Source organism: Fringilla coelebs (assembly GCF_963513975.1).
Source record: "Fringilla coelebs genome assembly, chromosome: 13".
Taxonomy (NCBI): Eukaryota; Metazoa; Chordata; class Aves; order Passeriformes; family Fringillidae; genus Fringilla; species Fringilla coelebs.
Window position 1 is genome coordinate 12,570,174 of NC_140039.1, and position 71,181 is coordinate 12,641,354.

The following is a 71,181-nucleotide window of genomic DNA, read 5'->3' on the forward strand; positions in this document are numbered from 1 at the left end:
CAGTATTTTAGCTGCTTTCAAACAAAAGGCAAAGACAAAAAGGAGACAGAAAAGCTTCTAAATTTTAAAGTTTTCTATTGAGTTTTCATATTAAAAACACACACACAAAAAAAATGAAGGTTAAAGTCAGAAAATTCTACCCCAAAATCTAGCCAGATAACCCTGCCTTACATAAACATTCCCACCCCAAAGGGAAATAAATCTTTCCTTATTCTTCTTTGTTCGACCCACATTCTTCAAATCCCTCTAAGGTCTGATCCTGCACACACAGGGGCACAAGAATAACCCTGTCTGCATTTGCACTCCCATCAGACCTGCTTTCCCCATCACACCAGCAGGAGTTAATGGTGTTATACTGGTGAGAAACCTGAAGAAGGAGAGAACAAAAACGTGGGGAACTCCCACCCTGAAATAGGATGTTTTCTCGGGCCGGACGCTGTCACCCCCTGATTGCCGCACACCGGAGCGTCTCCGTGTCGCTGGGTTTGTGCCAGAGTCACCGAGCCCGGTTCAGACATTCTGCCAGCGCAGACCCGAGCCCCGGGCAGCCGCCAGTCCCCTGGCTGCCCGGCCGGTCCGGCTCCCGCCTGCGCTGTGACCCCGCAGCGGGCCGGGGCAGGTGTCATGTGCCGGCCGGGCTGGCAGAGGGTGCTGCAGGGACAGACGGACGCGGACGCGCTCCCGCCTGCGCGCACACACGGACCCGCGTCGGGAAACACGCACGCACAGCCGGCCCGGCCGCGGGAGGAGAGGATGCGGCTGGAAAACAACGCCCGCAGCTGAGCCCAGCCAGGACCAGCCCAGCCGAGAGGAGGTGCGGAACTGACCTTAAAAAAAAATGAAATTAAGGCAGGAGAAAAAAAAAAAAGCGCACATATAAAGCCCAGAAAAAAGATCACATGTTTTAATAATCCCCTTTGCAGCCAGACAGGACCAGAGAGGAGGAGAACTGAGCAGAAGTGCCCGGTTAGGACGGAGAGGTGCTAGATAGAGGCTGGAGGGAGCAGAGACAAAACTTGCAGATAACTAACCCGCCCTCGGAAGGGCAGGACCGCCCGGCCTGAGCCCTGCTGTGGCAGGAGGGAGGAAGGATTCCCCAGCCCTCTCCCATTCCCCGCTGGCACCGCAGCCCATCCCGCAGCGCAGCAGCCGCTCCCCGCCGCAGCCGCAGCCCCGCGGAGCCGCTCCGGCAGCGCCCCGGGGACTGCCCGGGCACCGGCCCCGCTGAGCTGGCGCTGCGTTTGTTTTCCACTCCCCTGGCGCTCGCTGTGTGAAGCAAATCCCTTGGAGGTAGGGGAGAAGCGGCTTCCGTGACAGCGGAGGGAGGAGGGAAATAAAACAAAATAAAACAAACCAAAATAAAAAGAGAGAAGAGCCAAGAAAGCACTTGCTTCTCATCATCTCTCAGGGACCAAAGCCAACTCTTCTTCTTATGACCCCACGCCGCAGGGAGCAGAGGCGGAGAAGGCACCGGGGGCAGCTCCTAACAAAGCAGGGTTCGGGCTGCCCGCACCCCCTCGCCGCCCCCCGGAGCAGCCTGCGGGACGTGCGACGGGCTAGGCAGGGCTGCCAGGGCCGAGCCGGGCACAGCCGAGCCGAAACTCCACCAAAAGCCAGGAGCAGAAATGAAAGTTTCGAAATAGCATCCGAAGGAGCGCCAAGGAGCGCAGCGAGCAGAGCTCCCCGCCTCGCATCGGCCCCCGATGGTGCATCCGAGGGGCTGCGCCAGAGATGTGAGCGTGTGTCCCCCGCCCGCCGCATGGAGAGGGGCGAAGGCGCTGAAACACCTCGCCATTTATTTATTTATTTATTGGAAGCAATGTATGGGTGACACCCAGAAGGCATCTGAGCCCTGAAAAAAAAAAAAACCAGACCACCTCTGGACCCAAACGAGAACAAGAAGAATGAGACAGCAGCCTTGACCCCTACACTGAGAGGGAGGTGAGCAGAAAGAAGGAAAACGCAGAAAAGCCATGCAAGAACCAAACCTGTAGATTACTGCAGGTCTTTTTTGCTTCACTGAGGATAAATATTTTACTGACAGCCATGCAGCATAAAGGCATCATGCTGATTCTGTTCTTGGAATATTTTATTTCTGGACATGGAGAAGCAGGTAAGCAAAATCAATCAATATTGCCATTCTGAAACAATTTATCCTAAATTAAGAAGGGGAAAGGGGATAGAAATCGTCTGTTTGTGAAAAATAAATTGTGTCAACATCTTTATTTTAGATTGATTTTTACAAGGAATCTGTGTTAGTCAATATATACAAATGCTTCTTATTCTCTGCAATACCCAGCTTTACAGTTCAGTGTCCTTCCAAAGACTTATCATAGGATGTACAGGTTTGTACTCCCTTAAAAGAAAGCAGTGTGTCATTTTTGAAAACAAAAGAAAAGTAAGAGAGAAAGAAAGAGATAGATGGAGTGAGATATACTGGATGTTTGTTTTGAGGATGAAACACTCCCTTCCTAGGCAGGACAAGAGTGCAATGACAACATCCTTGGAAAGCATCAGTGTAGGAATCTGAATTATTCTCTGTAAACTTAATGTTGCATAATTAAAAATCAGAGACACTGTTTAGGAAATCTTAACTGAATAGTTAACATGCAGAGGACAGGATTAAATTTGCATTAGAGAAAAATGGATTAAAACAGAAAGAGAAACTGACTAGTTGTGTGTATACATGTGGGTCTACAAATAAACATATATAGGAATGATACAGCTGTAATGGTATTTACATGGGGTTCTAAAAATACCTGGATTATGAGGAAGACAAACTCCTTAAAGGAAAGGAGGCAAAGCATTGGAATTTTGTCCTTTCTGTTGTGGTTTAATACATCTTTAGGTTCAAAAAGGATTAATTACAGGAATCAAGTCAGAAAAATTAAAAACAATTATTGATGAAAAAACAGTTCATCCTTGGTGACTTTTCCATTGAGATACTGTCTTGGAATCTCTCTTCTTGTACAGGAAAGCACTTCAGTGGTTTAAATTTCACCTGTGTGCTCAGAGTATTGGGACAGGAACAACACTCCTCATGCAGTGATTTGAAAGCAACTGAAGGGCTCAGCTGTCCTGCCAGTTCCAGTGGATTCAGCTCAGATGATTCCCTAGCCAGAACCCCTCTGATAACAGACAGCAGATTTCCATAACAGTGAGAGTTATTTTCTTAAAAACTGAACAGCTCATGAATTTACCATCCTGTTGTATGACCCAATAACTCATTTGGGGAAGAGGCTGTCAGAGCCTGACAGGAATGAGGGGAGGGAGTACCTGTGCCTTAATTCTCTTGGTGCCTCATTCTGGGCATTCCCTGCCTCCCCAGGCTAGGATGTAGGCTCCCTCCAGGATACATATGGTGACATGCAGCACAGAAAGGCTGCAGAGATCTCTTGAGAAGCTGCTGACACTCTTGCAGAAGGCAGCCTGTTAAAAACTAGCCTAAATCTGTTCTGAATTCAATTCACTAAGAGAAAATGAATCTTCAAGGAAACACAGCTCCCAGCTGTCTGGGAAAGTGAATTTGCAGGAAGGGAGTGCATTCTGTTTGGAGATAAATTCACTCAAAATAATCGTGCAGGACATAGTGGATAGCAGCAAAATAATTGGATATTGAAGGTGATGCTGCTAAGAATTCAACCTCCCTTTAAATAAGTGTTTGGTGTTTGACTAAAAGGTTGCACAAACTATCAGCCTGTGAAAGCACAAGGGTTGCCTGTAAATTTTTGATTCTTTATTTAGAGCTGAGACATATACAGAGAAGTATGTTTTTGACATATTTCATTACCCTATGGGGAGTACAAGGCACATAACATTTGTGGGGAATCCAATATTTGCCTTCTGCTGCCTCTGTGCAGAAAAGACAGTCTGGGTTGTCAAGATTGACTCCTTAGACCTTTAAACATAATGGGGGAAAAACACCCAAACAAAAAGCCAAACCCCTTGCTCATTGCTGGAGCAGTCAGCTTGGGTTTATACCATAGGATGTGACACTTGGACAATCCTTCCCCTTGTCTGATGCAGGTGGAGGGCATTATTACCCTCAAATCAACTCTGCAGTGATCTGAAACTCCTGCATAAGGGACACTTAGTGGAGCTGACAGCAGCTTGGGCTCTTGCTTCAGCCCCAGACCTCCCCATGTGAGCAGCGTCCTGGGGAGCAGCACCTGGGCCAGCTCTGATCCCAGTGGGAGCCCTGAAAAAGGAGGTGAGATGTGGCCAAAAATGGCCCCTTACACCACCAAGCTTAAATCAGCTGCAGGACCTGGTTATGAGCAGGGTTTTGTTTCATCTGTCTGAGATGATTCAGCTCATCTGCCAGTGAAGCTGCAGCCCACTGCTGGAGCCCACTGCTGCTCCAGGAAGGATGGGGACAGGCAGACTGCCCTGGGATCTTGTTCTTCTCTCCATGCCTCAAGTCATGGAGGCAGCTTGGTTTCACAGCACATCCTGAACTTCACCTCAGAGGTATTTTGACAGCAGGCTCATTAGCTCCAGTTATCAGAACTATTTTAGTGCAGAAATACACCAGGGCTCTCCTAAGGGGATGAAGACCCGACAAACTTAGTGCATCTTGGCCCCAGACAAACCAAGATTTGAACAGCTGTTGAAACCAGTGTTAAAGGGCAAAATTCTAGGTCTGACTAAGAAAAACTTGAGCAACTTAAGTCCCCAGGGTGCTTAGATTTAGAATAACATTTATAAGGTCTTGGTTTTTAAGAAAAAAGTTGAACAGATATATAACAAGTGAACATACATGTTGAAATTGCTCCATTAAACACACAGCAGAAGATACCCAAAGGTTTTGCTGCTTCTGAGATATGTGAAATTTACTGTCCTCACTCACTGCAGGAGACTTGAGCACACAAAATCATAAATCTGCATATGGAAAAGAAATAAAAAAATTCTAATTCAAATCATTCAGAAAATATTAGGCATCTTTCCAGACATGTCAGCAGGTTTTGGATGAGTTGCAGTATGACCTTTCTTCTGTTGTATCCAATGGAGGGTGAGAAAGAAATGAAGAAAAAAATAATTGAACATGTTTTTAGTTAATGTCTACAATGTTTCAGTGCCTTACAAGGCTGTGAAGTAAGAGGTCCTGTTTGAAATGGTGTCCCAGGAATATCAATAGTATGACCTCCCCTGAACTGTATGATTCCCTAATCATCAGATAACACCATTGTTGCACGTGCTGGGCATGTGCCATTGACCTGCGCTTTGTGGCACAGCTCTGAGGGAGCAGAAAACAAACAAATAAATTAATCATACCATTCATGGAGCCAAGCCACCCTCCATGGAGTAAAAGCTAATCAACCTCATAATAACATGCAGTGCCCATGCGTAATCAAACTGTTTAATTCTCTATGAATTATTCAGTGAGTCCTCCTGGCACTTGGGGTAAGTTGTGTGTTTGCCTGGCTGCTGTTTCCCTCCTGCAGCAGTCTCCCCTCGCTGTCCAGGCTCAACATTTCATGTTGTTTCCACAGAATCAGTGAGTGATGGATGGGTTGCACTATCCTTGTGGCCAAACAATGTTCTGCCAATTGATTTCTTTAAATACAAAGCTTTTAATCGACTGCAGATTTTGTTTTCCAATCTCTCTCCTTCTCTCAAACTCCCTTCTGCTAATTTGCACTTTGTTCTTCTCCAATTTTCCTAATGACACAGCAGTTCAGACAGGAACTGTTTATTGATGTTGCTGCATTAGCAGGCAGAGCAGATAAACCTTCTTGTGACTGCTCTTCAGGAGAAAATACACCCTTCTTTCTTTTCAAGGCTCAGAAAAAACCAGCTAAAATTCAATACAAAGCTAATAGTCCATTTATAGGAAATACAAAAAGCAGCCATTCCCTTTAGACAACATTTCCTTTTCTGCTTCCTCACATTCTTGTCTGCAAAGCTCCCCCTTATGCAACTTCCTTAATTTAGAACTCCAGCATCCCATTTCTTCTGTGAAAGCTTTAGTGGTGTCATCCATCAATAGAGATGGACTTTCTTTTAATTACATGTATATTTATACATAATCATCCATAATCCAATAACATTTGTAACATGGATCCATTCTTAATCAAAACTAAGTAACCTGACTCCAGGTCAGAACTAATGCTTGCTCAAAGCTCAGTTGTGAGACCAGTCCCACTAAAATTCTCTGGAGGCAAAGATGACACCTTTGTGCAGCACTGGGCAAAATCAGTTAACACTGAATCTACTTTCAATACAGAAATTGCTTTCCTTATTTCCAGCAGTTTTTACCAAGCAGTTTGGACAGGAACCTAAATGCCACCTGCAAAGCCATTCTTGAGGTGTGCACTTGCAGCTCATTCTGTCTTTGCTTACTTCTGGTGGTGCTGAGAATCACCTGCTCAGTTGAAGGTGGGGAGTACAAAACAGAACCAAGAGAGGCAAAAATCCCCATCTTCCTTCCTCTCCAGATGGGTCTGCAGCTCCTCATGTCTGTGGGGGCACAGGGAGTGGTGGTGGGACTGGGGAGGGGCACTTCCATTCCTGCGGTCTGAGGACTGTCAGGTGCTCTTGTAATCCAGGCACTGCTGCCCTCTGAGCTCTGCCAGGCTCCTGGAGCTGACTTCACTCTGATACTAAAAAATCATTGCCAGCCAACACACTTCAAATTACCTCGAAGGTGGCTTCCCCCTGTTTCTAAGAGCAGACAAGATCATTTGGGGATGATCGCCTTCCTTGCTAGCTGAAGTTTTAGACTGCCTTACAATGTTTGTAAGCTAAAATGGCACAAACCATTGGTCAAAAGGATTCATGCAATAACTATCTGGCATCCTAACCATGCAATGCAAAATGCATGAGGTGTTTTCTTAAACAGTGCTCATGTCTGTCCTTTCTTTCCTGGCCTGTGCAGAGATGTCACTGAGGAACTAAGGACAGAATCACCTCAGAAGCAAAACCGTGCAAGCTGAATGCATTTTTTCACTCTAAATTTTCCTTTTGGAAAGAGGAATGTCCATCTCATTCAGCAACATTTACAATCTGAGTACTTTCATAAGGCTGAGTTGGAAACCCCTTTCTTTGACCTAACTTGATATTTAAACTAATTTTACCTAAGGAAAAGCTGAATACAAATGGAGTAGGGAATTTAAAATTTGACCTAGAATGTTGAACTTATAGCTGACCTTTGAACTGCTCCTAGATTACCCAGGGTTTACAGCCATCCTATGTATCATTGGAAGGGTCATTTCCTGCAGGACCTAAATCCAATCATCTGACTTGTGACCTCTTGGATTAGATTTATGACCTTGCAAGGTCAGTCTTTAACTCCTTCTAGAGTGTTAAGTTGCAAATAGAGCATTGTATGTCATTAGAAATGCAGATTTCTCCAGTGCAGTAATAAGTTTTGGAATGACCTTTAATTCCAGTTCACAAGACACTACTGATTTTCAAACAACATTAAGACTTTGTAGCTATCCCTACCATTTCTTAATTTAGAAATAAGAAAACATATACATGGAAGATAACAAAAATTTGTCAGTATTTGCAAACTTGGCAAATAGAATGTAATAACCTACCTCCACATGAGGGTATTTAAACAAAAGAGACACTTGATTTTCAGCTTTGCTAAAAATTAATAACTCCACCTGATCTTATTAGAAGCAGTACAAACTCAACACCTACCTATAGAAATATAGGCTTTCTTTATGTGTTCATATGTGTAACTGTAACATGTTAGGCAGGAATCATCTCTTTTCTTATTGTATCAATAGTGTCCAGTGCAGTTTGACTTTGCTCTCTGAAAATAAAGGCATTGAAGAGATTCACTCCTTCAATATGGAGTTTTACTAGAGTGAAAGTAAAAACCACAAGATTTCTCTGGTTAACCATAAAATTCAATAGATTGGCACAATTGCATTTTGAACAGAAATCAGAGCTAAGCACCATAAGCATGAGTTTTTCTAAAGATCAGGGTTAGGCACCAAACACAAGGACTAGATTTATTGAGACACTATCCCAAAACTTTCTGTGAAGAGATGCAGCAGCTCTCCTTCAAAGGCGTCCCCTGAAAGGTCAGACCCCAGATGAGGACCCCAAACATTTGTGTTGTCACCTGGGTTACAGAGTGAGCCCCACCTGAGAAATTCCACCTGTGTTTCTTTTCCCTGCCCTTCAGATCCCCCGAGGCCGCGAGCCTTCCGCTGCAGCGGCCGCGCCTGCAACCCTCCCGTGGGAAACCTGGCCACAGGAAGGACACCAGTGACCAGCACCACGTGTGGCCAGAACAGCACAGAGCTCTACTGCTTCTACCCAGAGCAGAACCTCCTCCACCACGTCTCCCCTGGCTGTGGGCAGCCCCGCTGCGCCAAATGCAACATCAACCAGCCCGATAACTCCCACCTCCCTGCTGACATGACAGATGATTTCTTTGCAAACCCCATCTCCTGGTGGCAGTCTGCCCAAGGGGTGCACAGAGAAGAAATCAGACTGGATTTTGAAACAGAATTCTACCTGACCCACGTCATTGCTGTGTTCAAGTCACCTCGCCCAGCTGCGATGGTGTTGGAAAGATCCCAGGATTATGGGCGCACTTGGAGGCCCTACAAGTATTTCTCTGTCAACTGTACAGCTACTTTTGGGCTCCAGGATGATCTCATTGAGGAAGGCTCCATGTGCACTTCCAGGTATTCAGATGCAGTGCCCTGCACCAGAGGGGAGGTAAGCAATAATTGAGGTTTGGACTAAGTTTAATGTCAAACAGCTCAAGACTGCCAGAAAACCAGAGTGTATCTCAAAGAGATGCTGTGCATATAGATTAAGAAAGGTATCTCATCCCTAAAGGCTTTGTGCTAAGCAAATAAAGGGGAAGAATAGGAAAAATTATATATACATCAATTATAGAAATGCTTTAGCAAATTTCTTTTATGGGAGCTCACAGGATAATATGAACATTGCCTGATTTTACACTGCAGATGCCCAAAACTGAACTAGAATTCTAGCAAAGTAGATGAAGGGAAACACACATCTGTAGAGTCTGATTTATCCAAACCATTGCCACCCTAGGGTGACATGGACTGCATGATCCTTCTTAGATGATTGGCTGACTTAAATACATCATTCCTCCAAGTTCAGTGTTTTCTTGCTTTCACTTTTCTTGCTGGTGGTGACTATGGCTGATTGTACCAAGCCATAGGCTACAGAAATGAAACTGCTTGGAAGCAGAGGTGGGAGTGAGCAGGCAGGCTTCTCTATTCAGTGGTGGGAAAAGCCCTCCCTTGGTATCAATACTCTGATTTGTTTTTAAGCATACACAAAAGAGCGTTTCTTAAATAAATGTACAGTTCTGATAAGTTCCTCTGACAAGAACATTTAACTACTGATTAGAGCCTTTTTATTCATCAATCTTAAAACAGTTCAGATGGGAAAGACCATAAGCATTGGTATCATTTTACAGAGGAGACAAAGTCACAAAGCAAGATTATAAGATATTCCAATAATTACAACAGAGGCTTGAATCTTTTCATATCCTTTCACTTCCTTCTCTGTTCCTCAAAGAAGTCACAATCCTTTTGGTTTTGATGTCTGGAAGTGGTCAGCAGATTCAGACTTATCTGCAAATTAAATTTAGGTGTGAGGTGAATGGTCCAGATACGCTTCAGAAAACCCAGTGTTTCAGCAGTGCACTTCAAAATTCACATGAGAAGAAACCAAAGTACTATACCTGAGCAGGGGCACAGCAGTAGGGAGAGATGGAAATCATCTACCTGTAACAGGCTAAGAAACATCTCTGCATATCAGAAACCTGGAACAGATCATCTGACTACTAAACTGTCTTATTTCTGGAGCAGTCATTCTGCTGGTCAGTTATCATTATTCATTTCATGTCCAAGTCAAATGCATCCAAATGTCTTCTGTAGGGAGGTTACAATTTGCCACGTCAAGAATCTCAGCCAGTAATATATTTTTCCATTCTTGTGTGCCTTCCAATCAGAAATCTGGAAGTACTTTGCAAAACCTAATGATCTTCAGCACACACACAAGGCTTCTGCCATTTCACAGATGAGAAAAGAGCAGCACAGGAAGGTGAAGTGTTTTGGAAGAGAGGACAATTCTGGATGAGTTAGGGACAGAATACAGGGGCTGAGGGAAATGCCTTGGCCTTAAATAGAAAATAACCCTTCCCTCTCAAGTAGAGTATCCCCTGCACTGTGTTGACTTTCGTGCTTACTTAACCTTGGGGAATATCATTAAGACCATGTGCTGCTGCTACAACAGATCTGAGAAGTGGATGGCAGAAAATCAAATAATAAAACATTCATCCAAAGCAAGCCTTTGTCAAGTGTCAAAGTGATTCTGTCCATTTGGGTGGCAGCTACACTGAAATGAGTATGTGTGTGCTTAATCAGTCTATGGCATGGTAGGAGATGTCAGGAAACAATAGTAATAATAAGAACAGCCCTAAATTAACAGGTTACCATTGCAGATCCCAAATACTTTCATGAACATGAATTGAATCAGTGCAGAGGTCACTTCCTCCACAGAAGTGCTGAAGCTTTAAAGCAGCACACAGGAATGTGTGTGGCAACGTAATAGAGGACAAGACAAATACTGTTTCACAGCACATGAACCATAAAGGGTTGTCAAGCTCTGGACAGACTTTACAGAGACCCCTTAATCAATCCAAGAAATGTCCCTATGGCAAGGGTGCAGAAGCAGCACGTTTTCAGGTCAGCAGTATGACAGAGCAGATTCTTTTGTGAACTGAAATAAAGGGAGGCAGAGTGTAGCTATTTACAGCCATACCTGATCAGGTTTGCCTGAGTGACGCTGCTACTGTTACTGCAGGTCTCAGGGGAGCTTTGCCCACACACCTCAGAACTGCAATTTTACACCTTGTTTTGAAGATGTCACAAATGTCACCAGGGCATCCCCTCAAGCACTGACTCAAGTGACTTTGAAGGCAGCTGACTGAATCCCTACCAGGACTTTCTTCAGCGTTCTCTGCTTCTTTTTCACCTCCACTCTGACCTACCCAGTTACTGATTCTGGCTAAGCCTTGGATTGCTGAGGGGCTCACATCTCAAGCTGACAGCACGTCTGAAATGATCAAAACTGTTCCAACTTAAGTGCTAATTAATGCTCTGACATAAATGCCAGTTTTCCTTACTGAGGGGTTTGAAGTCATTTTCACCACATGAGACTCAGGTTATTCTTGGGTCCTATTCATTCTGAGAACAGACACTAATTCCTTTTTAACAGAGCACAACAGGAATAAAAAAAAATTAAACCCATGCTGGGACACACCATGAAAAAAGATTTCAGGTCAACTGGCTTCCAGAACTGAGAATGAAGGCATGAAAGGAGAAGGTGCTAGAGCTGCAGCAACCTACACACATTTGTAAACTGAGATGCATTTCATTCAGCACATTCTGGCCACCAAGACCACTGAAAGAATTTCTTCCTAAAAGCAATGTAAAAAATTTGTCAGAATAGAAAATTTTAGGAGACTAGGATGGAGCAAAAGACATTTGGATGAGTGACATGACAATGTCACAGCAGAACACAAGTTAAAGCATATCCCTTGTCTGTGGTAGATTACCCCTTATTTTTCACCTCTGACAGGGTCACATATCTCCATTCCATCTCAGATAAGATACACTGAGACAGAAGGCATTGGGGAACAACACCTCATATAGAAATGCAGGACAATTACTCTCTAATACATCTTCTCCAGTTTCTTTTACTCAAGCATTTGTTAAATCCCTTACTCCTGTTCAGATCCACAGAACTCTAGTAGAGAGAATCTACCTATCTGAAATCAGAGGATCCTCATCCTTAATTCATGAACTAAAACCAACACCACATTTTCAAGGTCTGTTCATCACCTGTAAGTCCACCTACAGGGAATACTGGCATGGAGTCTTGTGAATCAATTGAGACCTTTTTTGCCCACTTGTCCATCCATCTGTTCTTCTAACTTGAAAACACTGTACTATATAGTCATGGAGCCTAAAATGAACCTCCAGGTCAGCTAACATAAATCAAAACTTTGGCCTAAACAAAAGGAGAAATTAAGACAGCATTGCATCAGGCATCAATGTGAGTTGCAGTTCAAATATCATGTGGGGGAAAAGGGACTGAAATGTTTGAACCTGCATCCTGACAGCACGTACACTCGAGGATCTGAGAGATTAAGAGCGCATTTCTAATAAACTGGAATATCAGGAAATTAAAACAAATGTTCTCCTCCATTGAATGTGATGTTTGCATGAAAGGAAGACATTAGCATGCAAAGTGGGGTGGAACACTGACCTGCTCATAACCACCAGGCCCAGAAGGAGACCCTTCCCCTACTGGGTCTAGCTAGTGGAAGGGAGTTCTGAATCAAAGGCTGGTTCATTTATGTGAGTGTCTGTGTGACAGATGACACCAATGAAGTGTGATATAATAAACCCATTACTGGAATTCACTGGGGGCTGGAAGAATTGTGTATGCCTGAATTAAGGAACTGGTTTCTATGGCAACATGTTAAGTGTGCCTTGCACAGGAGACCTGTTCATTCTCCGTTTTGTATCCTGTGGTGACCTCTTTAGGGACAGAAGTCCCCAGCAGTGCCTTTTGTCAAAGATGAGTGGACCCTCTGTAGCTAAAAGACATTTAATCACTCTCCTAAACACACTCCCCTTGGTGATGCCAGACCAGGACAGGTTGTGACGGGTACAGCTCTGTCTGCTTCAAAAGCCACCAGGCTGTTCAGAGAGAAGCCAGAGTCAACCCTGTGAAAGGTCTTTTCTTCTGCACCCACACTGAAGCTCTGCTGCCTTTCTCCACCCACGGGGACCTCCTGAGCAATAGCTGTGGCACAGGGGGACCACTTGCACCCAAGCACCAAACCAGGCCAGGGAAAGGCTCTGTGTGGGATGTGTGGATCCTGTTCCAAGCACCTACATTTTCGTTTCTCAAGCTTCTCTTTTACTGTATTCATGCCAAACCTTTTGATAAACAAAGAAGTATTCCCTGTGTGCGCACACACACCCACACCCCTCATTAAATAGCAACATCAATAATTCAAGAGGTCACCACTGAGGCTTCAGTGGCTTCTTAGAGTTCTGATCTCATATGGCAGTGGGGTCACTGGAAAGAAACCTGCTCAGCACATCACAAGGTTGAATTCCCAATAGCTAAGATTCAAAGACTAGTGTTTGAATTGATTCAAAGTCTTGCACTTCAATTATCCAACAGTCACCAGGACTGGCCTCTGAAAGTTGCATGACGCTCAGGTTATTCCAACTTCCAGCTGGCTTATTCCAACTTCCATCTAGAGAGGATTCCAGGAAGGATTAGTCACTAGTGTAGGTAAGTGCCTGACTGGGACGACTAGGGCAGTCTGTTCAGCTTTTTGTTTAACTTGAGCTGCAGAGCAGACAGAATGCAGAGGCAAGCTGAGAGGAAGCAGTTAACAGCATCAGTGTAAACAAGCTGATAGCACTGCCAGGCCCTGCTTCCCTGGAGGAAGAATTAAGGGGCTCAAGGATTTGCCTCTGAAGGGAATTTGAACTGACTGAGACTAGCCCAGCAATCCCATCCCTGGCAAGTGAACTTGAGGAGGGCACCAAGTGTCCTACCCTGACCTGGTTTGTAATGAACCATTTCAGAAATATTGGGAACATTATAAATCAGACAGAAAGACACAGCAGTGGGTTTTTTAGCATTGCTTCTGCATTTTCTGAACATACAAGGCAGCAGATATGAACTTACTTTTCTTCTCACCTTTCTTTATAAAACCTTAGTGGAGCTGCAGCCATTGTTGTTTTTTTTTTAATCTAGGTTTCAAGTGTGAAAAAAATGTTGCCTAAAATGCTATGAAATGTAGTAATTTATTGTTGTAATTTTCAAACTCCAGGCAAAAGAGCACTTAAACATTTGCTCTACAGTTGTCCACACATCACTGTCACAGTGAGATTATACATTTAGCCAAGTCTGTTCATGTGTGAGATTTCAGCCAAGACCTAGAGATATAAATGGCTCCACTTACAAGAAATGGATGCTCTCCCATGAGATCACAGCCTGGTTGACATGGGTTGACACTGATGGTGATGGGGTGTTTTAACTTTCCCTGACAATCCAGCAAACAGTGAAATGAATTTCCCTGTTCTCAGTCCAGTTCCCAGTCAGGCTGTTGCATCACAGAACTCCTTGTGCCACCCTTTGCCATTTCAGAGCAAGCCCCATCCCTCGTAATGGAAAAGGACACTGCGTTTTGTGGGAGCATGGAAGTGTTCTCACATCTCTTCACAAGGGGCTGCTCCATAGAAAGGAAGCAGTTTTGCCCATTCCCTGTATACAGACTGAAAGCTGAAGGTTTTTCTGTCAAATAATCTAGATTTTGTGTTCCAACTGCATTACCTGTCTCATAGAGGGTACTGCTTCTCCTACAACCCTTGCCTTTCTGCATGATGTACATCTGCAGATAACCTGAACCTACAGAATACAATTTGTTTGAGGAATAGAAAAAGTCTGCATGGCTCTTTGCTTTGCCTAACTTCAATTATGTCATAATCATATTAGCTGCCGTGCCTAAATATTAATATTAAAATGCCACATCAGCTGGATTACTGGAATAACCTCAAAGCAAATGCAAACTGAAGGCACATCAATCCTTTCTGATTTGGAGAATATAGAATGGATTTAGGATGCCCCTGTCTTGGTGGTAGCTGAGTTTACCCAGATCAAAGAAATTATAAAAATCAAAAGCACAATTATTTCTTTAAGCTACCATATTCCATACTGGTTTCTAAGCTTGGTTCTCTGGAAGGACAGAAAAGCAGCAGATCTTGACTAAAAAACACCATTCCATGAGTTGTCAGAATAGACCTTCTGGGAGAAGAGTTAGATTTTCTCTGTGCTCCAAACACTAAATCAGAAAAAAGACTACTGTATCATAAGATAGAAGTCCATGAAATAAAACAGAGGATATATGTCACTGAGTAGGAAAAATTCTGAGACAATTGCTTACTGTTCCTTTAAGAACAAAATCAACTCTCATGAAAATCTCTTAATGAAGAGGATTTAGGAGTGATGAGAGTTTTTATTGCAGCTTCCTTCTGATGGACCCAATATAAGCACACAGACATTTCTCACCTCATTAACCTGAGTGTGTGCAACATGAGGAACACAGCTTAAGGATGATTTGTAATATCAAATTCTTGCTCTGCATCAGGGTCCTCTTTTACAAGAGGCCATGCATTGGCACTGCCCTCCATTTATGATTCATATTCCTTGACCTTAGGCTATGAGTTTGCAAGGGGGAACATTTGTTGTGTCCACATCTCTTCTGACTAATACTGGCTGGAAGATCAGGTTAAGAAAACAGAATTAGATGCATCAGGAATGGAGAAGCAAAACCTATGGCAAGAAATCAAAAATCTGAGACACTGTCTCCGAAATGAAGATGATCTCTTGATTGTTGATAAAACAATGTGAGGCAGAGCCAACTTGTATACAGCAAAACCAGTCACCTAACAGTGGCTGCCTTTTAGCTTTGCACACTTACAGCATTTTCCAGACTTCCTTGCTCTGAGGAAGGTCAGGAGAGGACAGGGACCATCTTTTTGAGGTGCAGCTGACTGACTTTTGAGAATGAGAATGACAAATATGCGCTGGATGGCAGATATGCAGATAAGCATGAACGCCCTACTCAGCATTCAGCTCCAGTGCCAGCTCCTGGTTATAAGAGAAACTCGTGACCTAGGATGGATTTCCACCAAGGGTTAAATTACAGAGGTGCTGCACACCTTCAGCTTCCACCCAGTTCAATGGAAAGATTTCTAGGGTGTCCCTAAGCAGACTCAGTCACCATCAGATTTTCTTCTGCAGCTGTGCCTATGCTACTTTCATGACAGCTGCACACTGATATTTAGGGAAACAACTGGGAGATTTCAGAGCAGTCCATTACAGCAAAATAAATAAAAAAAAAAAGAACAGAGCTTGCTACCAGATAGAGATTTCATTAGATGAGAAATAGCTTTACAGTGAAAATCATGGGAAGCTCTTTTCAAAACTTGCATCTTAATTAAAAGAAAACCCTTCTTTTTCATTATTCTCTCTTCATATTTTTTGTGTTAATGTAATGGAAAATTGAAAATTCACACAGTATCTCTGGCAAATGAAAAAATAATAATATTTCTGTCTTTCTGCAAAAGGCAGAAGTCAAATGTCTATCTGTATAGAAGGAATTTGCTTCATAGGCTTGAGGATTACCAACCTGAAAACTGAAATAAAAGGAACAAATAACAGTGAAAAGGTGGAATGTCTCCTCCTACAGCTCATCACTCTAGGAGCTCAATAATACTTAGATCCATTTATAATCTAATCTTTAATACATTCATGCATCCATGGTTGAGATGGCCAAACTCTTATCTCTTGCCTGTAGTTATTAAAATTGCATGTATGGATATCCATCTCCAGGAATTCTCAGGGAATTTTCCAGATACAAGTTTATTAATATTCCCCCCATTGCACAAAGTACTTGAATATCAATAGCCCATTTGTATGGAAAGAAAACAGTACATAAAACTGAGTTCCTACTGAAATCAATCCAGAACCCCATGAGGCCATAGTTATTCACTGAGCATTATACTGAGCAATTGTGCTGGGGCTGTGACCAAATAGTTGCATTCCCCTCTCTGTATTTTCATCAAAGCAATACCTTCTCCTTTTTTAAAGAAATAAAATTCTTCCCTAAATCATATAAAATTGTCAACCCATATATATAACCACCATCAATATCTCTTAATTTAGGGAACTATCTCTCTTTCCTTAGGGAACTATAAACCCAAACACATTAATTCAAAACATAGTCATGCATTCATAACACAGAAAAAAGTTTAGGGATTTTGTTTTGTTGGGTTATTTATTTATTTATTTTTAGCCAAATTATGCATTTATGGAAAAATAATTCCTGAGATGTGAGATACCAGTTCTTTTTAAAAATTTATCCCAATCTAGAATTATTTGAATCAATACATATAAGTAGACTAATGAGGAGAAATTACAGGTACAAACATCTTTTTCTTGACAGTACAGCAATCTGTGTGTTAAGGAACCACCTTCTGACTCACACTTTCATGTGAGACAGAACATTCAATCAAATATTAAAAGTGAGGCAAGAGATGATGATTATACTATCCAATTGCCTGTGCCCAAGGATTATAACCACCAATATTTCAAGGAGAATGGGACATCCAGAAGAGAGAGAAATTGAATTTTCTAGTTTTATGCATATGTGAAATAAATGCCAAACTGATTTAGTTGTGAAATAAAACTGCTACCTCTGTGCAAAATGTAGCTCACCTAAATCTATTTCTATTGGCACAATATATCTGCTGATCAAAATGTCTTTGATTTGTACAAAGTTAAGGAAGGTTAACTCCTTACTGGAGGTTGAATCCTAGAAGAACATTTAAGCAGCTCCCAGAAGACCTCAGCAGTGTTATGTCACCCAAATCAGATCTTTAGCACTTAACAAGACTTGCCTTGGGAGAAATAAGGACAAGCAAATCCAGTCTCACCAGTGAGCTTACCCCAGACAGAAATGTGTCATGAATTAATCATACAAACAAACTCTTGTACCTCAGCTGGAATGGAATACTGTTTTTTTTTCTTAAAAGGATGCCACAATCCCTATGGGACTTCCAAGCTATTAATGTCTCTACTCACAAATGATGTTCAGTGTTCTAATGGGATATGGAAAATGCCAAAGCAACTCCTCTCAAGAGAGGCAAGGCCAGAAATGAAAATATTTGCAAAACAATAAAGCCACAGGAAACCAAACCTTTTTCTAAGCTGTCAAGCAAAGAAACAAGAAACAAAACAGCTTGGTGAAAGCAAGTGGCCCTTTGGTGAGAGAAGAGCCCCTGACAGCTGCTCTTTGCCTAAAGACCTCAGTGCTCTCAGAATGCCAATTATGACATGGGGAGGATGGATAATTGACTGGAGACCCCAAAATATGAATCCATCTGTTTAAACTTGTCATTCCATGTACAAAATAGGTTTCTAGTAGTGCACAGGGTTTTCTTACCATAGTACAGTGCAAGACTATTGCAATCAAGAAGATGTATAGTGCCAGAGAGAAAAAAGAAATATTTTAGCCATTATCTGCTGGTTTTTTTCAGACAGACCCAGTAAAACCTCTTTTTCTTCACCTCATTCACCCTTCCTCTCTATCTCCTGTGAGGAGTCCCATAGCTATCTACTGGCTGTTCACAGCTGGGATCTCTGGCACAGACATGAGGCCTCTTGCCCAGCCTTGTACAAAGCAAAGTGACACAGAGTCCCCAGGCAGTGCAGAGGAGAGTGGCTTTATTGCAAAACCCAGGCCTTTTTAAGCAGTTTTAGCAGTTTACACAGTTTTTAGGCACAATAAGCCCAAGCCAACCAAGCACCACAATGTGGACACGGGCTCTCACGGCTCTCAAATCTCTCACATCTCTCTACCCCTATTCCAGCTGAGTCACTCTCCCATATTTCCTTTCTGCCTAGCCTAGGCAGCAGGCCTGAGCCATGCTTGTACAAGGGTAACAGGGCCCTTATTTTATAAGGCTTTTCCTATATGCAACAGTATAAGAAGGTTACTGGCAGGAGCAGAGCAGGTCTTGCAGAAACCAGTGCTTTATCAATTACCTTTCAGATGTCTATTTTATGGAGTGAAGTACCTCTAGCATTTGTGTTCTCAAGCCACTTATCTGGTGGGTATCCTCTGGAGGTCCATCAGAAAGGAGATACCATCTTAACTAAGCATGTATATTAGAGAAACCATAGACAAGAATGCTAAGTGTGACAACACTTTAAAAAGTGTGAGCTTATTAAAGCTAGTGACTAAACAGATTGCTTTGCCCTCAATTCCTCTGGTTTATGCCAATTTAAACAGCTTCACAGGGACTTTTAACCATTCTTCAAGATCTCTGAGCTCAGAAGGCTCTTCAGAACTTTTCCACCCAGTTCCCTGCCTTGGTCTTAGTTTAGCTGGCCACAGGGGAAGGAGATGAGTGTGTCTGTACACAACCGGATGCTCAGGACTCTGAGAAGTCACTCCACCTCTGTGTGATCCCACAGAGAGACTGGGAAAGAGACAGGGTTCATATAATGGTTTCCACCAAAAGATCAGACCATCCTGGATTAGGGGAACTGGACAGATATGCAGATTTGGTCTTTGTCCTGTGAATCCACCAGTAAGGGGAATGCTGGGCACCTGGACAAAACAGAATGAGCCATTTGCTTATGGTTCCATTGACCAGGGGAATGCAGACACCAGGGTGGAAACGCCTGGGCTATTTTGTCATGGCTTCATTGGTCAGGGGAATGTGGGCACCTGCATTGCACAGCCTGGGCAATCTGCCCACAGCTCTATCAAACAAGGAGCTATGGGCATCTCTGATCTCACCAAGCAAGGCTGTTTGCAGCTTTGTAAGTAGCTGACAGTATAAGAGAAGAGAATTAAAAGGAAAAAATAGAACAGAGTTACTAAATAGAAAACACTGTGGACAGGTGGGAGAGGTACCACTGCCTTTGCTGGGTTCTGTGCAAAGCTTGGCAGCTGATTCTTTTAGTTAAGGGTATTTGTCTCCCCATGTGCCATCAACATGCAACTGAACTATCTACTAGGCATGTTCCACAAGCTCTTTTGTGGCTTCTGCAAGCTAAAAGGAGCAAAAGTATTTTACATGCTATAAACATTTAAACTGATCAGTTCACTAGGAAGAAAGAAAAAGCAAAACAGAGTGAGAAAAAGGGAATCCCTATGGAAACAAAGATTTCACTCTGCTAATACTAACAGAGTGAGTCAGACAGAGACTGTGACCACTTATAAAGCAGGGCCGAAGAATTCCAAGGGCAAATGCCCTCTGACCTGATGGAAAAACTCAAGCAGAGGAGAAAACCACTGTCAAATTGGAGTTAGCACATCTAAACCTGGAAACGTGCTAACCGTTCTCTATTTCACTGGCCAGGACTGTGGTGCAGCTCTCCATTATCCACCCCTCCCAAAAGCAACAGAAACAAGCACACCCCAAGAGACAGAGAAAGGTAGAGTGCTGGTGAGCTAAAATACAACAGTCACTGTTAAACACCAGATTAGAACTGTGATGCTCAAAGCCCAGCTGTTGCTGCTCTGGAGAACTATCAAACAGCAGAAGTGCTGTGACAAAAGAGTAACAACCTGCACATAGCCAGCAGGCACCAAGCACCTCGGGTCCTGTGAACTCACTGCTCTGTAGCTGCTTTGAAGCAATAAATCACCCAGCTCTGTGCACAGACAGGGCTCCCTCAGTGTTCACCTGCCCTAAACAAAGCTGTGTTTCCACCACAGTTCAAGTGACCTAGGAAAAAAGTCTGATCCCAGTTTCCACTTCTTTCACAGATGCCCTTAATGCCTTTGTTTACCTGACTCCAGCACTCATGCTAAAGTCATGCTCCTAAAATGCTTCCAGAAATTGGGATGGCATTAAGGCTGCATTTTTGCCAATAAACCTTGGATTTCTCTGAGTGACACTATTGTCCCTGGGCTCAGAAACACAAGGAAGTAGATTTCTCTTGTCCTTGACATATTGCCTGTACTGCAAGAAGTGAGGGCTTTCTGCTTTTTCCTAAAGATCATCTTGGGATATTTGCTGTGTATGCAGAGCACTGTTGTCAGCTCTGGGATGTGAACTTTGTCTCTTTCAGGTGATTTATCGTGCCTTAAATCCGGCCAACAAGATCGAAGACCCTTACAGTCCTGAGGCTCAGGATCTCCTGAAGCTCACCAACCTCCGCCTGCTTTTGTTAAAAAGACAGGAATGTCCCTGCCATGGCTCAGGATTGGTAGAGAAACCCCAAAGATTTGCCCACTATGCTATTTATGACCTGATCATCCGGGGCAGCTGCTTTTGCAATGGGCATGCAGAGGAATGTGAGCTTGCCAACAGGACAGGAGTCATGGAGAACATGGTGAGTTCCAGACATTTATAAGCTTACTAGACTTGCTACTTGCTTCTGCTGCCTCAGCCTAAATGTATATTTTATGTGTGATCCTGTCCCAGCCTCCCTAAGCCTATCCAAAAAAAGGACAGCACAGTCAATCCACATTAGTGAAACCTACACCAGTCTGGGAAAATATTTCCTATACTCCTTTCTACAGTTTAATGTATAATAACTGCTAAAAACTCTGGAACTCTTAAACTCAAATAAATTGCTAAAACCATGGACCTCAAGATACCTATAAATTGAAACTGGTCTTTGTAATTGGAACTGAGGTCCAACCCCAAATACAGTGAGTGAAATCTCCTACTTATATGCCTGCACAGTACTGAACTAATGTCTTTGATACAAAGGCTACCCTGGGCAGAATTTCAGCATCAGATCTCAGATTTTCTGAGTCTGTGTCACATGAGCAGTTCTGTCATACTTAGGGTTTCAGCCATCACTTTTAGACTTTCAACCTTCTGTTACTTTCACAACACAGACAGCAACACTCAGGATGTGAAAATAACATCTGCTCTCCCACTCTTTTATCCATGCATCTTAAAATAAGTTACTGTATTTTTTTTTATAAAAAGCCAAACCTTGTAGTAAAATTATTCTGTAGTACTCAGTGTCCCTTCCCTGTTCAGTCTTTTACCTGCATTTGACTCCAGATTTGCACAAGAGGACTTGTGTTTGAATGCACTCTCGGGCATTGAAATTCAGAGGAAATTACTGATGACACCTTTTTGATTTAGCTGCAAGCATTGTGTAGAGAACTGTAATAACAATCATGGGGAGATTTAGTCTAATCAAATATCCAGGTACACCTCCACACATACATCAGAGATGGAATTCAACCCCTTTAAACTAGTCAATATCTCCCCTGGATCCAGAAGTCTCTGTCTCTGTATTGGGTTTTGAAAACCCAAATAGCCCTTAAAACTCTAGCCCCCAGTGCACCCTGACATAAAAGACTCAAGAAAAACATCATTAGCTAATTTCTGTCCCTTTAGATACATGGTACACTTGATATTTTGGTTGAAGTTATTTTGGAATGTGTATTCACTGTCTTCCTTTCAACTTTCCTAGGTTCAGAGGTAGATATTGTAAGATAATTAGGACTGTATGACTTTCAAATAATTTCTGAATCTGTTCCATCTGTGGTACAAATCCAAGATTCAGCTATACTATGTGATACTATCAGATTCAAATAATATAGACCCACTTAAATCATAACTGTTTGGAGAAAAGCTGTTTAGAGAGTGGATCGTCCTTACTGCAAACTGTTAAATAGACACATAGAGAAATCAAATAGATGAGTAACACACTAAGTGAATGCAGCTGGTAGAAAAATAAACATTCTGCCCATCAGAAAAGGAAAACACAATATTGTGTGTGTTACTGGCATAACCACTGTAAACTATGACTGGATATTTTTCCCACTGGTCACAAGGGAATAGAATCTTTTTGTGCCATCTATGACTTCACAGGGCAGAAGGTGAAATAGTTTGGATGAAATGCACTTCACGAGTGACTCATGTCCCAGGAGACCAAGGGTGGATGCAGCACATGATTCTCACAGATATTATCAAGTCTTTGTCTAAGCAAGAATTCAAACACAGCTGTGCAAAAAATAAGAAAAGCCTTCTGTAGTTTTAACTGTGTCTAGAATCCTAGAGGAGGCCTGGAAAAGACCACAAGTGGGCTGGTTTGTGTCCTCACAGAAAGGTGTGATCGAGCACGCCCGAACAATCCACTAGTGAATGCTTGTTGAGTGAGATTTTCCTGACAAAGAACATTCCAACCTTCAGTAGTTGTTCCAGTTCTAACCTTTTGAAAGCTCATCTTTAGTGCCTGCCTCAATAATCTCTGCTGCAAATTAAGGTGATTCCTCCTTGTCTCCTCTTCCCCAATGCCCAAAATGAGCTGTTGATATGATTGAAAAGTTCTCTCCATATCCTTCCTTAGGTTCTATTTTTGTACTAACCAGAGAAGTGTGAAACCTTAGGTGGTAAAAATGTAAAATTCTACTCCCAGATCACAAGCCTTGAGTGAAGATAATCATGCTACTGTAATCATCTTTTCTGTTCTTTAGACATTACAACTCAAGCCTTTCTCAAACACAAGAGAAAACCCACTCCTGGAAGATCCAGGTCCCTGGATCCTTTTGCATTTTATTTAATATTTACCAATAATGATATTGTAGTGGTGAGGGGAGAGTTCACATAGGTCCTGGTCTCCAGGTTTGGTTTACACAGCTGGCATGAGGGAGTTAATATAAGTGTTTAACTTTTTGGCTTGAAATACATCAATCTCCTTGCCTACAAGAAGGAGGAAAAGGCCTTTGTTGTTGAGGGATGAACACCAATGATGCCGTTCCCATCAGCCAACCTACACTGCAAAAAAGTCTTTGCCATTTTGCAATTTCTTGGCAGAGGAAAGGTGCTCTGCTTTCAGTCACATGGTAATGGTGACCCACATAAAACAGGGTGTGGAAAAGATGTTACAAACACTGCACATCCAGAAATAATCTGATTCAATCCACAGGCCACACCGAATATTTAAGGTACACCAAGTCCCAGGACACACAGTTTTTAATGTGGATGATCTTTCATCATCCACAGATTGAAGGCAGAGCAGCTTTGTTTCCTGGGTTGCTGTTAGGTAATTAAGTAAAATGCTGCAAAAAATAAAGACCTCCACAGAAAGTCTTAAGTAATATCAGTTTCAGGTTCTTAATTGTTCATAGTCCTCCTATGATGTATTTATCTTCTGTAGTTAACAAAGACAAAAACAATTTCATGTAGATTACAACTGTAATTGTTTGATATGGGATAGGACCAAAATCTGAGATCATTCTGCACATGGGTCCTAGAAAATTCATTATTGTTTAAAGTTGCAAGTCTGCTCTTCCTACTCTGACAGCAATCTCTTCCATATGTAATACCCCTAATGCTGCTAAACTGATACTACATGGAGGCTAAATAATGGAGAAAATTAAAGCAAATTTCTTAACACTATTGAACCAGTATTTTTCAACACCATTTTGGAGGGACTGGATGAGCTATGGCTGTTGGATAATCTGTCAATGATCAGTTTATTGTGGATATGTCACTTCAGTCATGGCAACCCTTTCAGCTTCTCTCCTCTCCACTGAGGCTGCCAATAAGAAAAGCAGCTCCATGAGAAGCAATGTCACAGATGCCACAGTGTCACAGCAACAAATGGATAAAAGAAAACTGCAGATTGTAAACCCAATGTCCAAATGATGCATCATTCCTCATATTTGGAAATCCTACAGAGTTTCATGCATATTTCTGGTCATAAGTTAGTGAAAATACAGTGAGATCCAAAATGGGCGCATAGCATCCAACGAAAATATTCTCTGACTTCTTATTTTGGAGCAAAACAGTAATACTTACTCTCTCTGTGGGGCTTTTTATGTTTTTTTTTTAAACAAGCCATGCACCCCCCTCAACACAATTTATCTAGACGACATTTCCTGTACAAACTACTGAGAATATCATGTTGGATAGAAGGAAAACTTTGAGATATCAAGATGGGAGCTGTAAATAGGCAAGAAACTTCAGGACAAACATGTCTTGAGTTTGAGGTCCGTTGCTATTGACAGTAATGTTTTCTTGGTTTCTGTTTAGCTTTCCTCTGATAGGAAAAATAATAGGAGACACAGAGATGTCATTCCTCACCCAATTTCCATAGCTTTGTATGGTAGCTAATGGCAAAATTCTCCTTTCTGAATATCACAGCCTGCATTTTTCAAACTCTTACAAATTGTTTCCCAGTATTTTTTTTTAAATTTTTATTAACAGGGGTTATTAACATGCTGTTACAAATGAAACAACTGCCAGGACCTAGCCAGCTGAATGCATCCAGTCTTCTTCTATGGCTGGATGCAACAGAACACAATCCTGTCCAAGGCACTGACACTGCAGGATGTACAAAGTTATGTGTGTCCCCACAGAGCTGCCAGGTTTAGGATCTGCTTTGATGGCCCATTTTAGGTGAGTCCAGAGGTGCTTCCAGAACAAAGTTTACAAAGCAGAAAGTGCACATGGACAGAACACCCAATCTAGACCAAAGTCCTTTTTGTTTGCCAAACATTTCACAATTCTCTTTCTAGCTCATGAGAAGTAAGTTCCGAAAGAGGAAAGCAAATACGCACGAAAACGTTTTTGTATAATAGGGTCTTTTTTGGTTTTTTTTTACTTGTTAATTTTTGGTACCTACAGTGCCAGGAAATTCTTACAAGTGGCCTCGGATGTTTCTTTTGCTTCTTTATCCTGTTTACAGAGACAAACTAGACTCCCTGTGGGCCTGATCCTCCACAACGAAGCAAATGGAAAGTTTTCCCCTTACTTCAAAGGGAGCAGGATCTGGTTCTAAGTAGGATTCCTTGTTTGGCATAATGGGGGTTACCTAAGGTAAAACTTGCTTTTTTTACATCAGTTTTCTAGGTGACCAGGCTGTGGTAACCCTTGTAAATATTATCTACTTCCTCTTCAGATATCTTGTGCAGTTCTATTCAAAATCCCCAGCTAAGTTTTCACATTATCTGATTCCAGCTGTGCCCAGAACTCAGAGATGCAAGAGATGCCACTCACTTTCAGGACATTTGAACAGTGGTATTTACTCATTACTCTGTGATTCAGGCACTCAATATTTAAATACTGAGTTTCATTCCCCTTTCTTCTTTCTCCATTCTTAAGATACTCACAAGAGCTTGTGACCTACTGTAACTCTGATGCTGCATTTCAGCCTGACAGCTGTTCATTGCGTGCAGTTTTTGAGGATTAATAATGGAGTTACTGGCACTGCGGGCAAAAATAAGAGGACAGCTTGTCCCCAAAATCAATAATAATCAAGGCAGAATTCAGAAAGAAGACAATAAGCAAGCAGAATGAAATATGAAATGAAGGAGGTGAATTCAGGCAGAAGGTAGAGCTGTGTTTTGAAATTGTTACAGGCTGAGTAATATTATGTTGTTACTGTTCAAAAATCTCTTAGGGATGTCAGTCTAAATATTCAGCTGAACACTATCACTGGTTTTTCTCCATCACTACCAATTCAGTGAATTTGGGAAGAGCAGCAGCTCATTGACTCACTCACTCACTATGAAGATAAAAACCTACCTGGGCTCAGGTGGCCCTGCCACAGGTGTCCCAACTCTACTTCTCCCTGTCAAGTTCCTGCTAACTTAATTTACCAAAGCCACCAAATATGAGCCAGAAACTGAGTTGCCTCAGAAAATACCCATATGTGTAGTACTTTTCTGACATTTACATCTATTAGCCCTTGTACCAGAAATCAGCCAGTGACAGAGGAATACAATGGCTTTTCTCATTCCTGATTAGAGCAGGAATTTGAACTCTCCATCTGCCCACAGCAGGCACTGTAATCTGGGATTTCCTCCCAGATCACTCATTCTCTTTGCAACTTTGAAAAAGTTGAAGGAAATTTTTAGTTTGGCCTCTTGTAAGTTGTATGTGCTCTCCTTATGACTTGATATTCAAGGATGTTTTTATAAACCTGCATAGATATGTCTTTTCATTTGGAGGGACTACAGAGCCCATTTGAACTGTAAGAGAAACAAAGCAGAACAGCAAACACTGTTTCATTTAACCATGAAAAATGACCCAGGAAGAGTCAATTTACTACAAGCAGGTAAGGGATAGCATCTGATGTCATTGCAAACTGCAGTATCCCAAATTTCTCTGGTGACATTATAGAGTGAACATAGAGTCCAAAGGCAAACATTTTTTCTGAATAAGCAACAGTTGCTCTGACCTGGAAGGCTTCCAAATTTACCCTTCATTCAGGAAAAAAGCCCCCAGATAGACTAAGAGTAGCCCAGGAGAAAGAGCAACAAACACAATGTTTAATGAAAGGACACTAGGTAAAGAAACTAAATGGGCAGAGAAAAAGCAAGAGGCTTCAGGTATCATACAAAGCTGAACAGAGTTAAAAAAAATTAAAATTGCAGGACAAAGAGGTGGAAAATTTTCTCTCACTTTCTCAGCCGTGAATCAGAATTCAGGTGAAGAAGCTTTGTGCAAAGATGACCAAGTATCATGTAATTTCTTGGAACTGTTGTGTGAAAACAGGATAAAGTTCTACACTACGTGCTGTAAATCCCCCAGAAGTTACAGAGCTTGATGGAAGAGCTACTGGATGAAACTCATGGCTGAGTACAGCAGGTCAAGCTAAATGGTTGGAACTGATCATCCTGGCATTAAAATGCACAAAGCTGTAACCTCCTCTATGTCCTGATCCAAAGCTGCTCAGGTGGTTGATGTACAAATCAAAGCCTTTGGCAGCAGCACCAGACTTGTAACAGCATGACTGTACTGTGAGACAGATGACGAAATTAATCCAGATTAAAAATACTAGTGCCAAGGGAAAAAAACCCTCAGTTTAGCTTTTTTCCAAACATGGCTTGGTTTTACAGCCCAGTTTATACATAAATCAGGGCATGATGTAAGTGATAGCATAGAAAGAAATAGTAAGGAAATGTCTCAAATTGAGATTGTCCAAAAAAAGTTTAGATCATGAAGCCACAGTCTGAGAACACAGCTGCTATACCAAAACACAAAAGTAGAACTCACTTTCACACAGCCATTAAAGCCAATGTGATGGTGACTGAGTATAGCAAAACATTTGTCTTCCTTTCCTGGATTAATAATATCCTCTAAATTCAGGTATGTCAGTTTATAAATGTCCACACTTTGCAAAATTGATTGGAAAGCTTGAAGTATGAGGAAGCCATAATATCTGCATTTAAAGCAGCAGTTTTCATCTTTCAAAGCTGACAGCTTGCATTAGTGACAGGAGCAACCCCCACTGAATGGACTTGGAGAGCAGGAGTGCAAGAACACAAACTATTCCAGGGGATGCACATGGGACTTCAGACTGGTATTATGAAATGGGGAGGTTTATACAATCCCAGTCTGCCTGCCTGCTTCTTTTTCTCAGATGCATTCCCCCAATAACTTTGGAAGACACCATCCAGTTTCAAAAAAATTTGTGAGAGCAACTGAACTCTCAATACAATGAATGGGAAAGAGCCTCAGAGACAAGACAGTTATGAGAGTAATGAGGAAAAGCAGATGAAGGGGGAGGTGTCATAAAAATAAATTTCATAATGTTTCCAAAGTACTCAAATATTGCAGCAATGAGCCCAGTGGAAGTTCATATAGGCCTAAACACTTTTGTACCTAAGGATCAGGACATGTCAAGTGATGAAGTGTTACCTAAGGAACAAAAGGACAAAGTGAAATATAGAGGTGATACAGAAACCCCCTGGATCTTCATTTTTCATCTGCTGTACTAATACATTTATATACATTCATAGAAATCGGTGTCATAAACTACTCAGGCTTTAGCTAAAACCTGGCTTTTTTCCTAACTGGTGGCATGAATCTTGCCTCTATTGCTCACACCTTGCTTTTTCAAGCTTCCTCCACCTGGATTGCCAGCTCCAGATGAAGAAGACTGAAGTATCTCTTACCACAGGTGCTTCTTTGTACTCAGATATCCTAAAGATTCCAATGACATTAATCCAGTGGAAATCAAAATGGTATTATTAGTGTCCTGAAGGCACTAATAGAACTTTAACAGCCCTGACTAGCCCCACCTGGGACTCTCACCCGTGCTCTCTGTCCATTGGCTTTGGGTCCTATTTAAGCTCAGCCCTGGGCACCTACTGCTTGTTTGCATCCCTGCCTCTGGCCCAGCCTCCTGGAGGGGTGTTGGGGCTTTGCTGTAGGTCTGTACCTTTCTCCTGCACCTTTCCCTGGCCTGTGCTGTAGCTTGTCTCTCATTCTCCCCTCTGAATTGACTTTGCATGTTGTGTCTTTCTTGGCCTGTGTCTTGCTGCTCCTGAATTATCCCAGTCCTTTCCTTTTTGTTTCTGTGGTGCTAGCTCCCTGCTCTGCCCACAGTGCTTGGGATGGTGCCCCTCCAGGAGGGGCCCAGCCTTTGCTGTTGTAACCTCAGCTAGCAGCCCTTTGGCTCTTAAAGAGCAACTGGTCCTTGTTGCTTCCTGACACTCCTCTTCTTATTAATCGTCATTATCTCCATGTAAATCTGACCCTGCTTTCCAGGGCATAGAAAGGTGTCAGCATGGTTCCCCTGGATCTGTACTTGTCTGATTATCGTCATATATATATTTGTGATCCAGGGCATCCTGAAATCTTGCGTTTCATAGAGATTGCAGTTTTCCAGCTTTTTGGTCACACTTTGGTGAGAGAAATGCAAACTTATTTTAGCAGTGAATAACAACTCAGGGACACACCTGTTCTCCTTGTACTGGTGTTGAATGTGACTCTCATATTCTCCTGTTTTTAAGCAGTATCCCATTTCCTATTTTATCTCACAGTTTCCTGTATTTCCTTCTTGGACTTTAGTCTCTGGCTGCCTCTCCTATCTCTTCCTCTCTAACAGAACAAATTGTCTCATTACTCACAGACACCTCAGCTAACCTTACTTCATCTTACACTTAAATGTAACAGGTCTCTTCCATAGCTCAGCTTTTCCTGCATTAACCAGTCTTTCTGTGATGGCCACTTACATCCATTATTCATTATTCTTGTGTATTCAATGTGAGTTGTTAATCTCTATTCCCTTTTCTTATCCAAATCCTTTCTGTAATTCATTGTCCCCTCATGTTGCACTCTCTTCTGTAGCTGTTTCACCTATGAATGCTGAGATTACTCTCCATGGAAAAAAATATTCCTTGATACACATGGTAGACTACTTTCTCTTTTGCTTTGCTTTACCTTTGCACCAATACCAGTCAATTTTCTTTGCCTTCTTCTTAAACCTATGCCAGAAATGTTAGTACCCAAATGTAACACTTTCTAAAAGAAGCTCCATGCCAGCATCCCTGTTTCCCTGTGCCTGCTCAGTGGCTTAGACAAAAGGGCCAGAAAGCAGCAGGAGAGCCAGTCATCCTTCCACGTGGATTTGGGAGCTGTTCCATAGCAGGGATCACAGGTAGGAAGCCTCTTCTCTGCCCCCATCCTGCTCACAACATGCCACAAACTACAGTTCAAACAAACCAGTGGGCAATGAGCAAACTGACACGTCTACTTTCCAAAGAATAACTCGACCTCTCCTTTCCTCTCTCACTGAATTTTCCTGTTTATTTTTCTGAATAATTGTTCATGAGTGTTCACACCATCTGTGCTGTGCACTGTAAGCACAGGCTCCTGTGGAATAATGAATATTTGATCATGTCATTCAAGGCTAAAACAAGATTGCAGGGTTTAATTCTATCATTTCCCAACTGCATGGTCTCAGCACTTTTCATATAATTTTTTAATATAGTTAATACGGAGCTTTTACATGTATTTCTAAAATATAAAATGGGCTAACTTGCAGATTTTACATAGAAATACATTTCAAGAAGTATTTCCAAAGAAAGTGAAGAGATCTAGGATTTTGTTCTGATCCATTTTCGAATGAGCTGTGAAGTTCAGGTGGAGTCTGAAGTTTGGCGATGTGCAAATCTATAGTTCTGGGTCAGGTTCATTTTACCTTTCCTCTGTTCTCTGCCTTCTGAAGAGCAGCCCCTGTGACCACAGGGGAGAACTTAAAGCCTGAAGCGTCAAACCCAAACAGAGACAAGCACGACGCTCTTGTATTAGTATTTCTAGTGTTTTTGCCTTTTTCTCTGTTATTTGTCACGCTGCTCATGCCTCGAAGGTGGATGAGTTTGCTGGGAGAGGCTGGGGCGGACCCGCTCGGCGCGCCGGGAGGAGGCGGCGGCGCTGCCAGCTGGCCCCGGAGGGGCGATGGCATCGGCTGCTCTGCCTGCTGCGCCCTTTCTGCTCGGGGACATCAGACACGGGGCAGCGAGAGCGAATTGCTGCAGGCACACGGGTTTGGGGCAGGGGAGCACATCCAGGCTGCTGCTCATTGGGAGGCGTCTCTGCTGATGCCGAGCCGCCTGCTCTGTCAGATGGGGAGGGGGGCTGCGGGGCAGCCTGGCTTTCGGGACAGACCGTGGAAACACCTAACTCGTGTTGATGGTGAGGTTAAAGGATTAAAGTCAATTGACACCCCAGTCAAAATGAAATTTCAGCCTGGTTTTTTCATGTGCAGTGGGGCAGAGCTGTGCTGAGCTCAGGAGCCTCGACAGCCCACGGAGGGACAGGGGTCTAACCCCTGATTTCTTTACATTTCCTGCTCTAGTACCAGTGTCTCCTGGCAAAATAGCAGCTGCTCTTGTGATAAATGTAGAACGTGACTTATGGTACCACCCCTCCCTTTCTCTCACACCCTATGCTTGATATTTCCTCCAAAAAATTTATCTGTGAAATCCTTTCCCTGAGGCATTGCAAACAGATATTGGAATACTATTTATTTATTAAAAAAACAAACAAACAAAAAGTAGCAACAACATAAAAACCCTTCTGCAAGGCTGTTCTTAGATGTGGTTAATATTACAGAATCTTGTGCACCAAATCACAGTTTATTGTGGAAGTGGCTGTTTTATTCCTGGTGTGTAAAATTACTTAAGAACAGAAGTAGCTTCAATGGTAACTTTCTCTTTGAAGGCTGGACTAGCTCAGTTTGCAAAGTCTGGTTTCTAGTGTGAATACCTGCTTCCAAACTGGATATGTATTTGAATATTTCCATAACTAAAAATCATTATTGTGTTCCAATGAAGGTAGGCAAGTACAAAGGAAGTAAGCTCTTTCTTCAAGTAATTTCTCAAGCAAATAGTCACAGAGAGAACTATTCAGCCAGTTTTAGTCAAGATTTTTGCACTTTATTTGCCCATCAAATACTATGTATTGTTTTCTAGCTTAGATGGGTTTATGTATTTCAACACCATTCTTCAGGCAGCTTTTGCTCATTTTTGTTGAACATCTTCTAATTCCTACTTTATCTTGTAATAAGATGTTCAAAACTGAGCACAGTATTGTGGCTACAATTTTTTCTTCCCTTGTAGTCACAGTGCTCTTAGTTCCATAGCCCAAAATTTTACTGGGTCTTTTCTACTAATCTAATTTATATATAATCATATGTAAGTTGGCAGGCTGGTGCCTATTGTACTACGTTAAAATATCCTCAAAGAATGGCTCAAAGCTCTCCCACTTTTCTGTGGGAATAGTGATTGGTATTTTTTCCATTTTTAATATTTTTGCTACATTTTTAACTGTGCTAGGATATCCATGACTATTTCCTCATTCATCTAACAATTTAAAATTTCATAATTCATGGTGATTTCACTTCCTATATTTATACTCTCTTCCAGATCAGTGTTAATGTCAGATGAAACAGAGCCCAGCATCCACTGTTAGCCTGTGCTCTCCTGTGACTTGGCTCTGCTAGCCCAGAGTGTGTTTGATACTCTTTGCATGCTCTTACCCTGAACTTGTAAATCAAAATAAGACCTGTTAGCTCACCAAATCTAGAGTCTACAGGTTGTTCATCAATGCAGTAGTTAATTAGCCAACTGAGAGTTAAATTGTTGCTGTGTGTATTTTGTAAGATAGAGGAAAAATTCTACATCATTAATAACTGTGAAAAAAGACAAGTACATGTTTTAGCCCCAAGCTCTGTGGGTTTCCTAAGAGCACCAGGCAGCTGTGTGGGAATTGTGCAGAAGTCCCAGCCCCTCGTGAGGCTGCTGGGGACTCCACTGTCACTGCAGCCATTTGACTGTGCTCTCTTTTCCCTGGCAGGTCCATGGGAAGTGTGTGTGCAGACACAACACGGCAGGAGACCACTGTGAGAAATGTGCTCCGCTCTACAACGACCAGCCTTGGAAGCCAGGAGATGGGAAAACAGGGGCACCAAATGAATGCAGAAGTAAGTGGAAGGAGTTTACTGACCCAGGCTCTCAGGGTGAGCACCGCTCATAACAGCAGGCAAAGCTCCCCCACAAAGACTTCTGTGATTTACAGTAATGGTGCCATTACAGAAACTGGGGATAAATTGTGGTCACTGATGGAGAATTTCAGTGTGCAGGTCATTCTTCTGCACTGGGGCTATTGGGAAGTGGAATTTTCATGTAGCTACACCCCCTCACGTTCCAGGTTCCAGCAGGGTTTAAAATACTGCCAGATTGGTTTGGAAAATGCTCCCGTGATGACTGTGTCAGTTGTAAAAGCCTGAAGGACATTCTCCTGTCCCCACCAGAGTGTCGCTGCCACAGCCACGCCGAGAGCTGCCACTTTGACCTGAGCGTGTGGCTGGCCTCGGGGAAGCGCAGTGGAGGCGTCTGTGACAGCTGCCAGCACAACACGGAGGGACATCGGTGCCAGAGGTGCAAACCTGGCTTCTACAGAGACAGAGGGAAGCCCTTGTCTTCTCCAGACGTCTGCAAACGTAAGTGACCACCTTATACGAGGCGAAAAAATGAATAGTGAAAGAATCATCAAAAGAACAAAATCATTTCTATAGAATCAGTAACTCCTACAGAGGTAACTCATGAGTATTACTATATTCTCTTTGTATTCTTTTGCTAAACTACAGGGGGTTTTGATCAAAGATGATCATCGTGATTTTTTGTCTCTTTGTCCCCATGTTATGACACTTTTTTTTGGGATAACAGATTCAATTCTCCAAATGCATTCCTTCCTGGGGAAAGGTACATTCTTCTTGTGTTTAGTTTTAAATTAATATGGTTCCTTTTCTCTTGAGGCACATTTTATTTACCTGGAGTTTTCTTCTGTACCTCTCAAGACTGTGTGAGTCTATGTGCAAGCTATTGGTAAATTCCATTTGTTTGTGCAACATCTGTGCACATAAATACATAAAACGGATGCAGAAGATACAGGAGGCCTGGAACTGTGCATACTCCCTTGGAAACAAATACATCAGAACTCAGACTTATTTCCAGACTCTACAGCTGTTATGAGGTGCTCTGCCCAAATTAATTACATCATTAACACTTCAGCAGAATGTGTTAGGGTGTGTCTCTGGCACAGAGGCACTAATGGCTGCACATAGAGGATGTACAGCCTCTGGATCAAGTAGTTTGCACCCAGCCAGTCTGGCAAACAGCCCAAATCTCCCTCACTTAAAGTAAACGTTTCCTGAGTATTCTGCCAGGCTTCACATGTCTGATTCTATCTCACATCTGTTGAGAGGTTGCTATATCCAGCAATATACTTAATTTTGTTTTTTCCTTTGGATAATTTTCCTTCCCCACAGCTCACACATCAGTTGCCAGCATAGAGAACATCATCCTCTGTTATCTGACCTCTTGCCCACTGACATAATGAGCTTTTGAAGCTTTTCTGACCCTTTTAATATTCTCCAACATGATTCCTCTTAAACATTCAGGTTGCTCCTCTGATTGTGAGTCCTGTGGTATTACTTCAACTTTCTCTGCCCAACATATCCACTGTTTCTGCTCTTTTGCCTTCTTCCCACTGGAACTTGGTGACAGCAGACTGATTCCACGCATCTTTTTCTTCTGATTTTCACAATGTTCATCACAGAACATGGATCAGCAGACAGGGCAGAGGGTGAGCTCATCTGGCTCACCCTGTATTCTCTAGTGTTCTGTGGTGGCCCCTTTCTAGTTCTGTTTCTACTCTGAGGAGATTTGCTACAGGGAAATACTGTAATGAGAACAAATTGTTATGCCAGAAGATTAGCTTTCAATCTCATAGCACCTGTAAGAATCTGTGTGTGAACTCTTGTACTGAGCAGCAGGGAGATGGTGCAGTAAGCAGCATCATGTGTAATACTAGATAACTGCTAAAGTCAAGGAGCACTGGAGAGCAGCAAAGAGGAAAAAACATTGTTTGAAAATACAGCCTATCTGTCTGGAAACCTTAGAACTGTTTGCCTAGATGAAATCAGACCTTGACTCTACGTCTGCCTCTCTTGTCTGGTCTGGTTACAGGTCTCTCAGTAACCCCTGCCAATACCCTGCATAGCAAGAGAAAAACTGTTCAGAAATTTACCTTGTTGAAAGAGCTTTATTCCTGTTGTGCCAGCCAAACACAACAATGTTCTTTTCACCTGGGAAGGCGCTGCTGCCAGCAGAAGGCCCCCAAATGCAGTCGTCTCCACTCTGAGTTTCATGCTCAGGCCTAGAGAGCTGCCATCCTGCATTAGTCACTGAAAGTTATATGTCTTTTCTAGACTCCTTGTTCTGTCAGTGGAGAAACAGAGGGATCTCAGGAGAATTATTTATTGCAATCTAAGGTAGATGCCTGAAACAGATGGACTGAACTGCCCTCTAAAGCATATCTATTTCCTTAAGAGGTACTCTGGGTCACTAGACTGCACTAGAGTTTCTCTTAGCTGAGATGAATTTAATGGGTTTGATTCACCAGCAGAGGTAAGCACGACCCTATCTGTGAATGATTCAAGTCAATGGGACCTTTCTCAGGGTGTAAAGGCATTCATGAATTCTTGCCATATCAAGATATAAGGAAAGGGCATTGCAGCTCACTTGGCTTTTACAGCAGCTGTGTGCACAATGCTTGTACCTCTGTGGGAATAGGAGGAACTCTGGATATAACTACAGGCTTCAGAGAAAACTGGGAAGGAGGTGGTTAATCTGTCACTTTTCACTTTTATTTAAAGAAAATAAGAGAATTCCCACAATAAGATTTGACCAATTCCCATAATAGTTAGCACTTTGTATGATGGAAGACCTGATCCCCAAGCACTTCCCCATGAGGATTGCAGGCAGTGTGTAGTGCACACTTTGTGTTACAGTGCACCTCTGCAGAGAGTTTTCAGGGAACACTTCACTACTTTGGGTATTACCAGAAAATTATCAGCAAAACCAGAAACATCAATGGAAACAGGCTTTGGTTAGAACAGGCTCAGCTTGATAGAGGGAAGGTTTTTCTTCCAGGACCATCACCAGCTAACATTAAACTGCAAAGCCTCCAGCAGGATAGAGGCACTCTTCTCTATACTTTAGGTTGCATTGCCAGTAAACCTCATCTGGTATGGTCCAAGTTGTTCAGGTTTTGTGACCCTAAAATCACCTCTGGTTCCTCAGTAAAAAAAGTTCTACTTTGAGCATTGTTAATATATTAGACAATGAGACCACCAGATAGATTTTTGTCATACCTCAGCCTGCTGATTATAAATTGAAGAGCTGCCACTTCTGGATTAACATGCTTTTTAGGATTTAAGTATACCAATTCCAGGGCATCATCTCACTTTGAGAAATTCATGCAAACAGTGCCAGACTAACAACACTAAATGAAAGACCTGCCCATTGAGCAAATGTTGAAAAGCAGTAATAAACTGCAAACAGCAGACTGAATGGATGGTTTTGGCGAGAGCAACCTAGTGCCCATCTTCCCATTTTGAGCTTAGAGGGAAAATAAACCTTCAATGGCAGATGAAAACTTGACCCTCGTGTACAGCATATACTGAGCTGGGAAAGGAAGTCTGATGAAAAAGCTGAATGAAATGCTGTGCTAATCCCTTTGAGAAAGCACGCTTGAAGAGTGCTCTGCCATCCAGAGCAAAGTCTAGGTTCAGCTGTGACATCCCCCTCAGGCTCCCAGAAAGTTAACAGGACACTGCTCAGACCCAGAAACAGTCTTTAAGCATTAGTCATAATAATGAATAGCATTCTCTCTTAATCTGCTCCGAAAAAAAAAAAGTTGTATAACAATTGGATCTCCTGACACTATCTAAACCACCCTTAGCTGGCCCTCCAGTGTGAGACTGCAAAGACATTCCCCCAGGAAAAAAAAAAAAATCTACAGAAATTTGATATGGAATTGTGAATCTGCTATTCCTTTTTGTCTGCAGAGGTAGCCTGCCTCTGATCCCTTTGCTTCTCCTGTTCCTATCAGCTGGGATGAATGAGGGCAGGGTCATGGGCAGAGCCTTGTTTGGACACTGCTTAGATCTATATTAAAAAGGAAAAAAGGCATGAAAAGATTCCCTGAGCAAGGCACACACCTGCCTGTTATTGAGGGTGACAACACAGGATTAAGTAGTTTGTATATAGAATTGTATGGAAGCTTTGACTCAAAAGCCTAATTGTTTCCTAACCAATGGCTAGAAAAGCTGCTGTATCCTTGGCTCTTTCCTGTGGCTTATTCCAAGGCTTAAGGGATCCTCCTGAAATGGCACCATCTTTTGTACTCACCCTTTGCTTTGCTTAAAAGTAATGCAGACATGTAGACCCATTAAGAAGGGTCTCCAGGAAAACAAGCTTTTTTACTCAAAGACCGAGGCTAGAAAATTAAAATGTGCCCAGACGCACATGCACACACACATGGTCTGAAAGGCTCTGCTTCTCATCCTTTTACTTCTGAGCAGAGGGAGTGAACTTTTAATTCTAATATCACAAAGGCCCCATCACGTCTTGGTTCAAAGTCTGTCTTAATCAGCCCTGACCACACACAGAGCTATCTTATTTCCTTGATTTAAGAAACATCATTGGCAGAGTCTATCCCCACACCTGACATGCTTTAAAAATCACACTGGTTTGATCATATACTCCCAAGATGCACATGTATATATTTCAGACTCAAAAGACTGTTTGATTTTTTTTATTTTGCCTACTCTTGCCAGTCTGCTCACAGCTATATCTTATGCAGTATTATTAGATAAAAGTTTAAGACAAGATACCTCCTAGGCCATTGACTTACTTGGAGCACCTGGTATTTTCTTGTAAACTGGGACCATAATGTTACAACCAATATTATATTTTACATCTGTGTCTAATTACATGGGGAAGACAGCTGTGCTGAGGGCAGACAGATTTATTAGGGACTTGAGTGGGGATTGCAGTATGAATTATTCATTTTTCATTATTTCTTGTCTCCTCCCTTTTACAGTAGTGTCTGACAAAAACTTGCAGTGGGAGTGAGACTAAAAGGCAAGAGGATGTTCACGACACTCTGTGACCAATAGGCAACTCTAAAATAAAATTCTGTTTTTCACTATGCTACTGTCAAAGGGAGAACCAAAATAAACTGCCCAGCTCCGAGCCAGGATTGTCTGCACACCGTCCCTAACATAATTGATGATGCCTTTGACAAACAAGACCATTGTCACATTGGCTGCTGTTTTGTTAGACAAGGAGGTGGATGGAGAGAAAATGAGGGTTTGCCAAGAGAAAATCAGTGGGAAAGGGTTGTCAAATATTGGAAAATGTTAAAGGGTAAGGTTTTGGAAACTTGCTTTTATGTTTCTTTAATAGTGAGGTTTATTTGCAAATCCATGGTACTGTTAAACAGATAAAAACCCAGTCATCCACAGCTGCCCCTTCAGCATGTGACATGTGGGCTCTTATTTTAGGAGTTACCTTAGATCACAACTGGGATTTTGGCCATAATACTCTGGAAGCCAGACAATGTACCCACCCAAGCTGAAATGCTAAATAAACACAGACTGAGTAAAGAGTTTGCAAGCCACTTGTATAACTCATCTGAAAGTGTTGTACATGTACTGATTCAGCTTGCTTTCTGATGCACCAGAAGCTCTCCCAGTTTCTAACTGGAGAATATGTCCCACAGTTCATCTGGGAACTTTATTTTTACTGAACTCTAGCCCCAAAACAAAAAAGGCACTTTTGTTTTCTGCTTCCTCATCAGCTTTCACCAGTGCTTTCAGTCACTGTGCTGTAACGTTCTCTCTTCGGAATAGGGTAGGAGAAGTTCTCATCTTTCTGAATCAGGTTCCAGTCTCAGCTGGGGATAGGGTGGTCTAATGATGTGAGTTACCCATCTGTTAAATGACTCTCACTGATGAAACCCAAAAACTAGAAATAAGAGGGATTAAGACAGACCCAGAGGCTGCAGAAATCTAAGGCGTTTTAAGTGAAAACTCCACAGGCAGATCCTACATATTACAATATTACAGTGAAAACCCTCCTGGATTCAAGTGACCCTGATGTTGGCAAACTCTTACTCCTGGTGTCTCAAACCTGTCTGCAATGAAGGAAGGGTGTTTCCCGTCCTTATCTCCAAATCTATGACATCCATTGTTTTCAGTGACTGACACACTAAAAGTCTCTTTTTTAGGGTGATGTTGTCAGCCCTGCAAAAATGGGGTGGGGGTGAAATCCAGTTTAGCAGCAAAAAATCAGACCTTCCTTTGAACCTGTCAGGACTAATGAGCACTTCAGTGTTCCACCTGCTCTCCAGAAGTGACAGCACAAGCCCTGGGTTTGCTCCCAAAGTCGAGGCTGCTTTGTGGTGAGCAGGCGAGGCTGCTGCCCTGCGCCAGCCCGCCCATTGTGCCCAGCACATTGCCCGTGACAGCACGTGGCTTTTCTGTCCCTAGGCTGTTGTGCTAGAGTCCCCTGAGCACAACGGGCCCAGATCCATCCACAGCAGTAGAATAATATTATTGAAAATATTGGCATAAAGAACACAGGGCATTGGGGAAAAAAATTACTATATGGTAAGCAGATCATAATTGAAATGCCCTTTAAACAAAATTGCTTGCCCTTGTTCTTGCACTATTTTCAAAAGGTATTTTTCTTTTCTGAGTTTCAAATTTGAGGTTGCAGATGAAAGTGAATCTATGCCTGCTACATTTTAAATTTTCTTTAGTCATATATTTGCCCCTTTCCCCTTGGAAAGTGATGTGTGGGATCAGAGTGTTCATTTAGTCTGTTATTTGTGAGCTCATGAAGAAAAGTAGTTTGATCAGAAACAATGATGGGCAAACTTCAAAAGCTTTGGAGATCGTGGTTGGTTCAAATAAGCATCCAAAAAGGCTGGCCTCTGATCCAAGCTATCTAAACACCTTGGGTGTCCAACATTTAACTGAAAATCTCTGTAAAAGCAAGCCTTAGCTACAAGATTTTTATTTCTGCCCTCTTCCAGATGGATGAAGTAGTGATGCATTACCTTTTCAATCTGCTACAAGTAAAAGTCAGGGCATGCTGCTTTCTTAATACAAAAGAGAGCTGAAATAAAAAGGCTTGAAGTTCAGCTCAGTTCTCATTTTGATCAAACTTGTCTGAACATCAGAGTGGGTTTGTTTACTGCTTGTATTTTACTTCCGCAGAGCTGCTGGCATGAGGCTTGGCCATCCCAGACAGGTTCTGCCCTGATGGAGAGGAGTCAGCTGTGCTGGCTCGTACCTCTCTGTGTATCCCTCCCTGATGCTGTCGCATCAGGAATGCACCAGTGGTGTGGGATTATGACAATTTATTGTCTGTGCAGGAAGAGATGCCCACAGGGGCGGTAACTATCTGCTTTCCTGCCAAATTGCCTTGAGTTGCTAGGCTGGCGTGAAACTGGCAACACTATTTGAAAGATTTCAAGGTTTTTCCTCCTATTTGCTCATCTTCAGCTACATGTAAAATACATCTAGTAGGTTTAGAGGTCTTCTCCCATTCTGCTAACCTTCCTTGAAAAATATCTGCTCATGCATTTGTAAAAGAAAAAAAAATCAGCTTCTTTAAGCACACACAGTACTGCATGGTGTGATGTTTAGCACTTAAGAAAGGAACTGAAGGAAATTTGTGCATTCTTTAGAGGCAGAAATTGCAAATATGTTTCAGGTCATCTGAACCACCTGTATAATCTGCATCTACCCCAGAGGAAACAGCAATTTTGTGATCTCTGTGTTTACAGGGAAGGCAATGTAGGCAATACCTATTAATCTTTCCCTTGTCCTTGCTAGTGAAACTTTTGCAAAACACTTTTAAAGTGAACTACCTTCAAGCCCCTTTAAAAATAAACACACAGAGGAGGCTTTCTGGTATCACTTGAAAACCCTTTGTAGCCATGATTTGTGTAGTAGGGAAGAGCTGGCTCTCATACACAAATGCTCACAGTTGTACTTGTTCTGCTTTGTCTAACAAATAAAAAAGAAAAAAAAGAAGTGAATGTAGGCTGAAATGCAACATCTACTAGTTCTGACTTAAAACTCCTGAGCATGAGAAAGAAGGTACAAGTTTATCAGCCTTGCTAAAATGTCACTTAAGCAGCTGTCCCCATGGCACTTAATTTGAATTGCCTTTTGCTGTGTGTCCATAGCCTGTGCCTGCCAGCCCATGGGTTCAGCCAACACCACGTTCAGCAGCAGCTGGAGATGCCACCCCCGGACAGGATTCTGCTACTGCAAACCAGGAGTGGCAGGTCCCCACTGTGACAGGTGCCTGGTGGGCTACTGGGGCTTTGGAGAAGACGGCTGTCGGCCCTGTGACTGCGCCAGAGACTGTGACCAGCGCACCGGGACGTGTTTCAATGGGTAAAGAAGCCCTGCTCTGGGGCACTCTGAGATGGGACTGTGTGAAATGAAACAAATTCTACAGAAATAACAAAAATTGGAGGGTGCACAGGCATTCGAAAAGGTGGCTGTAAATCATAAAATGTTTTTTAGGTTACATTTGCACCTTTAAGACCACTGCATTTTCCAAGGCAATCTTGAACAGATAAATCTTTGCAGTAATAATAGGCATTTCCACAACCTGATGGAAGTATGCGCAGGGTCTTTAAACACATCTTTGCTTTGGAAATAGATGGAAGAGTCTGCCTCTCATCTGTGCCCAGGGTAAAATGATTTACTGAGCAATTGCAGTTCTACAGGTTCTGCAGCTGTCCTCAGGTCCCAGTGACATCAACAAGTGGTCACTAAGTCACATAATTCCCTAAAAACAAACATAAGCAAAAAAGGCCCGATTTATAGGTACTTTAAAAAATGCTAAGTCAGCAATGGGAGGCCTGAATAAAAGCCTAAATAGACCTTGTGATCTCTCTATGTGCCATGAAGTCTTGCTCATATTTGCACTCCCAACCTGAAGCAAGCAAGCTCATCAGTCTGGGCACAGCCAAAGGCAGCTGTTTGTTTGTTTGTTTCCCTCCCCTGAGTGCCCTAAGGCAGTGCTGTGGTTTGTGTGTCCCCCAGCTATGACAGTGAGCCCTTCTTTAACGTCCCCATCGGGGGACGAATCCCCGACCTCGTCCAAACGCCAAGCAACGAGAGCGAAGAGGAGTGGAAATGGAATGACCACGAGCAGGGATTTTCTGCACTGAGGCACCCAGGTACAGCCCAGAGTTTGGCAACATTCAGTTGCCAGTTCTTTCAGCCCTCCACCCTGACTGGGTCTGCTCCACTTATCTCCAGCTCGTCTGTAGTATTTAAATAGTTCTCAGTTTTGCCTGCCCTGTAAAGATCAGTACTTGCCATCACTGATGGCTTGGCAGAGGTAACAGTGCCACTTACTGCATAACTTGAACTTTTCTTAGATGGATACTGCCTTAACACCAGGAAGGATCAGCATTTCTTAGGTTATGGGAACAAAAGTCTCATTACTTACATGATTTACAGCTGGATCTGATCTCTTCATTAGGATCAGTTTATTACCTGTACAATAGATCTCATGTGGGCTGCATTTTACTTGACAGTGCTGATCAGATTTCAGAGTAATTATTTTATCATATAACAAGAAACACATTTGCAAATAACTGAGCTCACTCTCCACCTTATGAATAAGATTCATATAGATTATAGGAACTATAGATATCTAACTTCATAACTGATGATTGTTTGCTCTTTTCTCTCTCATGTCCTGGTTCTTCTCCAACCTTTTGTGTTCCGGGGTTTCCCTGGTAGAAAAGTGTGTGTGCAAAGAAAAGGTGCTCGGGAGTGTCAGTGACTTCTGCCAAATGAAATATGCCTATGGTAAGTGGGCAGCATGCCCCCAGGCTATGATCATTCCACAGTGTTCCTGCTATGCATATTGTTAGCTGATAGCTATGAAAAATGACAGGATTGGTTAAGTCCTGAGAGGTAGGATTTCTTCTGCCTTTTTTGTCTAGTGACACATCCTGATCAGAACGTAGAAGCATTTTTCAAGCAAAGCTCTGTAGTGTCTCCTTCCCACCCAGTTAATTTACCTCTTACAGCACAAGGGTTGGTAGAATAATAACTGAGTGGAATGACTGGCCTCTAAATCAAGAAAAAATGATAAAAAACCTCACATCTGAGATGTCCTTGCTTTTGCAGTTATTATGCAAGTTCCAATAGCCATGCTCATTTTCCAAGACTGTATTTAAAACTGTTGTTTATGAATACCTGGTTCCTGCCATCACATGAAGCAAGAAAGGAAAACTCTGGGATCCAGGGGTTCGATGTGCTTCTGGCAGGTGACAACAAAGCCTGCTTGAGGGGCTGATCTACATGAGCCTGTCATGCCAAAATTTATGGGGTCCTACTAAATTAAAAAGAACAGAAATTAAACATGGCAACCAGGTGTTGGACCGCAAACCAAAAATAGCTCTTCTGGTTTGTTGTGCAGTTGTGGAATTTTAGTCGTGACATGCCCGATAGGAAACTTCTTGACTTCCTTCCTGGAGACAGTTCCTTCTCACAGGACAGAATTTTTGAGAGGCCAGTGTTAAAGCAAAACACTAACGTTTTCTAACTGGAAATATAAAGTGTAGAATCAGTGCTTGAAATCAGACTGGTAGCTGCTGGCTGGGGTTTTTCACCCTTCCTTTTGTATACATACAAGTGCCTTCCTAGAATTTCCAAGTATTTTGACATCAACCCATTAAAAAATAGTTGCTAAATGACAGGGTGAAAGGATGAGTTAACTACTTATAAAGAAAAATCCAGTTTCTATTGCCCAGATTTATTTAAAAGATCCATCAGTGAAGTGGACAAGCACTGTACTTTCTGTACAACTGCACTTTGAGGGATTTTTCCTGTCTTCTTTCAAGGTGTTAAACTTCTTTTAGCAGCATTAACCAAAATTCATTTAGAAATTCATTGTTGGTCTCTATTTGGATATGTTTTCTGGCAGTAATAAAAGCAAGAATCCTGTCTGCTCATGACAAAGGGACCCATGCAGAAGTTGTGGTGAAAGTGAAGAAGGTCCTGAAATCAGGCAAAGTGAAAATTGCCCGGAGCAACAGAAGCATTTACCCAGAATCCTGGACCAACAGAGGCTGTACATGTCCCATTCTCAATCCTGGTAAGGACAAAATATTCACTGGGGGTTTTGCTTCCCCTGTAAACAGTGCTTAGGAATATGATCAGCCTTTCTGGGGCAGCATCCTTTGATTCATGCCCACCAAAGCATGTTTGCTTTCCAGCTCACAGTGCTCAAGGAGGGTGTTAAAGGCAGGAGGGGACCAAAGGCATGAGCAGCAGCTGCCACATCCCTGCAGATCTGTGTGCAGAGCCTCCCTGGAATGAAACCAATTTGTAGCTGTAACCCCTAAGCACAGCCCTGACACCAGGGAATCTGTGTGCCCAGGAGCCAGCAATGACAGTATGCACATGGATTTATACACATAAGATGGCACATGCATAAGCTGGATGAAATTGGCAAAGGTGCTGTATGCCAGATCCATATGAAATAGAGAAATTCTGGTTTGGTTCTTTCTTATTCTATATGCTAACTAAGGGTTTTTCCCTTTTTCTTTTTTTTCTTTTTTTTTAAACTAGGTACTGACTATCTTATAGCAGGCCAGGAAGACTCTAGGACTGGCAAACTTCTTGTGAACATGAACAGCCTGGTGAAACCCTGGAAGGCATATTTGGGAAAACAAGTATCAGATATTCTTCGAACTGGATGCAAATAATTTCTGCTTCAGAAATGACAGTGCTGGACTTTGCCTTTTAGTAACACTGCAGTGAAAGGTGTAGTTAGTTCATGCATTCCCATTCAACGTGCTCCTAGCTGAAGCAAGGAAAGCAGACTTGCCATCCTTTCTTTCATGTGCTTAGACAGGAAACTTGGGACATGACTACTTTTTTTTTTAAAAATGCACAGCCTTACAATACAAAATTACCAGTGCATCACATATAGATCACAAGTCAGTTCTTTACTTGAGCTTGATTTCAGACAGAATAATTTTACAAGGCAAAACTAAAGATATGGACTAGTGTTTCCATACTTCAGGTCAGGGTCTGATATTAATATGCATAAACTGCTTTCATAATACATTCATTACTGGAGTGTAATTTTATTTATAAGTGACCACTGAAAGGCAGCAATTTCTTTCAGCTTTACAAGTGGCATAATACTAAATAAGCATATAAGAGAGCTCAAACTGATTTCCCATCAGACTGCAATTATGCCAATATAATGGGCTGCTTTCTAGAAGACAATATTATCCCAATGCCTATCAGAAACAAACATGTGGCTTATCTTGGGACAGTGTCCTTTAGAGATGTGCATCATGTATCATCATGTATCATCAATGCTTAGTGCTGAGCTCTGCTGCAGAAACCACCTTGGCTCAAACTCCATTCCAAATCCAGCTCTGTGTTGTAGTACTTAGTCTGCAAAACCAAAAAGGCTTCAGCAATAACTGCAAATAAGCCTTAATTATAGGAAAAAGCCAAAGTGTGAGGAACTAGCAGCTGCTCTAATGTTGAAATTGTGACACTACAAAAGCCACAAAGCAGAAACAGGAGGTAAATGGATTGGCTGGAGCATGCATCAAATGAGGTAAACTGTAGTTCTGGGAGAGCAACCTGGCTATTCCAACTGTGCTCAAGACCACTGGCCTTCGATTGCACTTAGTGCTTTCATTGTGCTCTATTTCTCTTGGTCACACTTCAGGGTAAGATGCTGAAGCTCTGCTTCCTTCCCATAGTGCCTGAGGATTATTTCTCCCTCTGCAAAAGTACAGGAGTGGTAACATCGACACTCCAGGTAAAATTAGTTCTGCTCTGCAAAAGCATTATTTCTAAATCAATTTTACCCTTTAGTAATCAAGAGGTAGCTACTTAAATCCTTCCCTAACACAGAATTTTGAGGAAATTGAAGTTTGAGATGTATGTCCCCCATTTAATGACTCACAACCAAATGAAGTTGGTTGGAGCACTCTCTCTTCAACTAATCAAAAATCACAATGAATGCATCTATATTCTTTCAGGGAGTTACAGAGAAAGAAAAGCATGCATGCTACTTTTGCATGTTTCAATTCCATGTCCAATTCTTAATGCTCCTAGGGAAGAGAAGATGTTTTCATTTAGCACTGTCTTGACTGGTAAGTGGGACACCTTGGGACCCTAATACTAATGCAGAACAACAGAAGTCCAGCCTACAACTTAGGCCATTGTTTTGTTCTCTTTACCAATGAGAATGTAGACATTCAGCCTCTTCCATTCTATTTACTGCTATTTTACTTTGAATTTCACATTGATTGAGCAGCAGAAATATCCTCTGCCAATTTGGAAATGGACGACAGGCATATCTTTAGGAGAGAAAAAAGGTCCAATTTGTTTCTCAACAGGATATAAACAGTGTTTCTAGTGTTTCCTCCTCCCTCCTTTTCAGGAAATTTCCCTTCCTCCACTGCTTTCCCCCTTTCACATCATAATTTATTTGTTGTTACCTAAACGGGTATCCAACAATGTGGCATCTCCAACAAGCTATTTAATTAATGCAATAAAACACTTTTTAACCAAGGCATTTGGCAGAATTTGAAATGTCAGACTTATGAAATTAGGAGCCCAGCAACTGCTTTCTTTACTGTCTCCAGAAATTGTCTCACAATAAAAAGATTAACTAGTTCTCTTTCAAATATCAATAAAGTCCTGTACATGAATTTACAGTCTGATCTCAAAGGGCCTCTAACAAGAAATGAAATTCAAGTGTAAGCTTACAATTAAACTAAAGAATGTGCTTTTCAACAGAGGCCACTTTACTTGTAGGGGATCTTATTTAATGACAATGAGGATATTTCCATGTTGGTTTATAGTCAGCATTGTATTAAAGCAAACACACCTATTCCACTTTTTGTGCCAGACTGGTGGTTTTGTGGGAAGGGTAAACATCAGCACAGTTCTCTTCTGTCAATAAAAGTTATTTTTTGACACATTCATTTACTAGCATTACTAGCTACTGCTAGTAGAAATACAACTAAAATACAACTTGGAACCACAGATTAAGAAATCAAACACCCGTTTTCCACACAGCATCCAAGGGAATGACTGCACTGTGAGGGGATGCTTTAACTTTCTTAGGAGCTGTAAGGAACTTGTAACATTCAGAAACAAATAACTGGACCTGTCACTCAGGGTACAACAAATCCTACATCCACCTACCCTTTACATCATTGTTGTGTCACCTGGGTTAATCTGCACTGTGGGATCACCACTGTGCTCCTTGTTTTGGCCTTCCTGAGCCGTCTGCTCACAGATCATCAGTACTGATTTACATTAAGCCATTTTAAAAAACAAACATTGGTGCTATAATCATTGCTGCACTCCTCTACTCTTCCTCTGTTGGGTGTCTTCTCTCACCTCCACCATCACCAACAAAACATCAGCTCCAGAGGGTTTAAAAGGAGTTGAAAAACAACTGCAAACAGGCTCCTGTTCAAAAAAATGAAATCATGTGCAGTGAAGAGAGCTGACTAAGAATAAATGACAAATGGCTGGTAGCTTCTCTACACTGTCCCACACCAACACTGACAGAATTTAAATGAAGTAAAACAAGAGTCTAGAAGCACAGAAATTCCTTTTTTTACTTCCCTAGGAATAAGTAGGTTCATTGACGTGTGATCAGATCAGTGCCTCAGATAAACAGGAGGCACTGCTGTCAGGTTAACAAGGATACTTTCATCCAGAACTGCTCAGGATATAGATCTTGTTTCCAAAACAGCCCTGACAGATCCCCAGATCTAATGATCCCTGCAATGGCCTGCAAGATAAACGCCTCCTTCTAGACACCATTTTGTTCAACATTCCTTTTGCAGGAAGAAAGGGGAAAAAAAAAAGGTCTTTTTGCACCTGAAGCAAGGCCATGCCTCTAAGAAAGTTATACACAAACTGAAGTCAGATCTCTGCAATATCCTCAGGCTGTACTGAAGAGATCAGGAGAAAAAACTACTGAGTAACTTTTAATTCTGAAAATGCAATTTTGTCTAATTTTAACTATTTTTCAGTATTTTTTACATTTTAGAATATATGTCTTGTTAAAGGATCATCTAAAGTTTTAAGTTATATATGAATTTGTGGCCTGCATCATGCAGGAATTGCAGCCAGCTGATAACAGTCCACCCAGCTTTCAAAAGCAGACATTGTTTCACCACTGCACCAGAAGGACAAGGGTGTGCAAAAACTGAAGAATGGTTAAAACTGAAAATCTGGAGTATTACACATCAATATGGTACAAGGGATTGTTTTGGGACCAATAGTAGGTCTGTAGGGGGAACGCAATTAAAACTATATCTTTTTATTCTAAAAACTAAACAGAGAAAATTCATCTGGAATTCTATCTAAATATAACTGTTTGGGCTAAGTAACTTGGATTGGAAAGAAATTCTAATACATCTAGAAGTGCTTAATGTATTGTTAACAGTTTCTTTTAGCTGAACTTTTATAAAAATGCCAAGGATCCTTTTATCATCTTTATTATATATTAACATAACCACTGATTGATTTTAGATTTAAAATTGGGGCATGTATGTATAAGGAAAATCACACAAAGTAAGCAGTACTGGGAAACAGAAACAAGGAGTTACCATATCTATGCATTCACAACTGCATGAGTTTACATAGCAAAAAAAAAAAATCACAAAGAACTATTTAGGATTAAAGCTATGACTTCCTTTCTCAAAACACTTCAAACACATCACACAGTGCTTTTCAGTTTCTGGTGTAAGATCCTTACACATATTTCATATTTGTACTGGATGCAGCACAACAGGTTACCAAGTCACAACAGTCAGAAAGAAGCAAATCCATCCTGAACACACCTTCAAAAGTGTCAGATTATGCCCCAAGTTCCCTCTGTCAGCATTAGGTGCACATCCCTACCCACTGTAGGCCAAGATTCTCACATTTTACATTTTGTACACAGATGCTACAAATACAGTTGCAGAGGATAAATCCAAACACTTTAGAGCACAAAGGCAACGTGGGAAAAAAAAAAAGCACAGCAAAAAAGAAAGAGGAGAGGCACCTTGTTAGAACAGAGCACCCCTTGACAAACAGCTCTTGCTTCCTCACAGAGTGCACTAAATTTCCATTTGAACAACCAGAAGCTTGGGTGCAAGTGATTTTTTTCTAATTTGGTGCCCAGTGTTCATCTATTGCCTAAGTGCCAAAGATTATCTTTGCTGCTTTTGTGCCTGTTTACTCAGGTTAACTTGGCACTTGGCTTCTTATGCCTGAAAGAGCCCCACTGAGAAGTTCTGTCTCACTTTGTTTATTTGGAAAGCAGTTATGCACAGAGTCTCTGCTATCACTACCCTCAGTTCAAAGTAGTTGTCAGCTACCTTACTGCCTACAAATTTTTTTCTGAGGATCCAACAGCTGCACTGAAATACAAACACCTCAGAGACACTGTAAAACTTGACCAGAATTCCCCTCAAACATTCAGAAACATCAGTGGCACCGAATTCACTTATGCAAGCAAGACATGAAAGAGCTATATGGAATTAATGCTGCTGAGCACCCCAGGGTGCTGCCCACAGAGAAAGGCAAGTGTTTAAACATTGCTGGACTTCGTGGCTGCATTACTGACACCACAACCTTTTATGCTTTGGGTGAGGTAGCCAGCAAAAGGAGAGAAAAAAAAAAACAAAACAACAACCACAGCCACAATCTCATTTGAAAAAAAAAATAAATCTCACAGCCTATCTTTTGCTCAGAAAGACAAACAATGGAGTATAGTTTATCTATAGCTATTAATACTGAACTATTAAATAATTTGTACCTTTTAAGTGATTTTCAAATATTTTAATAGCTGTTCATGTTTATTTGTGGTTCATGGTCCAGTCTACTACAGCTACTGAAAAAGCTTTAGGTTTTTTATGCCTTCCTGCCTGGGCTGGGGAGAAAAGAGTAAGACAAGAATAAAAATCTGACAAGCTGGAGCAACTTCACAAGCCACAAATTCGTTTGAGATCTGCTTACAGCACAGAACAGTTCTCAAATCCAATCAGTGTTAACAAAAAACCAACCAAAGAAAACACCACATCACAAAGACACAGCAACTTCCAGTGAGGGTAAAAATATTTTCTTTTTAATATGCACTTAAGTCACAGTATCTGTTTTGAGATCATTACACCAGGTAACAATTTATTGTATCTCAAAGTATTTTACAAGTGCCCATCTATACCTTGAAGGAGAAGATAATAACCAAAGGAACCCAAAAGCTGTATTTTCAGAGCAAAAATAAAGCCAGTGACAACATTCTTTTCATTCATCTTAATCATCAGTTGCACAACACACCATTTTTAAAAATGCAAAAGGCATCACAGTAAGTAAATGAAATCAAAGAAGATGTGCATTTCAACGTTTTCCTGGCAGTCCTGATCTGATGCCAGTACTAAAATGCAACCATAATCTAGTAAGACCATTTGAAATTATTTTAGAAATTCTAGATCTAGACCATTTTCAATGTCTTGCATCACTTTGGAAAAAAGAAATCTTAAAGGAAAAACAATCATTTAATGTAATTTCTATTGACAGAACAGAACACATTAAATAAAAAGCAGCTACTGATCAGAGCATACTGAAATGAAGACAGACCTGGTGTGCCAGTGGAATTTTAGTTGAAAGCTATGTACTTCAAGACATTATTCATGTCACAACTCAAGGAAAACTTGAGGGCAAAGAACAGCTGTTGAAGTTTTAACTGTGTCCAAAACCAGGTTACACAGTACATACACACACTCACTCTCTCTTTTTGCAGTATTTGTCTGCAAGGCTGAAGCTCTGCGATTTCTCCTTCAGGAATAAATTATTTATTATGATACAGTGCACAGAATATGGTGAAACATTTCCTCACTACTCAGAAGACAGACACAGTGCAGAAGTCCATGTCTCTGAAAATGAGAAATGGAGACGACAGCCTCCTTCCATCTTCATTAGCTGGATCCCTCCTCCTCTTTGGCAGCAGAGGCAGCAGAGGCAGCAGAGGCCTCCATAGAGGCAGCTTCCAAATCTTTGCTGGACTTCTCATCATTTTCATCCTCTTGAGGGTAAAGATCTGGGTATTTTTGCATGCATTCCTGCATGGCACGGAATTGGTCCACACAGTCTGATCCCTTTATTTCTTCTGAGCTATAGTGGAAACAAGAAAAGGCTGACTTGAACTGCTCCCCACAGGGACCACTAGCCATTCCACCCAGACATGGGCAATTCCAATTGATATCTCCATTGGGCAATATCAATCCTGAACAAACAAGAGAGAAGAAAAGTTAATGCACCTTCCGAACATTGATTTCACTCAGTGACAGCTGCTGGGCTGCAGGTGTGAACTCAAGCACTTATAATGCCATCTTAGTTCTGTAGCTTCAAGGCTGATAAACACCTTTCACTTCCCAGCCAGTCTGTTTCTCCCTCTGATCTGTATAATCCTTTAATGGGCACAAGTGAGATTAGTTCTCTATCCATCTCTGAATTAAGTCCTTCTCCCTGGACTACAGACCACTGAGAGTATTCTAAGGGAACTGGAAAACAGATGGAAATCAAGTCAATCGATTTGCCAGACTGTCAGGAGAACAAGCAAGCATTAAAATCATTCCACACAAATAATAAGACTTTAAATCCAGTATTAAGGCTAGAAATCTTCTAAATCAAATCAAATGGATGCCTTTTTCTTCTTGGTTGAAATAAGCTCTGAAATAGTAATTCACAACTTTCCCCCTTCAAATTTCAACTGGAAGACCAGAATTGCAAAAACAAAAATCAGTGTATTTGTAAAGATTAAGTCATGTGCCACAGAACACAAGGAACAGCAAGCCTGCCTGTCTGGTTGCCAGAAACTGAATTGTACTTTAGAACACAGCTGAAAGGAGTTAAGTGTCACTTCAGACTCTAAACTGGAACAGCTGTAAACCTCTGCTCTGGAACAGTTAAAGTCCTGACAGAAATACTTCTCTGGTGGACTGGCAAGGTGAAGATTTAAGGGCATACGTTCTTCTAGATGGCAACTGATTTATATAAGGGAGATCAAACAGCAAGTTGAAGAACTCCTTTCCTCTGATTTTAGAAATTCAATATAACAGACTTGGTCCTGTGGGCTTCTACAGTCTCTAATGCATTTCTCTAAGGCAATAAATACATCCCTATTTCCTTTCTCTACTGGTATGAACATACACAAGTATGTTCATCTGTGAAGAACAAGAGAACTACTATGCTACGATCCAAGCTGGTTTCTTCTCCGCTTGAACAGTTTGCTCTCCTCCTCTTTAGCAGACTTTTCTAACTTCCTCTCCAGGCTGAGTTTCTGCAGAAGCTGATAGCATGTGCATAAACCTTAAATTTAAGCACCTTTCCTTTAGAAAGGAGGTATGAAAATACCACTGGCACACAAAAAAGTTGAATTAATTCTGATTCAAACAAGACATTATATTTAAGACCTGATACAACTTGACATTACCTAAAATACTGTCACAGAACTCAAAAAACTTATATCTTGTCTTTGTCCTGTGGATTAACAAAGTTCCAGACATATATTTCACTCCCAGGTGCAATTCCTTGGACACCAGGCTGTGATATTATGAATGTTGACTGGTACAGCAAAAGCAGCTCAATCATTTCATTCCTATATTAAAAGAATATTTTATTGTGATTTGCAATTCATCAAAGATGTTCTCTAACCCAGTCAATGCAGTTGAGCAGAAAATCAGTCAGTCCAATCTCAGCATTGATCAGACTCTTTCATTACAGAAGTAACAGCGCCCTTAGCATGATTCAGTCAACTACAGTAATACCGTCATTTTCCATGGACCATGCTTTATTCGGCAAGGTGGTTTTGCAAAATATCTGTAATATTCACTGTACTGATAATATGCACCTAATCCACTGCATCACAGCATCTTCAGCTGCCTGGAGGAGAAGCAGGACTTCTGAGACAAGAAAATAGGTGGCTGGTGTCAGATTCCTTATTGCCAAGGATGACATAAAGCAGAAAGATGTTAATCATATGATGTACAAGAAATACAATTTGCTTTGTAAACTAGATTTTGCAGTCCTATATTCCCCCTCACTACCATCAACTAGTCATTTAAGGTCATTTTTCTAGCATTTTAAGAATAAAATGTGAGTTATCCCATAAACAATACATTCTATGGTATCACAAGATCACTGACCTACACCTATTTTATCACTGAAATAGCATCAGTTCAGAAGTTCTGTGCACAGAAGCTACGCTTTGGAAAAACAAAACAAAAATACAGATGACTAAAGCAAGCATTTCTTCACTCATAATCACAGCAGAATTCACACATCAATAAGTAAGCCCATCAGCAAGCTTAGAACACAATTAAATTGGAAACAGATTTCATCCTTTGCTCTTCCTGAGTTGCAAGTTTTACAATAGATAAAATTACTATTTTTAATTAAAATTGAATTCAAACTTCTTTCAAATGTGGCCTGAACCTCACTGATCCAGTGAGTCACAATCTACTTGAACCTGCACTCGTGAAGAAAAAATAACACTGTTTCCATCACTACAGATCAAGTCTTGTGTGAGCAGTTGATTGCTGACATCTCACAACCTAAAGTTTCCTGGCTCATGGAAGCTGCTCATGTCATGGCCAAAGGCAGGCCCACCTGTACCTGTGTCAACATTTGTCTTTGGACTCACTGGTATGAAACCCCACTGCTGTTCTGAGAAGACTTTCTTCCCTGTAACATGAGAAACACCCCAATGACAAGTTTATCTGCCAGGGATTCACAGTGTAAGATGACAGGAAGCAGGATTGAAAGGGACATCATTAGTCATAGAAACAGTCCTGTACATCTGATCGTTCACCAAGTTCTTTCTTACAACAATGTGGAGTTTTGCTTCATCAGTCCTCTCTAGAAACCACTTTAAAACTGTTTATAAAAATAAGATGACAGGAACAAGTCTGGAAAAACAGAAGGGAAAGACCAGCAACAATCTGTGTTTGAGGTCCAATTCCATAAGTACTTTTATCCAACTTTCCCATCACAGCTGTAACACTAATAAAAACCACTTTGCATGCACAAAACTCATCATTGCCTTCTTCATATAAGCTTAATAAAATAAAAAATTATTCAAACTGAAGGCAGCCAAGATGTCAGTGAAAACCAGGAATCTTTCATGTTTAAATTCCACCATCTGCAACACATAGGACTAGAAAGATGCTTTACAGTAACAATACTATTTCAAAACCACTGCAAATGAATTCTTAATTTGTTTCCATCAGCCACAGCTGTCAAAAGCACAGACAGTGAACTGCGATCTTCACAGCAGCATGAAATCCTAACCTGAACTTACTCCAGTTTGTCCACCTTTCCATTTCCTATGGCTTTTTTCTTTCAATGTTTTTACCTTAAAGTGAGTCATTAACATCTTGCCTACCAAAATCTACCAGCTGATACAACAACAACAACAAAATATTGACAGAAATAAGAGCAGGATACAACTGCTTGTTATCCTAAGGGAAACAGAACACAAGTTTTCCTGACCAATCTACTGATTCAAGTAGACTGCTCAAAGACTAATGTCTGTTAATGTCTGAGACAAAATAAGAACTATCAAAAATTACCAAATACCAAACTAGATGTTTATCTCAAGTATGAAAAAGGCCCCTACAATAAAACAAAACCTCAAAGACAAGTTTCAGGTGTATTAGAAAACAATGCAGATTATGGCAGGTCCATATAATGCATCTATTCTTTTCCAGATATGACTGGTCTCTTTGGAAGGGCAGGAAAGATGAAAAGAGCCCTTACAGTTAATTATACAACACTGGAAACCAATTCTTCTATTCCAAGCAGAAGCTAAATTAGAAAAGCCTGCATGTTACATTAGGTACAGCAAAACTCTTCCCAATTTTCTTTTAAATAAAAGCCATGCAAGCCAGAGCTTCAGCATTTCATCATATTCCAACCCATTTTACTCATGTCTTTCCTGCCCATAAGCTGCATTCCCTACTGCTCCATTCTGTGATATGCCCATTTTCTCTTTTCTGATCTAATGCACTGTAGCCCTGGGTCATTCAAGAGGTTTTTCAGACTTAAAAACAAGGCAATAATTTACCACATACGAAGAAGAAATCTCAACAAACTAACAAAGAAAATCACACAACAAGAAATCCCCACCCAAACTTACTGACAGTACTTAAACATAGTTTATAGTTTCTCATTTTGAATCCCACAGACACACTGTCACTGTAAGGTGACATAAAAAACTCCTGGCTTTCCCCCTTTCTTCTATGATTTACTGCTGAGGAAGAAAGTGTCCAAACATTCTGTAAATGCAGGACTGCTAGGAAACAAACCCCATCACCTGTCCTCCTCACCACAGCCTTTTCATGTCCAACAAAATACACATACCAGCAATCAACTGATATGGCGTTTAAACAAAAATAAAGTGGTTCTTTTGATTTTGACTAGTTTATTACCCAAACGTATGTCACACTAGGACATTAACAGAATTAGCAGTGCAAGTGAGAAAAACTTTTAGATATATAACTGACTACATACAGTTGTAATGAAGACAGATAAATAGGCAGATAAGTGCAGTAACATTTCAACACAAATCTATGTACAAAAAAAGTTAATTTTAACGACACAGGCAGGTGTGGTTCAAATTGCAGTAAACACCATATCAGCTAACAGAGACCCTGTGAGCTCCAGCTGCTAAACTGCTCAAATGCTGCCCTCTAAAGGTCTCTGAGACACTTTAAAGAGCGTAACTTTCACTTTCTAAATTTCAAAGAGTCTGAAGAATTTACTTCAGCTTCATTTGAGCTGAAACCAATGAAATCCCTTCACACAAAGTGAAGAGACCAAAAGATCTGTAAACACTGAGGCAATTAGAAAAAATTACCCTAAACTCATATTTTCACAATAACCCAGAGCAAAATATATTAAATCATCATTATTCGAAGTACAGTTAATTTACCCATTATTTAAAATATACAACCAGGATATTCTAAGACTTGGTCTCAGAAGTATTCTGCTCTCTTAAATCTCTATTTTCAGGTTAGATATACTTTGTACAAGAACTGTAATCTTAATGAAAACTTTTATCTTTTCAAGGCATGATGATTACAGTCAAAAACCCAAAAATTTTACAAGATTACCTTCTATACCACCTTCATTTACCCATACTGTATCCCCCTCCAGATTAGGCTCTAACTTTTATTAATAAAGGAAAAGGTATCCCAGCATATCTCTGGCCACTAACCAAAACTAAAAGCCATCAACAGATTATTTGAATAGGGCACTAAGAAAAATCATTAGAAGTGTAGAAAAATAAATACCGGAAGAAAATGTGTCATTTGTGAGGTCCGAATCTAGCAGTTAAAACTGCCAAGAGTTTGGGTATTTACCGCATAACCAGCTGCCCTCAGTCTTTAAATATGCTTTTCTCATTCATCTCATTTAAATAAGTTTTTCTCATTCATGCAGGGTTTGTTTTCTGTTGGATTTATGTATGATGTAACACCCCTTACTTCCGTTCTGCTCACTACTGACCGTGCTCTTCATAAGGGTCATCTGGGTCATCTGCAACCAGCTCAGCACTGCTCGGTGTCTCATGGTCCTCCTTGGTTGCAAATATGATCCTGTCTTTTCCTACCATGGAGGAGACAAGAAGCAAAAGTTCAGAGAAATCTGTGACAGAAAAGAGTCATTTACAAAACTGCTGTACACCACAAGGTAATGAGACTTTCAATGTGATTCAATAATATTGAGAATGAACTGTTGTATTTAACAATCACCTTGAATGAGAACAGTTACTAGCTCAGAGGAACACATACACACTGAAATTCTGTTATTCTAAAGCTCCAATTTTCATAGCAATGTCCTGTAATAAACAGTAAAGTTCACTAAATTGCTAAGTTAAAAAGCTGTTTCCAAACAAACTCAAATTATTCCAACACCAGGACTATAACAAATTAAGGGTTTAGAATTTAAAAAAAAGTAAAAGAGAAACTATAATAAACAACAGCAAAGTGTTCCACAGGAACTCATTATTAACAGAGGTTTTTGCTAAAGACTAGTGTAGTTTTTTACACTAATCATCTGAATTAAAAACTGAGGATAGCCATCAGCATATGGGGGGAGGCTTGGCTGGAAACTTCAGTAGTTTTAGTTTTCTAACAACCCTGCAAAGCTCTAACACACACTCAGAGTGGAAAAAATGGTAAATTCCCCAAGAATTCTCCCAATTCATACAGGCCACTACAGTAACTTGACATATTAGAATTTACATCTCCTGGCTCCCCAGTGTGACCTCAGCCAGCAGATGTTCAGTAACTTAACCTTGCTCAGTAACCATGCATTTAAACAGCTCTGAAAAACAGATAAATCTAATACCTTTTAAAAAGCAGAAACGGTTTTGTGACAATTCTGCACTGTACTCCAGCAAACTTTACAATGTGGAATGTTCCATCACTTATTATATGAAAGGAGCGAGAAACACACGAACTCTAACCCCGTCACTGCAATTTTGTAGGGTTGCATAAGGCAACTTACAGATCTTGCAAAATTAAACAAAGCACAACATAAAGCATAAGAGAGATCCATACATTATGACCACCTCAATACAGTTCATAGTCTGTCGCCAAGTTTGTAACTTACAAATGGCATTTAGAACTATTGGTGCTTTTTTCCTAGTCTGAAACTTTACATTCAGCCCTTCACATTACCCACCCAGGAGAGCAGGGATCTTTTTATATATATATATATATATATATATATATATATATATATATATAGACATAGGTATTTACCTAGGCATCTCCCACTTTAAGAGGTGGTCAAGCCTCATAAATACCACCACTTGTACATGATACAGATACAAAAAAGTTCGCAGTCTACCACCCTGTCCATCGACCTTAAAAAGGCAAAACCCCACACCTCTGGCCACCCAGCGAGGCTGGGATAAATTTAACCCCTGGGGGCAGAAGGCGCTCCGCGGCCGGGAGCTGCCCTGTCCGCACGCCTCAGCCGCCCCGCGGCCACACACGGTCCCTGCGGGCACCTCCGGCCGCTCCGGGGCCTCGCCGTCCCCACACGCCCGGGACCGCGCTGCGCCTCATGGCCCCGCCGCCCTTCCAGCCCTCCGGGAGGAGAAAGGTCGCGGCGGGAGGGCGAGGCGGCGCTGCCGCCGCCACACACGGACCGCGGGCGGCTGCCGCGCCTCCCCTCTACTCCGGCTGCGCCTTGCTCTCACGGGCTGCGGGGAGCGGGCGGTCACCCCGCGACGCACCCGCTCCCGGCCGCCTCACGGCGAGCCCGCCCGGCGGGGTGACATTGGGAGGACACTCGGGCGCACCTTCCTGCCTGCAGTAGGACATGGCGGAGCCGGCCGGTGCCTTCCTCCGCAGCGCGCCGCACACGGGCCCCGCCGCTCCGCTCCTGCCGTCCCGCCAGCACCGCTCGGGCAGCGCCGCGCCGCTGCTCCACGCCGCGACCTCCCGCCTCCGGAAGCGCCTTCCCGGCCCTGAGGCGGCCGCTGACGCACCTCCTGTCGGCCGCAGAGCTCTGCCAGGCCCGGCCCCGCCGCACTACAGCTCCCGCCCGCCCCGCGCCCGGCCGCAGGGCGGGGAGAGACGGAGGCGGGAAGAGAAGGAGGAAGGAAGAAGGAAGGGCTTCCCCGCCGCGGCGGGAACTACGCGTCCCGGCGTGCGCCGCTGCGGGCGGGGAGCGGCTCGGGTGCGGGGGAGCCCTGAGGCGGATGAGGGCGCGGCCGGCAGTGCACGGGTCTGGCGGTCTCTGAGTTGTGGCTCCCGAGGGGAGTGAGAGGCTCAGGATGTCGAGGAACGTAAGTGCTGCTCGCTCCGGCCCCGCCGCTGCTCCGCGCTCCGTGCGGCGTCCGCCTGGCTTAGCCCGCTCGCCCCCGATGTGCCAGGGCTGCGGCCAGGGCCTTGTGCCGGACGCAGCCCACCAGGCATCTCCAAATGAGCTAAATGAGAGGGACGATGTGTGCTAATGACTTTACTAACAATTCGATGGGTGCAAGTATGGATGTTAACGTCTTTGAAATGGGTCTTAATGTCTGCTGACTTTGGGCAGCAGGTTGGTTGCCGAGCTGAGACAGCTTGGCTCCTCACACAGAAAGTGGGTCTGCACTAGCCTGACTTCTGAACTTTGGGGTAAAACAGTAGGTTCAAGGGGGGGATATGTGGAAGGCGGTTCGGGAAGGTTCTGTCTACCTTCCGTACCTCAGCCGATGGCGAAATGAAGAGGGCAGCGTGCGGCTGGGAGTGTAGGATGAAAGGAGACTGCCCTCCGACACCTCGAGAGAGAAAACTCGCTGGTGTGTGCCCCAGTGAACTCTCTCCCTTTATTCGAATAAAATTGCGGGACTTCTCTGCCTCCTCTATGAACACTGGCTTTTCATAGCGTGATTTTCCATACACAGAGAAGTGCCATGCCCTGCCTTGGCTCTGTGCGTGTGCTGTAGTTGGGTTTGGTAACTCCCCACAAGCCGCATACGCATGGATAAACCCCTGGGCTCTCATGTTAGCCCTGTGCCTTGTTTTGAGTTATTGTTACCCTGGATATAATTATTTTAGACTGTGCAGCACTCTTTTTACTGGTGAGGTGAATCATAATTTGTTATTTATAGCAGTGTTTTAGCTGGTCAGGAATTCAGAGCTATTACTCAATTTGCCATAGCCTGAATGCAGGGCGTGGACTCCAAATACAGAACCTGGACACAGACCGAAGAAAGCTTGAGCATGTAGAACCACTATAATAGAAATTAGTTGTTGGGGCTTTTTTTTTCTATCAGGCTGGAGTTTTATTTATTTATTGTGTTTCTGGTATCAAAAGTGTGATAAGGCATTTAATAAGTGTGGGAAAGTTTTGGTCCAAGGCAAGAGGTTCTGCGCTATAGGGCAGCAGTGCTAACAAAGCTAGGAGACTTGTTTTGAAACTGAATGCTTTCCCCTTTCACACCAATATTGCACTTTTGGTTTATTTTCAACAGTTCTCTGACCCAGGCAGCAGAAAAGAGCATGTTAAAGTCACGAGTGAGCCCAAACCAGGGTTCCTGGAGCGGCTCAGTGAGACTTCTGGAGGCATGTTGATTGGACTTGTGACGTTTCTTCTGGCTTTCTACGTTCTTTTTACCAATGAAGTAAGTGCAATACTGTCAGTGTTTGTGCACAGCATTATTACTTGACCCATGAGAAGAGGAGGTTTGGTCTGGGGACCTGGTGCTTATGCTTGGGATATAACAGAAAAGTGAAATGACAGACGACAGGTAGTATTCCTCTGGAACTAGGCAGAGTAGAGAGAGTAGCAGTGTGTGATGAGAGATAAGATCCAAAGCTTGTAAACTGATGATGAAACAGCCTGTGGTAAGAGGGTTGCATGAGCCAGCCCTCTTTTTCCTTGAGATAACAAGAGGTCCTCATTTCTAGTAGTGTTATAATTACTTTAAACATGTTGCAAAGTTGGAGTAGTTATTTATTTGTTTTTTCTCAGTATTATTTTTTGGTTTTAGATACAATTTTAAAAAAAGTAAGCCAGGAAGCTTAAGACCCTACCATTGAAATCATACTTGTTTTGGCAATTTTAGAGTGGAGAGCAGAATTCTATGGATTTTCACTTAGAGACTTCTTTTCATACCTCTACAAGAGGAAAAATAGCTATTCCAAATTTTGATGACTTTGCAGAAAAAAAGCACATCAGGATATGATGGTAAGGCAGGGAAAACTTCTCCCAAGGAGTCAATATAAATGTGTGGAAAATGAACTGTCATTTGTATCATTTTTGCAGTTATTCAGGAACGATGAACACGGTAAGAGGTGCAGAGCAGGAAGTTTGGACCTGTGTAGGAAGAATTTGGGTCTGTTTGAGAAGCTTAGTTGATGTTAATGGTCCTGCTTCCTGGGTAAGAAGTACTGCCCCAAACTGGCTCAGATGGAGAATAGAGAAGTACAAGTATGTTTCCAAAATATGCCTTGGGCTGAATATACAAGCATTCCTTGTGGTCATCAGTACACTTGTCTGCTAACCTTGTTCACAAAATGCTGCTGTGATGTTGATTGTCCACAAGCTGATTTCTGATTTCTTCATTGCAGGGACGAGCTTTAAGGACAGCCAAGTCTCTCGATGAGGGACTTTCTCTTGTGGTCCCTCTTGACAACATCCACAGCATCTCTCAGCAGAATGAGGGGAGACTGGTGCACTTGGCTGGAGCTCTGAGTACATCCAAGGTAAATAAAATAGTATCTTGAAGGTAGGAGTATTTCAAGCTTGGAGGGAAGGAAAAGTCTTTGGCAATTAAAGTTTTGTTTGATATCCAGGAAAAGACATTTGGCTTTTCCCCTCCTCTATGCATTGGCAGCTACCACTCAAGCTCTGGTTCTTGGCCTGGAATCAGGGAGATGCTGAATGGCCTTGCACTCCCTTCTTCAAGCCAATGCCAGCTCTAGCTGTGTTTACCCTCAAGCTGCCTTTCATAGATAATTTCAGTTGCCAATTGTGTAGGGAACCTGTTGTGTGTTCATGATATTGTTAAGTCTTCAGGCTCTTGCAGCACAGGAGCTCTGCAAGTTTTTACTTTTCAGTAGTGGTGACATTTTCCATGGTCCACCCACATTGCAGAAGGTAACACAGGGCCTTCCAGCAAAACAGAATCTCCTGGTTTAAACAGTAAAACCTGTAAACCCATAGTCAGCAGTTCTGGTTTCATTCTTCACTTTTGATGATGATTCTTCAGGTTAGATTTGCCAGAGACATTCCTTTTTGTCTTTCATGACATTTATACTGTGTTCACCTGTGTGTAAGATGCTACTAGCTGTACAGTGAGATATGTAAATGGGCTCAGTAGTAAAAGTAGTGTTTGAGGTTGTAAGGTACAGCATTTAGACTGACTTGTATTTTCTTTAATTTTTGCACAGCCTTTGTTTGACCCCAGCTATGGGCTCTCCATCCAAGCTGTCAAACTTAAGCGTAATGTGGAAATGTACCAGTGGGTTGAATATGAAGATTCCAAGTAAGTGAAAGTAATCTTTAAAAGTAGTTTGACACCATTGTGTCACCAGGATCCTATCACAATTCTTTTTCTTTCCTTAAACTGAAGGGGAAAAAAGAAACCAAATAAAAAAACTCTTCATAGCAAGAGAATTCTAGAGCTCTTGGATTTTTTTTCCTTTAGAGAATCCCTTTAATTTCTTTGAGAGATGGTAACTGCTCTGCTAATAGTTGCAACCAAAATAGGGAAAACATTTCTGCTATTGCTAATAATTCCACTGATGGTAGTATGAATGTTTTTTAGCTATTATGTAGGTGTGACTGCACAGAATTCATGTTCCAGATGTCTTTCACGGCTGATAAAAAAAAGGTCAGAGGTAGTGAAGGTGTGAAAAATAATTTCTCAGTTTTAGCGTGCTTATGGTGCAGCATCTGTTAGAGACTTGATTTGGGCTAGCTTGTCTCATTGTACTTAACAACTCTGTTCCTCATCAATCAGAGTTTTCTCCTGGTACAGAAAAATCTGTCTTCAGAACAGGTAGTTCAAAGAAGAGTTAGGTTATGTATAAAGATATGTCTGTGTTGCCAGAGATCTGTCTGTGCATTTCATTGGTGAAGTGTATTCTGCCCTGAGCAGGGGTGTGTGTGCACTGTTTTGGTTCTCATCCCAGCCCTTTTTCTCTGCAGCGAATATGAGGAGGATGGTGAGATTAAGAAAGAGACAAAGTATTCATACAGTAAGTTGATCAACAGAAAGTCCTTTTTATGCATGTAACTTTGGGCTTCTCTGTGTGTGTGTGTGTGTATTTTGATTTTTGTTGTAAAACCTTTATTTTCTTCTTGGGAAAGAAAGGAACGTGAAGAGATAAGCAGAAATTCTCTTCCTAAGCAAATGACAGAATCTCCCTTTCCTGAGGTAACTGAGGTGAAAGGAGATGTGTTGTCAGCAAGCAAGGGCTACAGAAAATCTGAGACTTTTTTTGAAACCCCTAAAAGTTCAGAGGAACACCCAGGGATAGGATGCTTCAGAAATAGGGCCCATAAGATCCTCAATGGGCAGAGGTGGGAGTGTGTTCAAAGCTACACCTGAGATTACACTTCAGGCATGGAGTAATTGGGAATATGTCAGGTGTGAGCAGAAGAGAATAGACAGGGAAAAGCAGTTTAGCTCCAGCCTGTAAGGGAGCCTGTTGAGAACCTGTTTGGATGTTGATACCAGCCAGTGAAAACCAGCAGCACCTTCTGATGCTCCCCGTGGCTTTTGCCAAGTGCTTTTTTGGCAGGAACAGAACTGAGTGCGTTATTCTGATCTACCCAGTGGCAGAAAAGCACACTGAGTCATCATGTGTTTGGAGATTGGTCTCTGTGCTTCATTTATCTCTGATCAAAGCACATGGATGTCTAATGTGGGTGTGCAGCAGTTTCTGGGTGTGATCATATAAAACTACTCAGCTGAGTGCAGCATGGGGACCTTGTGTCATGGAGGTACATAAGGGGCAAAGCTGGCAGTTGTGAGCCATGAAAAACAGGCTCACAGTGATAGGGAACAAAAAGAAATGCCATCTAAAAAAACAGCTGTCCTCTCGAGATTGATGGATTCTGTCCTGTAAATGTTTATGTATGCCAGCCATGGACCCACATGGTGCTTGATTACTCTCCCCTCAGCAGGACTGGGGAAGAAATTGGGAATGATAGGAGTGAAGGACAGGTTGAAAGAAAGACAGGGAGATGGCTTTCCAATTGCCATTATGGGCAAAACAGACTCTCCTTGGGGAAAGTTTATTGTCAGTTAAAATAAATATTTAATTACTGACTTGGGTATTGGCAAAACACATTTGGACTCAACCTTTTCTGGACTCAAGTTCATTCCAGACTCCTCTCCCTTTTCCCCCTGATCCTTGTTATCACAAAACCAGCTTATTCCCAAAGAGTGGAGCCAGGAATCAAAGCCTGATCATGGAAGATGCCAACAAAAAAGCTGAGCAAAGTTGAGTAACAATTTTATCCCAGAAATACCTTTTTTTACCCTAAATCCTGCCTTTCCCTATTAATATGCTAGGAGGAGGGATCTCTACAGACATGACAGACTATGACACACATTGATGTAGACAGTATTACTAGAAGTGTAACCTAGAACTAAATGATTGAGAGATGTCTTCAGTAACTGAGATCTGAGTGTCATTTACTCAACCTTCTTATCTTTCTGTTTAGATACAGAGTGGAAATCAGAAGTTGTGAACAGCAGAAACTTTGATCGAGAAATTGGACACAAAAACCCGAGGTGAGGTACCATCTGGCACAGTCCCTCTGAATTCTGTCACTGGATCTGATCAAGTTTGAAAGCTACATGACTGATTTCATAACAGAGTGCAGTAGATGAAACAGTAGCTGCTGTTCTTTTGGTAGTTGGGAGAATGAAGGCATCAAGAAATGAGAGCAGCTCCAAGAGTGATGCCTTGTTTTAATGGCTCCAGCAGTATGATGGATTTGTTTTCACATCATGACAGTCATTTAGCTCTTCGAGTTTCTCCTGATGTTTGCCATAGTACCTTTTCTGTTCTATATATTACATACTGCAAGTCAAGAGTTATATCATAATTCTGGGACTAATCAGGGACTCTCTCTGTTCCTCAGTGCCATGGCTGTGGAGTCTTTCACTGCTGTTTCTCCTAACGTCCAGGTTGGCAGCTTTGTTCTTTCCAAGGGTAAGGGTTGTTTTGTACTGGCTTTGTGTCTGCTGTTGCATCAGCAATGGACTTTGGTTCTTTCCACAATAGCTGTCATGTCAAGTGATAATCGGGAAGCCAGCCAGCAAATTGGCCATTCCAGGTTAGACACTGCGCCTCAGCTTGATGCTTTATTGTGCTTAGGTCTCGTGGATAAAATTGATGATTTCAAGCAGTTGAGTTTGTCACACCTGGAGGATCCCCATGCTGATGTTACCCGAAGAGAAGATTATTTCTATCACAGCGACAACCCCAGGCGTCCAGAAGTAAGATGGGAAAGATAAACTAAAGCAGTGATTACTTGTATGTGAAAAAGAAACTGGGGCCTGTCTCATTTCTGTGGAAATGTATAGAAAATGGAGTGCAGACCATCACATAGGATGACTGCCGTAGTGCAGCCCTAGAGAATGAATGTTTCTCTTGCAGAAAGCTTCCAGTCCACTCCTTTATTCTCTGTCTTCTCAAGTCTGCTGTGCTTTTAACTGGAAAGGGATGGTGCTGGTGGGCTGCACCTCTGCCTTGCTGTATTGAGGAGTACAAACAGCTTGTTGTCACATGGCTGCCTGCCCTGTTTTGCCAAAAGATGGAATGATGAACAAACATATCATGTGCTCCTGCAGCTTAATCAGAGGGAATATTACAAAACAGCATTTGAGCTCTCATGTTTCAGTGGCCAGCTAGCCCTGAAAAAAGGACAGCTTGGAAATCGTTCTGGCTATCTCTTGCGTGACATAAATGTTCAGAAAAAGTGTTGATAAATATAGGATGTTCCTGTGCTCTCTTTCCTGTGATTCCCCTTTGTAAAATAATCTTTCTTGACTTCCAATCTTCTCTTGTTTCTAGGTGGGAGACCTTCGTGTCTCTTTCTTCTACGCTGGTCTGAGTGGAGATGATCCCCATTTGGGCTCTGCTGACAGGGTGAGTCTTCAGCTGTTTTTGTATTTTGCAAGCTCTCATCCCAACTCAGTAAGCAGTAAATATTTTTCCCTCTTTTCCAAGGTGACTGTGATTGCTCGGCAGCGAGGGGATCAGCTGGTTCCATATCGTACCAAGTCTGGAGATGTTCTGGAGATTCTGTACCCTGGGGACCTCTCTGTTGAGGTGAGATACCATGCTCTTCTAGGGGAGGGTTAAAACTTGAGGTGGAAGTGCAGAAGCAGCAGAAGATGAAGCTCTTACTCTCCTTCAGACTGGCTGTAGAGGAGGAGATACTCATATAAACATTGGCTTTTCTCTCAATTTTTTGGACAACAGGTTGTAGCCTGTGTTTGCTTCCAGGTTTCTGCACATTCTGTTTTCTTTAAAGATTGTTTATGTGCCCTCTCATTTTGTTTTTATTTGCTCCTTGGTTGTGTCCCACTTACACATGCAAGCACATGCTTTTGAACAGGTTACATGTAAAAATAGTAAAAATCAGGGTTTAATTAAATAAACCATTAGAGTTATTCTCTCTTCAGCTCCTAATAACAGGAGTTTAGGCTTGTTTGAAATGTTTATTACTATTCTGGCTGAGAAAGAACCTTCAGGCAGAGCATTATGCTTCAATAAATCCTGCATGCTCCAGCAATTTGGTGATTCATTTACTTCTTTTAGTAGGTTTGTTTCCGTTAATGATTTGTTTCATGCCCTGCTGCAAAGAAAAGCAGATGTCAAGAGTTTACAGGTGCTCCCAAAAGCAGTTAGAAAGGCTTTGTTCTGACTTGAAAGAGTTGCAGTAGAATCAACCCTCTGCTCCGAATCTTCATTAGACAGAATTTTATTTCATTGAAAATGAACTGGTTACAAAGAAATAATGCATTGAGTACTTCTAAGTGCAAATAATCAATCAGTCTTACACACCTCTTACCATTAGTGCTTTCTGACATCCCAGCCATCTTCATGTGAACATTTTGTTGAGCCAGAGGGTCACACAATCCATTTTGAAAAAAATCTTAATCAGAATTCTTGCAAAGAGATGCTTTGCTTTGCCTGATGAAATGCACACATACCTTTTAGATTTCTTCCCCGCTTGATCCTACTTCCCTGCTTTCATCCAGCTTGATCTCTTTCACACACCTTTTCCTCAGCCATCAGTGGATATTGCCTATTCTCTCTTCCTTCAAAATGAAATCAGACTCTTCCTTCTTTATGACAGTTACTTATTAGTGTCTTATTTTCCACAGTAAGGAGAATGTATCCAATTTCAGCAAAACCTGGGTGCTTTCTGCCTGTGTGTAGTGTTGAGTGGTGCTTTTTAGGTTGTTTTCATTATGAAAAGTGCCAGTTTCCCCCATGCTGCACTGTTGTTCAATCTATTGCAGTGTACTGCCATACTGCACAGACCTTGCAGAATGAGCTGCAAGGTATTTTTTGCAAGAGAAATTATACTCCTAAAATACTCTTGGCTCTGCTTGGCTCATAATGTACTGGAATTAAGAGGATCTTGAACAAGAAACAGGCTGCATGTGATGGTGTTTGCTTTCAGGAGGTGTTTCAGAAGGAGCAGGAGAGTAACACCATGAAGACCTGGGCCCTCCGTGCAGCTGGCTGGCTCTCAATGTTTGTGGGCATCAGCCTGATGACCAGGATCTTTTACACATTAGGTAAGTTTTTCACAGACAGGTAAAATGATCTAGGAACAAGATTGTAACCTCTAGAGAGTTAGTTCATTTGGAGACCAGGAGAAATCTGATTTTAACTCAGATTTAATTTGATCTGAAAAGTCACTGTAGGCAACTGCAGGTAAACAGGAGCCCAGAACCAAGTGGTTGCTTTGTGAACATTAAAAAAACCCACACAAATATCTTTTACCAGTCTCAGAAGATCCCAGCCCAGAGCTTCCCAAAATAAAAAGCTGAGGCATGTTTTGGGCTGGTTCTTTCAAATCTAAGTCAAGGTGCTGCAATACAAATACTTTCTGCACCCACACACAGCTGGTTCCCCCAACAGGTCCTAATCAGCAGCTGTATTGAAACACATTTTTGTGTCTGGTTATTCCACACTATTGTAAACAAACAGCAAAAGAAGTTTTTGTTTATTCTTTTAATATAGAAAATGCTGGAGTAAAACCAGAAAAACAGGACAATGCCTCAAACTTGCATAAACTTCTGACATCAAAGACGTCATTCACTTTGTAGCATGAACCTTTTTTTTTCCTGATTTATTTATCCATATACATGCTGCTCCAGGATTTATTGTTGCTAGAAAGGAATTCTTGTGTTAGCAGCTTGTATCAGTTGCCCTAGACTTGTTCTATAGCTGCAGGGTTGTCTGTCTCTGCCTCTCAGGCCTTGGACAAATCTTCATTTTGGATTACTTCCTCTGTGAAGAGATGAAGATAGCATTGCCTTATATGTTTAGCTGTTGTTTAATGATCAAGTGTCTTGATAATGCTCTGCTGAAATGCCTAATCCAGTGCTCTTGATTGCAGCTGCTAGGGTGCAGATCCTAGGCATGAATCAGACTTCTTTTTAAACGGTCATCTTGCCAAGTGCTTCATGCCATGTTTCATTCTCCCTGCAGTGGACTGGTTTCCTGTGGTGAGGGACCTGGTTAGCGTTGGCCTGAAGGTGTTTGCGGTGTGTGTGGCCAGCTCGCTGTCCCTGCTGACCATCTCCGTGGGCTGGCTCTTCTACCGCCCGCTCTGGGCCCTGCTCCTGATGCTGCTCGCCGCTGTCCCCATCCTGGTGGCCAGATCCCGTGTTCTGCCCAAGAAGCAGCAGTGACAGGGAGGTGGTCGGGTCTTGAGCTGAGTCCTGGTTAGAACCTTCCCAAGTGCATTTCTGCCCGGTTCCTGCAGCAAGCTTACAGCAAATCACAGCTCAGCAGCGAGCACCGAAAGCTGGGGAGGGGGCTTGGATGGGATTATTGGCATATGTTATCCACAGGACTATAGGATGCTGCTTGTGGGAATTCAGTGACACCAGCTTTGGGGAAAAAGGCATTTTAGGTGTGTGTATTGACGGTAAGTTAGTGAACAAGCAGATTTGTACCTCTTACTGCTTAGTAATTCCCCCTGATTTGAGAACTGCCAAGTCCTTGCTGGGTGGGGCACCTTGTGTGTTTTGGATAAAGTGCCAGCTGCATCCCGTGGACCCTGGTACATGTCCTTAGGAAATGCATGTGCCTGCCTGCCTCTGACAAACCCTCCCTCTGCTGCCTTTTCTGGTTGCACAGTCAGGAACTCTCCTTTGGCTGATGTGTTTGGCAGTGCATGTGTTCAAAGGGGAAACATAGCTTAGGTGAATTCCACAGAATACTCATGTAAACCCTGTGCTTTTGGACTGAGGATTTTAGGTCATTGATGCAATGAGTGGCCAGGTTAGCAGTGCTCTGAGGTTGGGCAGATTTATCAGGACACATTGATTTCCCCCAGGTTTTAAGTGTCTGAACTTGTTCTTGGTTAAGCATCCAAAATGATAGCCTGGACTATGTCAAACAGTTTCAAAAATTTCACTTCAAATTGCACTTAAAGGGATCCTCACAGGTCATTCATATGTAAATAAAAAACCTGCCTTGAAACAACATTGACTTTTATAATTGAATGTGTAGTCTAAAATAGGGTTGTTTTTTTTTTTGCTGTGTATACTGTTCCTAGCTTTCATTTCACTTAGTAAGGACAATGAACATACTCTGTGGAATTAAGTCATGGAAACATTTTTGCCTGATTATTTTTCATAGATTTTAGTAGCCTAAATTGGTAGTTTTGTAGCTTGTTAGAGAAATGCCTTGTAGTGTTGTGATGGCTCATGTTTATCTGTTGTAACCAGTACTTGAAGTTAGAGACACCCTTAAGTGTCTCCACCAAGCTAGAGTCTGGCTTCCAGATGGGGCCCCCTGCACTACTGTTTTGGGGTTTTTGTAAGTATACACAGTTCGGTACAAAAATAATGTTTCCTATTATGAAATCTATTTATGACCATCAGAGGAGTGTTCTCTGTATCAAAGGAACTTGACTTGAACATACATAGAAGCAAATGTTTGCTAGAAATTATTCTGAAATAGAAATCTGAGTTAGAAATCATAAATGTTTTGAGAATTTCTAATGACTTCATTAGTCCTAGTTACTGTTATTCTTTTGGTATTTTTTGGTCTCAGAGCTCTGTCCTGGTGAAATCAGGAGCAGGGAGTGAAAGGGCAGGTACAGGAGCTGACCATGTGCATGCCCTGGTACGTGGCAGTGCTGCTGCACAGCTTTCCTGCTGCTCAGCAACACCTGCTCATGCTCCAGCAGTCAGGAATTGTGCTCCATGGGGGAGAAAAACTGTTTTTGAACTGCTGCTGTTTTGCCCGTGATGCAGAACACTAACCAGCATTACTTACTGAAAATGAAGTGACAAATTTTCTACAGCAGTGCTGAGCTTTTGTATATTTAATAAAATACTGTTTTCAAAAGGTTGGTCTGTAGGCTTTTTTATTAAATTCAAGTATTGCCTGTTTTATATCCAGGAATAATGTAATGCCCAGGTAGTTTGTAGCTTCTACAAGAACTAGTTTCCTATTGTTGGGTTTTGTTTGTCCTGCAAATATTTCTGTTTTGGGAAGCTGCTCTCCTGTCTGTGTACTGGTGCCTGCCTGCCATGGGTTTACTCCCCATTACTGACCAAAGAACTCAATCACTTCCTTGCCTCTCTAAGATCATTTGAAAAATATGATGGTTCAACCTGACTGCTACAGCCCCTTCTATCTGAAGGAGACTGGGGGTTACCTGTGCATTCCAAAAACAGACAACATAGTCTTTTTTTCAAACTTTATTTTCTTCTAGAAATACAGTACAAAAATAGATTTTCTTCTGAACATAGTTACATGAAAGCCATTTTCTTACATCTCCTCCTCTGTGACAATGTCCAGCAATGACTAAACTGTTTTCCCCATCATTTTTGAAGAGACTGAGTCAGTGGACTTTAGATACATACTGCCAAAGACAGATCAGTATTTCTACTACAAAAGTGCAACAAAAGCTTATGTAGATTAAATATTCCTCTCTCAACAGATTTTTAATGCTATGGTACTGGATAACAAGAATTCTGTGATTCTAGTGAATTTTGTTCCATCAGTAAGATTTAGCCAGTTTTATGTGTTTTGCTCCAGAACAGGATCTTGATAAGCAACAGAAGCAAATATGTATATATTCAAATTGCTTAAGAAGACATATTGAACCCTAAGCTGGTAATGACAGGGCTTCTCCCTTCCACAGCACAAGATTTCTGAGGGTAAATAAAGATGGCAGGCTTAAAAGCCAAAATTATATCACAAAATGCAAGTATTCTTTAGGAAATACTAATTCTTCCATATTCTGATTTTGGGGTTTTTTTTTTAGACCTTAAAGGGAGGTCTCGCCCTTGAGACAGAAAGGCCAGAACTCTACCTCACCACTGATTTGGGTAAGCTATGGATCAAAGCAGGCATCAGCATTCCTTTGGCCACCTCTCTGCAGACAGATAAAAAGCAGCTGGATGCTTTAGTTCTGAGCAAGCAGGGAAAAATGAAAACAAGAAAAATTAGAAAAGAGAGTGCCTCAGGAAACTCAACTATTAGTGCTGAGGGATACAAAAGAGAGCTAAAACCCCAACAATGCAAAGTGATCGTGGGAGGTGCAGCTCCTCTCCCAAGGACAAAAGGAACAATCTGATACCTAAGTGATTCCTGTGATCTCAAAGGAAACTGGATACTGAATTAGGCTGGTCCCTGCCTGCTC

The 71,181-nt window shown here is 42.0% G+C and overlaps 4 protein-coding genes across 5 annotated transcripts in view; 2 read left to right on the plus strand and 2 right to left on the minus strand.

Annotated features, from left to right (window-relative positions):
- Positions 1-1,557: 1,557 nt before the first annotated feature.
- LOC311158663 (netrin-4-like) lies at positions 1,558-46,275 on the plus strand. The gene is made up of 10 exons (XM_084214231.1): positions 1,558-2,113; positions 8,141-8,682; positions 20,686-20,949; positions 32,676-32,802; positions 33,133-33,321; positions 40,929-41,142; positions 41,800-41,936; positions 42,508-42,576; positions 43,700-43,870; positions 44,347-46,275. Exons 1-10 carry the CDS (start codon positions 2,047-2,049, stop codon positions 44,481-44,483), a joined length of 1,917 nt encoding a protein of 638 aa, XP_084070357.1. The 5' UTR covers positions 1,558-2,046; the 3' UTR covers positions 44,484-46,275.
- Positions 46,276-49,141: 2,866 nt separating this feature from the next.
- CHCHD4 (coiled-coil-helix-coiled-coil-helix domain containing 4) lies at positions 49,142-58,324 on the minus strand. Its single transcript, XM_084214323.1, has 3 exons — positions 58,127-58,324; positions 56,323-56,421; positions 49,142-51,040 (listed from the first exon to the last, which is right to left on the minus strand). Exons 1-3 carry the CDS (start codon positions 58,146-58,148, stop codon positions 50,733-50,735), a joined length of 429 nt encoding a protein of 142 aa, XP_084070449.1. The 5' UTR covers positions 58,149-58,324; the 3' UTR covers positions 49,142-50,732.
- A 152-nt stretch (positions 58,325-58,476) lies between these two features.
- On the plus strand, positions 58,477-69,829 carry TMEM43 (transmembrane protein 43). 2 transcript variants are annotated; one of them, XM_084214321.1, is made up of 12 exons: positions 58,477-58,615; positions 59,786-59,935; positions 60,885-61,019; positions 61,707-61,801; positions 62,467-62,516; positions 63,991-64,060; positions 64,414-64,484; positions 64,650-64,771; positions 65,349-65,423; positions 65,505-65,606; positions 66,970-67,087; positions 68,007-69,829. In XM_084214321.1, exons 1-12 carry the CDS (start codon positions 58,604-58,606, stop codon positions 68,207-68,209), a joined length of 1,203 nt encoding a protein of 400 aa, XP_084070447.1. In that variant the 5' UTR covers positions 58,477-58,603; the 3' UTR covers positions 68,210-69,829. The 2 variants fall into 2 exon arrangements, with proteins under 2 accessions (XP_084070447.1, XP_084070448.1); XM_084214322.1 differs by lacking the exons at positions 58,477-58,615; positions 59,786-59,935 and adding an exon at positions 60,425-60,501.
- Positions 69,830-70,243: 414 nt separating this feature from the next.
- Positions 70,244-71,181, minus strand: part of XPC (XPC complex subunit, DNA damage recognition and repair factor) — a 9,433-nt gene continuing 8,495 nt past the window's right edge. Inside the window, exon 16 of the mRNA XM_084214425.1 lies at positions 70,244-71,181. This exon is cut by the window's right edge and continues 312 nt beyond it. The gene's annotated coding sequence lies outside the window, so the exon portion shown is untranslated.

Coding starts and splice junctions, on each gene's coding strand:
- LOC311158663 (XM_084214231.1), top strand. CDS start 2,047: ATGCAGCATAAAGGCATCATGCTGATTCTGTTCTTGGAATATTTTATT. Junction 20,950..32,675: donor CAGGAGTCATGGAGAACATG/GTGAGTTCCAGA, acceptor TTTCCCTGGCAG/GTCCATGGGAAGTGTGTGTG. Junction 41,143..41,799: donor ACCGGGACGTGTTTCAATGG/GTAAAGAAGCCC, acceptor TGTGTCCCCCAG/CTATGACAGTGAGCCCTTCT.
- CHCHD4 (XM_084214323.1), bottom strand. CDS start 58,148: ATGTCCTACTGCAGGCAGGAAG. Junction 56,422..58,126: donor GTCCTACTGCAGGCAGGAAG/GTGCGCCCGAGT, acceptor CCTCCATGGTAG/GAAAAGACAGGATCATATTT. Junction 51,041..56,322: donor TGACCCTTATGAAGAGCACG/GTCAGTAGTGAG, acceptor TTGTTTGTTCAG/GATTGATATTGCCCAATGGA.
- TMEM43 (XM_084214321.1), top strand. Junction 61,020..61,706: donor GAGCTCTGAGTACATCCAAG/GTAAATAAAATA, acceptor ATTTTTGCACAG/CCTTTGTTTGACCCCAGCTA. Junction 64,772..65,348: donor ACAACCCCAGGCGTCCAGAA/GTAAGATGGGAA, acceptor TCTTGTTTCTAG/GTGGGAGACCTTCGTGTCTC.